The 71,579-nt window shown below is 47.0% G+C and overlaps 3 protein-coding genes, 1 long non-coding RNA gene and 1 pseudogene across 5 annotated transcripts; all 5 read right to left on the bottom strand.

The window, feature by feature from the left end:
* Positions 1 to 35,738: 35,738 nt before the first annotated feature.
* On the bottom strand, positions 35,739 to 37,338 carry LOC123408873 (UDP-N-acetylglucosamine diphosphorylase 1-like). Its single transcript, XM_045101908.1, has 8 exons — positions 37,317 to 37,338; positions 37,055 to 37,197; positions 36,900 to 36,967; positions 36,519 to 36,633; positions 36,267 to 36,423; positions 36,067 to 36,149; positions 35,927 to 35,977; positions 35,739 to 35,759 (listed from the first exon to the last, which is right to left on the bottom strand). The coding sequence occupies exons 1-8, from the start codon at positions 37,336 to 37,338 to the stop codon at positions 35,739 to 35,741; spliced, it is 660 nt and encodes a 219-aa protein (XP_044957843.1).
* Positions 37,339 to 37,388: 50 nt separating this feature from the next.
* On the bottom strand, positions 37,389 to 40,038 carry LOC123412594 (annotated as a pseudogene).
* A 1,842-nt stretch (positions 40,039 to 41,880) lies between these two features.
* On the bottom strand, positions 41,881 to 43,587 carry LOC123408871 (probable E3 ubiquitin-protein ligase ARI2). Its single transcript, XM_045101907.1, has 4 exons — positions 43,407 to 43,587; positions 42,489 to 43,037; positions 42,195 to 42,385; positions 41,881 to 42,038 (listed from the first exon to the last, which is right to left on the bottom strand). Exons 1-4 carry the CDS (start codon positions 43,502 to 43,504, stop codon positions 41,881 to 41,883), a joined length of 996 nt encoding a protein of 331 aa, XP_044957842.1. The 5' UTR covers positions 43,505 to 43,587.
* Positions 43,588 to 44,512: 925 nt separating this feature from the next.
* Positions 44,513 to 45,922, bottom strand: LOC123408870. The gene has a single exon (XM_045101906.1). The coding sequence runs from the start codon at positions 45,920 to 45,922 to the stop codon at positions 44,513 to 44,515; it is 1,410 nt and encodes a 469-aa protein (XP_044957841.1).
* A 101-nt stretch (positions 45,923 to 46,023) lies between these two features.
* On the bottom strand, positions 46,024 to 47,681 carry LOC123412592. Of its 2 annotated transcripts, XR_006613541.1 has the most exons (4): positions 47,455 to 47,681; positions 47,249 to 47,332; positions 46,858 to 47,025; positions 46,024 to 46,383 (listed from the first exon to the last, which is right to left on the bottom strand). It is a non-coding gene; the product is annotated as an uncharacterized LOC123412592 (long non-coding RNA). The 2 variants fall into 2 exon arrangements; XR_006613540.1 differs by lacking the exon at positions 47,455 to 47,681 and having other exon boundaries at positions 46,026 to 46,383; positions 47,249 to 47,403.
* Between the last annotated feature and the right edge of the window lie 23,898 nt (positions 47,682 to 71,579).

Raw genomic sequence — 71,579 nt, 5'->3', positions numbered from 1 at the left:
GAAACTTCTGTGTCATCCACGACTCACTGTATATAACATACCCGAGATAAGTACCCGAGCAATGCCTTCCCCTGACAATACTAGACAAAGAGGTCCACTCGATTGGTACCCAGCCCACATGATGTACGTCTTATGAGCACTGTCTCTGGACAGTATCATCCATGCAGGGACCAACGGTGTTCCCGGAACACGTAAAAATGACATAGTTGACATACCTTCCACGACCCCGTCACGAGAGTGACCACACACCACTCCCGCCACTAGTAATATGGCTCTTTGCTAGCACCGACCAGAATAATCAACAAAGCCCCATCCCATAAAGGGGTGACGTGGTCACACATGTAAGGTTAGGACGATCGACACATCATAAATCTAATCCCATTTCCGAAACCATACACACACCAAATACCCGGTGCACCACTTGACCAAAAGTGGCCACCTAACTAATCATCTCCCTCGGTCATAAGTGGCACCCAACGGGGTTTTCATAAACCTTTGATTTATACCATCACCATGCTCATGCTACTACTATCGTTAGCTCTACTTGTCAACATGATATTAGCGTAACGCTCATAGGTGGTAGGATCATGCTCAAAATGCAAGTGCTCCGGAGGAGCCATCGGTAACATCACTTCAATAATTTACTGATACTTATGATCGCATGCAACGGAAATATTTGCTTTACTGGCATGCAATATAGCATATGCTCGAACATGGTCAAAGGGCTGCTTGCCTTGGTCAGCTAAGTATCCGGGGTCTTCAAGGTCCTCAAGTCCAACTCCTTCGTCAAACGGGGTTTCTATCGTCGTAATAAATAAAAAGCAATAAGTATCTCACTCCAAAACAGATCACAAAATCACTTTAGAATGGTGTTTAATTCTGATAAATCCATATTGTTATTCTAAAAATATGTGACTTTGGTTTTAGTGAAAGGAATGTTTTCAAAAGCAATTTAACAAAAGCAAAACTATTCCAAATAGCATTTTTAATTATTATAAACAGATAAGTTGTGGTAAAAATTTGTATTAAAGATCTATTAAATACTCCTCATTTTTAGAAAAATAACAGTGGAAGAAACATTAGTTTTCACTTGTTAAATCTTTTTATAAAAATCTTTTAAACAGAGTTTTAAAATGAAAGCAAAAGGGCATCATCCCTGGCCTGGCTCGGCCTGGGGCTGGGCCGGCCCAGATGGCCAGCCAGCCACCATGCCCAGGCGCGCGCGCCATGAGGTTCGCGGGGCCCTGAGGTCAGATGTGCAGGGAGCGAGGGAGAGGAGGATGGGCCACCGACAGGTGGGGAACACCTGTTGGGGTCGTCATCTACCTCTGGAAAGAGAGGAGGAGGAGCACGCCAGTGTGGTTACCGACGTCCTTAGGCCCTAACAATGGCGGGAATGGGTCCGGCTCATCGTCCTCTACCTACTGGTGGTCGAGTCAACGACGGGGGGGGTCCTGGTTCACCGGCGAGGAGGTGGCCGCGGCGGAGAGGTTTTGGTCAATGGTGGAGGTGGTGGCTACAGGCACGGAATCGTTCGGGGAATAGAGGGGAAATGATCCTGGGGTCACAGGGAGTGTGTAGGTGGGCAGAGGGATGCGAGAACTGATGTGCAGCCAGAGATTGACTGGACCTCCAAGGCGGAGGGGCCTCGGTTGATCTCGAGCACCGGGACTCTGCTTGCTCAATGGGGTGGCTAGGGAGGTGGTTGGGGTCTATGTGGAGTGCAGTGAGGGGAGCTGGAGCGAGGGGGTCGCCTTATATAGGCCCGCGACGGTGCACCGGCGGGAAGATCCGATGGTTTCACTCTGGCGCATGGGGTAGCATAGAGAGAGGTTGGGGTCAAAACCACGGTCTCAGGCCGTCGATTTGGACCTCCGAGCTCACTGTGAGAGATAGGGAAGTGAGTAGTGGCATGCCTGAGTGGCCGCATTCCTCTAGCCGCTCCTAGTGCGCGCGGGCACACGTCGCACCGGCTCTAAGCTCAGGAAAGGAGGGGTCGTGGGGGCTGCCTGATGCAGAGGAGCTGTTGGGAGAGAGGATAGACACCGTGGGGATGCTGGAACTGGCCGAGGGAGTCGCCCCCACGTTAGTTGCTCTCTGTATCGTGCCCAGAGTGCAGCTTTCGCATGCCACGGCATGCTGGCGTGCTCTAGGGCGGCTTGGACGCGTCTCGCATGTCCTGGGCCCTTGCTCGGAGATGCCTAGCCATTTGAATCCCATGGGAGCATCGGCTAGTTAAAGGAGGGAAGGAAACCAGATGCTGTCAGCCTTGGGCTGAAGCTTAGATTGGGCTTTTGGATTTTCTACTTAGAACCAGAGAAGAGCCACTTGACTGGAGTTGGGCATTGATGCTGGCCACCTAATCTAGGAGTTTGAGAGAAAGGGAGTGGGTGTAGCTGGGGTTAAGAGGGGTTTTGCCAAGATGTCAGAAGGTGCTCGATAATGGTTCGAGGTGGTTGCGCCCTACCACTGGCTATGCAACTTAACAAGTCTAGGTTTGGTGCAAAAGTATGAGGCTACACCAAGTTTGGGCTCCATTGGACAAGTTTAGCTATGTAAACTTCAAATCACTCCTAAATGGCCAAAACATATGTTCCTTCCAAAGGGGGTGTGGGAAAATCAAGTCCCACAAATCCCATTTTCGGCGTGGAGTCCTCATTTGAGGTATTAGACACTCCTGCAAAGTTTCAGCTCCATTGGATAAACTTTGCTATGTAGAGGTGCTCTAACCCCATACTGGACATAAATGATTTTGGAATTATTTGGTGACCTTAACCACCTTGGATCAAGGTGCAATTTTATATGGGCACCAAATATGGCTTAGGGAGGTCATTTTTTGTTGGAATTATTTCAAAAGGTCAAAACAGACATCATAGGTTTTTAGGGTTTTACTCAATTATTTATAATATAAATAGGGGTTGAAAATCTTATGTATGGAAAATATATGTCCTCTGAGTATCTCCAAATTTTCTTAGATTTTTGTAAGGCAGAAAAGTATTTTCCATATAAGAATATCATTTCTAGCCTAAAAAATGGACATGCGAATAAAATAGGAAAATAAATTATAAAATAATTATTTTATGGTTTTGATGAACTAAAATAGTTTTAGAACCAAATCACCAACTTTGGGTGAAAGCACTCCTTGCTATCAAGGACTTCTAGTGCAACCCAAAGCAGAGTTTTGAAATAATCAGAAATTGGAAAAAGGATTTGAGAATATTTAAGTTATGAAAAATATGGTTTTGATAATACAGAATCAAGCATACAAGCATAAAATGACAACCATGGCACTCACATTATTGATTTTGGAAAAGTTTTAATAAACTCAGATTTTTGAATTACAGTAAAAGTGCAGTGAAAACAGGGTGTGACAGACCTATCCACCTTACAGGAATATCGTCCCCGAGATACCTAAGGTTGGTGCTAAAAAGGTACAGAAATTCAGATCGGAGATAGTCTTCACACTACCATATTTCTTCCGCTTCAGTGTGGTTGCTCCACTGAACCTTGAAATACTTGATGGTGCGGCTTCTGGTGCAACGCTCTGCTTCATCCAAGATGCGGATCGGTCTCTCATGATAAGTGAGATCTGGCTGGAGGTTGATGGCCTGATGGTTAGTGTCCTTATAAAGATCTGCACGGTTTGGCGCTTGCACACACTTCCGAAGTTGTGACACGTGGAAAACGTTGTGCACACCCAAAAGTTTCGGAGGTAGCTCCAACTGGTAAGCAACTTCTGCATGCCTTGTTGTGATCTTAAAAGGACCAATGAACCTTGGAGCAAGTTTCCCCTTGACGTGGAAACGCTTGGTTCCCTTGAGGGGCATGACACGAAGGTACACCTCGTCTCCGGGAACAAACTCCACTTCTCTGCGGTGAGAATCCGCATAGCTGTTTTTTCGCGACTTGGTTTCCTTCAAGTTTTCTCGGACAAGCTGCACCTTATTTTCTGCCTCTTGCAGAACTTCTGACCCGAAAGTCAACCCTTCGCTGGTTTCACACCACTTGAGTGCGGTGCGGCACTTTCGTCCGTGCAACACTTCACATGGGGCCATCTGAAGACTGGAATGGTAGCTGTTGTTGTATGAGAACTCAGCGAATGACAGACAATCTTCGCATTTGGCACCATGTGTCAGGACACAAGCGCATAGCATATCTTTGAGTATCTGATTTACTCTCTCCGTCTGTCCGCCCGTATGCGGGTGGAAAGCGGTGCTAAAAGAGAGCATGGTTTCGGGGGCTTCTTGGAACTTCTTCCAGAATCTTGAGGTGAATTGTGTGCCTCGGCAAGATACAATCTCCTTGGGAACTCTATGGAGACTCACTATACGATGGATATACAAACTAGCCAAGTGGCTTCCATCGTAAGTGGTGTTGACTGGAATGAAATGGGCCACCTTGGTCAGGTGGTCGACAATGACCCATATGGAATTGTGCCCCTTGCTTGATCTGGGCAACCCAGTGATGAAGTCCATGCCAACTTTGTCCCACTTCCATTCAAGCACTTGGAGAGGTTGTAGCAGGCCAACAGGTCGTTGTTGGTCAGCGTTGACTCGCTGGCACACATAGCACTTGGCAACATAAGACGATATTTCCCTCTTCATGCCATGCCACGAGAATTTCTCTCGGAGGTCTTGGTACATCATGGTACCACCGGGGTGAATAGAGTAGGGTGTGTCATGGGCCTCCTATAGGATCATATCCTTGAGTTTCGCCTTGTTCGGTACGCATAAACGTTTCCCAAACCACACTAATCCTTGCTCATCCACGAAGAATTTTGGGGCCTTGCCCTTCTGGATCTTCTTATTGATGCCTTCAATGCTCTTGTGCCCCTTGTGGACCTTCTTGATGTCGTCTGCCAGCGTTGGTTTGACTTAGAGGGTAGCTAGGAATCCTGGTTCAACTAGGGCCAACCCGAAGCTTTCCATTTCTTCATATAAGGCGGGTAGCATTTCCTTGAGCATAACATTCAAGGTGTTGGCCTTCCGGCTTAAGGCATCATACACCACATTGGCCTTACCGGGGTGGTATTTTATGCTGAGGTCGTAGTCTTTGATTAACTCCAACCATCTTCGCTACCTCATATTCAACTTCCGTTGAGTAAAGATATACTTCTGACTCTTGTGGTCTGTGTATATTTCACATCGTTTCCCCAGAAGATAATGTCACCATGTCTTCAAGGCATGCACTACTGCTGCCAATTCGAGATCATGGGTGGCATAGTTCTCCTCATGTGGGCGTAGTTGCCGTGACAAATATGCCATGACCCTGCCTTCTTGCATTAGGACCCCACTGAGCCCGGTTCTGGAGGCATCACAATATATCACAAAATCCTTGTTGATCTCGGGAGTAGCCAATACCCGGGTGGTAGTCAATCTCTTCTTCAACTCCTGGAAGCTTGCTTCACACTCCGACGTCCATTCGAACTTCTTGACTTTCTTCAAGAGTTGAGTCATGGGTCGAGCGATGAGGGAGAATCCTTCTAAGAACTTGCGGTAATATCCCATGAGTCAGAGGAAGCTCCTGAATTCCTTCACATTGATTGGCGACTCCCAATTGGTTACCGTAGTAATCTTCGAAGGATCAACCACCAATCCGTTTGCCGTTATGGTATGACCCAAGAATCCAACTTCGTGCAGCCAGAATTGGCATTTGTTGAACTTGGCATAAAGTTGGTGCTCTCGAAGCTTCTCCAATACTATCCTTAAGTGTTGCTCATGCTCTTCTCTGGACTTGGATAGATTAATATGTCATCGATAAATACGACGACAAACTTATCCAGGTATTCCATGAAGACCTTGTTCGTGAGGTACATGAAGTATGCTGGGGCATTTGTCAACCAAAAAGATATGACAGTTTACTCGTATAGACCATACCCGGTAACGAATGCAGTCTTGGGTATGTCTTCAGGTCGGATCTTTAATTGGTAATATCCAGATCAGAGATCGATCTTAGAAGATACCTTGGCTCCATTTAACTGGTCAAACAAGTTTTCAATCTTGGGGAGTGGGTACTAGTTCTTGATCGTGACTTCATTGAGAGAACGGTAATCGACACAGAGTCTGATAGTCACATCCTTCTTAGACACGAACAGAACAGGTTATCCCCAAGGCGATGCACTCGGATGAATGAATCCCTTCCTGAGTTGCTCATCTAGCTCCTTCTTCAGCTGTGCTAGCTCTTCGGATCCCATCCTATAAGGCTTCTTATTGACAGGCCTCGCCCCGAGCATGAGCTCAATGATGAATCGATGTCTCAGTCGGGAGGCATGCCTGGTAGCTGATCAGGAAGGACGTCCGGGTATTCATAGACTATCGGCACTCGGTCCAGCTCATCTCCCGATAGGCTATTAACCTGGAGAACTCGAGCGGATACACACTCAGAGACATACTTGACTTTGACCCCTTGGTCGCTCGTCATGGTAATAGTCCTGTTGGTAGAGTCCAAGATGCTCTGGTGTTTGGCCAACCAATCCATTCCAAGGATTACTTCTAAGACTCGCAACTTAATGATCACGAGATCTGCTGAGAAGCTTATCCCATTAATATTGATCCCGGCTCCTCTACATCCTAGGTTGGTCCTTAGCACTGCTCCCGGGGCAGGTATTGCCATTTGCCCGTTAAGTAGGGTAGGCTTGAAACCACATTTTTCCGCAAACTTCTGAGTAAGAAAAGAATGCGAAGCACCACAATCAAACAATATTGTTTCTGGGCTGGAGTTGACGAGGAACCTGTCCCGGGATCCAAAACAGGTAACCTGTCCCGGGATGTTGGTCTTGACTCCACTGTTGTTTGGTGGGTTGAATGTTCGCTTGGTGTTGACATGATGCTGAGGCTAGTAGTTCTCGTGGAATGTTGGAGATTTATACTGTTGCTGCTGATTACTAGGTCTTGCTGGAGCTGACTGCCATGGGCATGGCTTCTGATTGTTGGGTCGTCCACTACCCATCAGCTTGCGCTTATGGGTGTCGTCCATTGCCCGACACTTATCCTCCAACATAAGGGCCTTCTTGACCAGATCTCTGACAGCCCGATGCCGACGTTCCAGAAGATTCGCTTTTCTTTCCGTTTTCGTCGTGTGATTTATTTTATTTGTTGCATCATCATCGCATCATGCGCATCATCTGCATTGCATCGGCATCTCTATTGCCGCCAGTTTTCAAAACTTGCATTGGTTATTAGTTGCCGCTTCTCTTCGCGTTCGTCGTTGTCCGTTCTGAGCCCGACTGCACTCGCACGCGCCCGCGGCATCGTCGAAACCCTGTTTTTAAAGTGCGTTTAAAACTTTCTCTGATCGGGGTGAAACTTGTCATGCGGTCGTGATTAGTTTTAGCTAGGCCGCTTGTCGAATTTCGTCGCGATCGGAGTCCGTCTGGTACCCGAACGGTCGACCGTAGCGGCACCGTATTCGGTCTACCGTCGGACGTATGTCGGTGTTTTAAAAAAATCGTTGCCGCGCCGCCTGCTCCCCCTCTCGTCTCCGGATATCCCCTCTACACGGCGGTGTACTCATACCTGCGTTCGGAATCGTCCGAATCCGACCCCGCGGTTGGATCCGGAGCGCGATTCCGGTTAACCTAGTCCCCCTTTTTCCTATAAATAGACCCCATGCATTATTAAGACAAACCCTCTCTCTCTCCCTCGGGATCCGTGCCAACCCTAATCCCTAGCCGCCACGTCGCAGCCTCTCCTCCTCCCTCCTGCCAGCCGCCAGGGCCCACGAGCCCGAGGCAGGCCCGCCCGAGCCCATCTGGGCCCGAGCCGCCGCCGCCCCCGATCTACTCCAGATCCCGCGGCCTCGTCCCGTCGCCGTGTTGCACTGCCGCCGGAGCACCTCCCCGTGCCCTCTCGCCTCCAGCCGCCGGAGCGACACCCGGTCGGAGAGGCTCGCCGGAGCAGCCGGTTTCCCGAGCGCCCGCGTCACCCGCCGCCAGCCGCCGCCATGGCCGTCCTCCTCCTGTGCTCGCACCGCCGCCGGGATTTGACCTCCCGTGCATGGATCCGGCCAGATCTGGCAGCCGCCCTCGCCCCCGCCCCAGGTCCGGCCGTCACCGGAGCCTGCGGCCACTCTGTCGGATCCCTGCTGCGCCGCCATGAGCCTGTAGAGGAGAACGACGACGCTGCATCCGCCCATTCGCCGCGACCCCTCGTGGACCTCACCGCGTTGACCTCCAGCGCCCCCAGAGGCCTGCCCCTCCAGCCCGCTCCTGGGCCGGCCTCCCGTCGCGCCAGCCGGTGCCCCGAGGCCCAGCAGCAGCAGCCCCCCATCGGCCTGTCCCGCGCCTCGCCCGTGGGCCGCCTCCTCTCCGCGTTGACTCTGGCCCAAGGTGAGCTGCCCACTATCCCCCGCCAAGGCGTAGCTTAGATCATTCGCGCCGCTCCGCTAGGCCCGTTAAGCGTCGGATTCGGCCCGAGTGGCATTTTTCTATTATCTGGCGATTTATTAATTCCAGAGTAATTGCTAGATTTTCTTTTGCCCGTAGTTTCTAATCCGTATGTCGGATCGCGGTGATTTTGATATGTACCTCGTGTAGAATTTCGCGTAGGTTACGAATTTGGAACTTGCATAAATGTTTGTAGTAGTTTGTTGTGCCGAATGTCTAGTTTTACATGTTGTCCTATATTGTTTCGTCCCGTATTTATTTTTCGCGCAAGACCGTATAGCCCGTATGCCATAGAATAAATGCCCATGTTTTGGGAACATCTTTTCCATGTATTTTAGAGTAGAAATGCATGTTTAGGTGTGTTTTGCTTGCTCTCAAGTTGCTAGAAATAGTGCTGTTTTAGAGGAGCTGAAATAATTCTAAGTCTGGAATCTGTTATATTTTGTTGTTGTCTTGTCTTGCTTGCATCTTGTGATCTGTAGCTCTTTTGAGGTTGGTCCAATGGAGTTAGTTGTACCCCTTGTATTTCTATAGCATGCTGTAAATTTTCATGCCATTTGGAGTCCTGTAGCTATAGGTTTTGCTGCTGTCAATATTGCTTCAGATCGAAAACTGCACTTTCATGAGGTGTAATTTTCACTAAGTCTGAAATAGTGTGTGGGAAGCCATTTTGTGACTTCTTTTCGTAGTGTTCAATGATGCCATGCTAGTTGTTGTAAGTTGTTCGTAGTAGTGCTTCTTGCCCTATTTCGTGTCATGCCTTGGTTGTTTATATCGGAGTCGTGTAGCTCGTAGTTGTGGGGCCTAGAAAATGCTATGTGGCTGATTTTGGCAGATTGTAGTGATTCCTTGTTTAGCTCGTAGTTTTTGATCCGTAGTTCCGATTTGATCGTGTCCTACATGAAACTTGCTTAGAATCTTGTGCAGTTTCATTTTATCTTGCTATTTGTATGTTTTGAAGTGCTCGTGACCATCGTTGCACACATTTTGCATTCATGCCATCAAATCTTGCGGTGCTTGTAACTTTTGATCCGTCACTCCGTTGGAGATGTGCTTTATGTGTAGATTGCTTGAAATGACGCGTAGAATCACGTGAACCTATTTGTTTTGCTGTTTAACAACTAATTAAAGGTGTTAGTTCAGATCTGGACAGAATTGTAAATTAACATGTGAGGTCGTCTCGGAGGTGCTATATGACATTTCTGACCTCATTTAAAATGTCTAGATAGGTAGTTAATTTCCGCTTCACCTCTTGCAGGTTTGACAACATTAATATTGCCGTGTAAATAACCGGGAGTGAACTAAATAATTCATATGTGGAGTTTCGTCAATATGCAACCCGTTGCATATTGAACTTCACTTAATGTGTGGTGTTTGATTGTGTGAATTGTCATGCCGTGACTTGCATGTATTCAACTGCTCGTGCATCATATGTGTTGTGCATCGTGTGGTGAATTCCGTGTGTTGATTTGTGTTTCCGGTTTGCTCCACCTTTGCCCCATTAGTTTTCGGCTACCGGTGTTATGTTCCATAAACGAGCGCTCCTAACACGATCGGGGTTGTTATGGGGACCCCCTTGATAATTCGTTTTAGATTAAAACTGGTCTGGCAAGGCCCAACATTGGTACTATTTGCCCAACATAATAACTAGATAATACTGAAATGCATAGGGAGTTAGTGCTGATGGTGTTGGTCCCAAACGGTCTGCCTGCGGGGCCACCGCGAGGAAACTCGAGGTTTGGCACTCGTAGCTAGTTCCATCCGTCGTGTCCTGAGAACGAGATACGCGGCTCCTATCGGGTACGTCGACATGTCGGGCGGCCTTGCTGGATTAGTTTTACCTTTGACGAGATATCTTGTGCATCGGGATTCCGGTGATGCCTTGGGTAATCTCAGAGTTGAGGTTTTCCACTAGGGAATCCGACGAGATCGCGAGCTTCGTGATTGAGGATTTCTATGCGGCTTGTGGAAATTTGTGATGGACTAGTTGGAGCACCCCTGCAGGGTTAAATCTTTCGGAAAGCCGTGCCCGCGGTTATGTGGCAACGTGGAAACTTTGTTTAACACTAGTTCTATATAACTTGAAGTGAACTTAATTAAAACTTGCCAACTGTGTGTGTAACCGTGACTGTGTATTTCGTGACTTCCTTCTCTGATCGAGGACACGGTGGGGTTATGTCTTACGTAGATAGGTGTTCAGGATCATTCGTTTGATCATTAGTAGTTCACGTCTGTTATGCGTAGATCTTCCCCCTCTTATTTCTTGTACTCGTAAGTTTAGCCACCAAATATATGCTTAGCCGCTGCTGCAACCTCACCACTCAACCATACCTCACCCAGTAAGCTTTGCTAGTCTTGATACCTTTGGAAATGAGATTGCTGAGTCCCCTGTGGCTCACAGATTAATACAACACCAGTTGCAGGTACAGGTAAAGGTTACTAGACGCGAGTGCGTTGATTGTTCATTTGGAGTTGCTTCTTCTTCTTCTTCTTCATCGATCTAGGATGGGTTCCAGGCCGGTAGCCTGGGATAGCAAGGATGGACGTCGTTCTTCTCTTGTCGTTTGTTTTCGTCCGTAATCGGACCCTGCTCTTACTCTTGATGATTATGTAATGTACTGATGTGACTCTGATGTAGCTTGTGGCGAGTGTAAGCCAACTCTGTATATATATCTCTTCTTTTCAGTACATGTACTTGTAACGATATCCATTCTTGCGACACGACGAGATGAGCTTCTATCCCTGACGAGGCCTTCGTGCCAAATTGAGGATAGGGTCGCATCTTGGGTGTGACAAGATCGCAGAAGGTCCGGCATTCATAAACAACCAATTGATGTTGGAGTGACTGCTGCAGTCCTTCCATAAAGCGTTCCACTTTTGTGGCCTCAGTGTTGGCGTCCTCTGCTGCATATCTTGACACGAGGTTCAACTGTTGCAGCTAATCCTTGACGGTTCCGCTGCCTTGCCTTAATGCTTGGAATTTCCGCTTCTTAATGTTCATCATTCCGGGAGGAATGTGAGCAGCGCGGAATCCTTCCTTGAACATTGCCCAATGGATAAGTTGCCCTGCACGCATGACCTGGAACCCGTCGCACCAAGCTCTGGCCGTGCCTCTGAGACAATGAGAAGCATAAAGGACTTTCACGCAAGCATCGGTGCACTTGACCAGTGCGACGAGGTCTTCGATAGCGCGGATCCAGTCATCGGCATCGAATGATTCAGTTGTTTCCGTGAATATAGGAGGCGTAGTCCGCATAAACTCAGATAAAGTAGAGCGATCGTTGCCACTCCCGTTTTGCGGCGGATTATTCGCCAAGACTTGAACCAGCTGCTGGATGGCAGCTTTACTGGCTTGGCGTTCCTCTTGGAGAGCTTGGAGGAACTGACCCATAGTCAAGCTTTCTAGAGGAGGCAGCGGCGGGGGAATATCGCCTTGCTGCTGCTCGTGGTGATCTCTAGCTTGAGCGTCCCCTCCGGTTCCCTGCTGCTGGCCTGAAGAGGCAGAGTCGGGGTTGCCTAAGGTGCTGGTGCAAGTTGAAATCACCATCCCGTCAAGGGAGTAGACAGGTCAATATGCCGAATTGGCCGGGAATCATAAGGGATGATGCTCTATTAGGGGGGTTCGGTGTCGTGTTAATGTTAGATTTTTAAACAATGGTTTTTGGGAAAAGCTAATGTATTAAATTTAAAATAAGTGATGTAGTCGCTTACAAGTTGCCTAAGGCAAAAATGCGGCTTGCATCTTACATGCTCGCACAACACTCATGGTTCACACGAACCGGTACATGGACTCACTACGCTTGGGGAAGACTCCAAATTGCCTATGCCGTACTCCTAAGCGGCGGACTACTCGGTCTCGTAGGAAGGTTCTGCAGGGTCTTCTTCTTCGTCTTCATCGGTGTTTTCCTCCTTCACGGGTGTGGGAGATGGAAGTGGTCCATCATGGCGTCTCTTAGTTGGCGAAGCAGTGAGGAGCTCACTGTACTCTTCCGCCGTCGGACGACGACTCTGAATGGGAGTGGCCTGGAGCGGTGGTACTCCTCCTCGGAAAGCAATGGCTGACCGCCCTCCGGGTGCTCCTTCCTTCTTGACCATGCACGTCTTCATCTTCTCCACACGAAGTAGGTCCTTGACTTGGTGCAACTCTTGGCGAAGCTTCATCGACTCCTTGATCAAAAGGTGAGTCCAAGTGTTGGAGGAGAGGCTGAAGTAGGTCTGAAACCTTAGTGGCGTCCCGTCCTCTGAAGATGGGTTGAGTGTCCAACTCTCATCAATCCCATCCTTCACAAAAGGCAGGTGGCAAGCAGCTGGATCGTTAGCCATTTCGGGAAGAATATCGCGGAGACGCATGAGTGCCTCTCATGCGGCTGTCTCCAGTGCCAACATCAAATCCTCCATCTATGGTCCTTCAAAGAACCAACTAGTTGGGGAGTTATTAGCCTTCACTATCACGTCCACGTGATATTCCTTCGTGTCGGCATTGACCCAGTCCTCGTGGTAGAGGAAGATGGGCGTGCGGCGTACTTGACACGTCTCAAGGCTATCTCCCGAAATTACGGGAATGCCCGTCTCCAGAAGCATCTGAGGTACGGAGTCCATCTACAAGGTTGTAGGAGAGGGTTAGAAAGTTTTTGGTAGGTGCAAAAATCTGAAGTGTAAAGGCTGAGTGTACTACTCGCCTTGGCTATCGTCCATGCTAACTAAGGCTTCCTGCAGTCAACCTAGCTCTGATACCAGCTTTGTGGGGACCCCGACTTACGAGTCGAGATCGCCGAATGAATGTGCTCAGTGATCCCAGAGATCAATGCTCGTCGAACACACAGATACTGAATATTAATAGTCTTACATCCAAGTACCGAATTATTACAAGAAATCACCGAAAGGTCAAATTCACAAGGTAGGGCCTATAAGGCCAAATCACACTGATAAGACTAGTAGCGGAAATCTAAGGGCTAAGCGGGCACCCATGCCATCAGCCTACACCAACAGGCATTCTGACTGGGAAGCGTCCTAGTTTGCATGGCCGTCTTCGAAGACGTACTCTTCTCCAAACTCTGATCATGCCATGTCTGGCCAATAATATAACTAGTGGCAAGCGAGTGAATACTTTGAATGTACTCGCAAACAGCCCATCATATGAACATTGCAGTTCGTAGAAGAACAAGTAATATGCAATTTGGTGGACAACAACTTAACTGTAAATAAACATGTTCCGGGAAGTTCAACATAAGCTAGATGTTGTTTAGAAGAACAGGTTATAGATATCAATATATCTGATAAGGGATGAACACTCTGGGTTCACCCGATATGCCAAGTCACCAAACTTGGTCATATCAACTGTTTCATATTAACGCACACACACTTGGTTTATGCGGAAATGACTGGACATTGTTTGAGCAGCACCACCCAACTTTCCTTGACGATAGAGACGGCTATTCTAATAGTTTTACACTCTACAGAGGTTGTACACTATACCTACGAGATCCGGGAAACTTCCGTGTCATCCATGACTCGCAGTATATAACATACCCGAAGTAAGTACCCGATCAATGCCTTTCCCTGACTATACTAGACAAAGAGGTCCACTCAATTGGTACCCAGCCCACATGACGTACGTCTTACGAGCACTGAGTCTGGACAATCTCATCCATGCAGGGACCAACGGTATGCATGGAACACGTAAAAACATCATAGTCGTCCTACCTCGCACGACCCGTCACGAGAGTGACCACACATCACTCCTGCCACCAGTAATTTGTCTCTTTGCTAGCACCGACCAGAGTATTCAACAAAACCCCATCCCATAAAGGGGTAATGTGGTCGCACATGTAAGCTTGGCACGGTCGACACATCATAAATCTAAGTGCATTTCCGAAACCATACACACACCAAATAACCGGTGCATCACCTCGACAAAAGTGGCCACCTAACTCCTCATCACCCTCGGGCATTAGTGGCACTCGACGAGGTTTTCATAAACCTTCGATTTATACCATCACCATGCTCATGCTACAACTATCCTTAGATTTACTTGTCAACATGATATTAGCGTGACCCTGATAGGTGGTAGGATCATGCTCAAAATGCAAGTGCTCCGGAGGAGCCATCGGTAACATCACTTCAATGATCTACCGATACTTATGAGCACATGCAACGGAAATATTTTCATTACTAGCATGCAATATAACATATGCTCGAACATGGTCAAAGGGTTGCTTGCCTTGGTCAGCTAAGTATCCACGGTCTTCGGGACCTTCATGTCCAACTGCTTCGTCAAACGGGGTTTCTATCGTCGTAATAAATTAAAAGCAATAAGTGGCTCACTCCAAAACAGATCACAAAATCACTTTAAAAATGTTGTTTAATTCTAATAAATCCACGTTGTTATTCTAAAAATTTATATCTCTGGTATTAGTGAAAGGAATATTTTTAAAAGCAATTTTACAGAAGCAAAACTATTCCAAATAGCATTTTAAATTATTATAAAACAGATAAGTTGTCCTAAAAATTTGTCTAACACATCTATTAAATACTCCTCATTTTTAGAAAAATAATGGTGGAAGAATCATTAATTTTCACTGGTTAAATCTTTTTATAAAAATATCAGCCCTCGCCTCGCTCGGCCTAGGGTTGGGCCAGCCCACATGGCCAACCAACCAGCATGCCCAGGTGCGGGCGCCGTCATGTTTGAATCTGGCACGGGGCCCCTACGGTCAGCGACTCCGGGGAGCGAGGGAGAGGAGGATGGGCCACCAACAGGTGGGGCACACCTGTCTGGGTCGTCTCCTACCTCTAGACACAGTGGAGGAGGAGCACGCCTGCGTGGCTACCGATGTCCTTAGGCCTTAACAACAGAGGGAATGGGTCCGGCTCGTCGTCGCCTACCTGCTGGTGGTCGAGTCGGCGACGAGGGGGGGGTGGTTCACTGGCGACGAGGTGGCAGCGGGGGAGAGGTTTCGATCAACGGTGGAGGTGGTGGCTAGGGGCACATAATCGATCGGGGAAGAGACGGGAAATGATCCTGGGGTCAGGGGGAGTTTGTAGTTGTGCAGAGGGACGTGAGAATCGACTTGTAGTCGGAGATCGACCGGAGCTCCGAGGTGGAGGGACCTCAATCGATCTCGAGCACCGGGGCTCCGCTTGCTCAATAGCGTGGCTAGGGAGGTGATTGGGGTTTAGGTGGAGTGGAATGAGGGGAGCTGGAGCGAGGGGGTGGCCTTATATAGGCCCGCGACAGTGCACCGGGCGGGAAGCTTCGGTGGTTTCACCATGGCACATAGGGGAGCGCAGAGAGAGGCTGGGGTCGAAACAACGGTCTCAGGATGTGGTTTTGGAGCTCCAAGCTCACTGCAAGAGAGAGGGAAGTGAGGAGTGGTATGCCTACATGGCCGCGTTCCTATGGGCGCTACTGGTGAGCGCGGGCACACGTCGCACCGGCTCTCAACATGGGAAACGAGGGGACCTGGGGGTTGGAACTGGCCGAGGGAGTCGCCCCCACCTCGGTTGCTCTCTATAGCACCCAGAGCATAGCTTTGGCATGCCACGTCCTGCTGGCGCGCTCTGGGGAGCCTTGGACGCATCTGGCGTGTCCTGCGTCGTTGCTTGGAGATGCCTAGCCGTTTAAATCCCGTGGGAGCATCGGCTAGTCAAAGGAGGGGAGAAAATCAGATGATGTCAGCCTTGGGCTGAAGCTTAGATTGGGGGTTTTGGATTTTCTACTTAGAACCAGAGAAGAGACACTTGAGAGGAGTTGCGCATTGATGCTGGCCACCTAACCTAGGAGTTTGAGAGTAATTGAGTGGGTGTAGATGGGGTTAGGAGGGGTTTTGCCAAGCTGTCACAAGGTGCTCGACAATGGTTCGAGGTGGTTGCACCCCACCACTAGCTATGCAACTTAACAGGTCTAGGTTTGGTGCAAAAACATGAGGCTACACCAAGTTTGGACTCCATTGGACAAGTTAAGCTATGTAAACTTGAAATCACTCCTAAATGGACAAAACATATGTTCCTTCCAAAGGGAGTGTGGGCAAATCAAGTCCCACAAATCCCATTTTTGGCATGGAGTCCTCATTTGAGGTTTTAGGAACTCCTGCAAATTTTCAGCTCCATCGAATAAACTTTTATATGTAGAGTTTCTCTAACTCCATACTCGACAAAAACGGTTTTGTAATTATTTCATGACCTTGACCACCTTGGATCAAGGTGAAACTTTATATGGGCACCAGATATGGCTTAGGGAGGTCACCAGAATTTCCTTGAAATTTATTGAGAATATTTCCTTTGGAAATATTTCAAAAAGTCAAAACAGACAGGATAGGTTTTCAGGGTTTTACTCAATTATTTATAATATAAATAGGGGTTGAAAACCTTATGTATGGAAAATATATGTCCTGTGAGTATCTCCAAATTTTCTCATATTTTTCTAAGGCAGACAAGTATTTTCCATACAGGAATATCATTTCTGGCCTCAGAAATCGACATGCAAATAAAATAGGAAAATAATTTATAAAATAATTATTTTATGGTTTTGATGAACTAAAATAGTTTTAGAACCAAATCACCAACTTTGGGTGAAAGCACTCCTTGCTATCAAGGACTTCTAGTGCAACCCAGAGTAGGGTTTTGAAATAATTAGAAATAGGAAAAAGGATTTGAGAATATCTAAGTTATGAAAAATATGGTTTTGATAATACACAATCAAGCATACAAGCATACAATGGCAAGCATGGCTCTCACATCATTGATTTTGGAAAGGTTTTACTAAACTCAGATTTTTGAATTACAGGTGAAAGTGCAGTGAAAACAAGGTGTGACATCTTCAACATGTGCCCGGCCGCCTAGCGGGGATCTGCCGGCCGGCTGGCCCCTCGCCAGCCAGAAGGCCGCCCCCGTCCCATCTGGTCATACCTTCGTACGCAGACAAGACAAGACGAATTATCAGAGGCTATCACGGCAACAGTACGCGCTGACATGTATGGTTGTGCTTCGGCATGATGATGGGAGGGTCAGCGTGGCTACAGGGACCCCGACCAGGACCGGGCGAGGAGGTCTTGTAGCCACGTTCCCCTCTATTGCAGTCGCCATGACAGCTCAACGCATCGACCGCTGCTGCAGACGACCCGCAGGCCCCGCGACAAGACCCAACTGCAGGTGGGCCCCGCAGCTAGCCCGAGTGTAACATCGTGGATTTTCCTCATTTCTTTTTCTTTTTGTTTGGATTTGCTTTTATGCGGCTTGGTAGTTTTGGAACCTAAAGGGATCACCCTTGATTTCTCTTCCCTAGTGACTTGCCAACCTCCAAACCATCACAAGACCTTATCATTTCCATCTTGAGACAATCCCAATAATCTTTTCTTGGGAATATTCCTTTTTGTATTAAAGGAATAATCCTGTTTGCTGTGGGTTGTGAAGCAACCCACATTTCTGTCATTCCAAAAATTCCCAAATAATTCTTATAAATCTCTTGGGTCATATATTCCTTCCTTGCCATGTTCAAAAATATTCCTCAAATATTCCTTTTCTTATTCTGCCCTAGTTGTCAAGTTGTGAAGCAAGTACCCTTTATATGTGCTTTCTTGCTCTCAAACTTTGTGGGCACTCTTTCGTATCCATATCAGTTCCTCATGATAAAATTCAACTCAATTTGGCTTGTAAATATTTCTTGGCAAAATTCCAAAGTTTTTGATCCACGGGAAGCTTTGTGAAGCTAGTGCTAGCTAAGTGTATTCAAATGAGTTGAAATTTTGCCATCATCTCAATATGCTCAAATAATGACTCTCCACCAAATTTGAGCATCACCCCATCAATTGTGTGACCATAACATCAAATTTTTGTCTCTGGTCATTATTTAGGATTGTGAAGCAACTGTACTTTATGTTGCTCCATAATTTCTGAAATTTTACGAGGACATTCTCCTATCAATAAAACATCTCTCCACCAAATTTCAGAACATTTTATCTAAGATTCTGATCTGTGGGATGCTATGTGAAGGAAGTACCACTTTGGTTTGTCCAGATGGTATGAAATTTAATAAGTGTCTTCATATGCCTAAATAACTCATCTCCTCTAAATTTCAGCTCCATCCCTATTGATATGTGAGTGCCACATCAAGATTTGCATTCTGGACCAGATTGGTTAGTTGCCAAGCAACTATATTGAATCTTGGTCCTTTGCTTCTCAAACTTCCTAGGATTGTAGTGCTTCCTACCCTAAACCCCACACACATCATATTTAGCTCTCATCGTCCACCTGTTTCTGACACTGATATGGCAAAGTTTGCTACAACAACCTTCAAGTGAAGCATCCCATCTCTTTGTTTGTTTTCCCATCTGTCACCTCAGAAGGACCCCTCCTTGGAAGGACTCTCGGCTGGACATCGTGCTACATACCGAGGTGCACCGCGTGCGCCAGTTCACGTGGCCGGAATGCCGTGCGCGCTCTGGTAGTTGGGAACCTCGGTTCGTCTGTTTCCTCCTCTCCCTCGCTGGAGTTCCCTCGGCCACCACATCGCCGCCAAGGTCGCCCCCACCCGTTCGCGCCTAAATTCTTCTCACCCGAGCCTCCCTTGAACCTCCAGCACCACCGGCAGACCACCAACACCATAGCGGCTTCGGGCCCGACCTCACCAGCGCCGCCGTCCGCAGCGGCCGGTGTCCCGCCCGCTTCCGAGCACCCCGGCACCCGTGAGCTACATGGGTGGATGATCCTTTCTTTCCTGAGCACGCCCGTCTGTCGGCCATTGCAAACTGTAGTCGGTGGCGCTAGCAATCGCCGGCCGATGCGGCCTCTGTTCCTCTAGTCAGCGCGCGTGAGGAAGTAGGCGACCCTGCCACTCGGCCCTTTCTTCAACGGCTTACCCTCCCTCCGCTCATTTCAAAGTGGGGCAGCGGCACAAGTGGGCCGGCCCAGCAACAGCCGCTAGGTAACCCTCCGGTCCTGCGCACCCCTCCTGAAGCGAATTCGGCCCAAGCCAGCCCAAGTGCATAGTGCACTTTGTTCTTTTCCACTGAAATAACTGCTGAGGACTCAGTTGCCAATAAATTATTTTGAGATGGGTCCTTGGCAGTCAATCGTCAATATCTTTTTGCCCGTAACTCCGATTCCGATGAAACCAAAGCCCACTTCTTCGTTTCATCGATCCCGTTATGTTGGTATCATTTTCATTATGTGTCCATATTCTGAAAATGGCCATCTTGCCCTTGCCTCTAATCAGCCCCATTTGAGAGAGAACTTTTTCGAGCGATCATTTCACGGACTCTCCGCACTTCTTTTCGATGGTTCCTTCACCCCCAGGCAAGCAATATCATAGTTTAACCAATTACTTTAATCGAAAGTATAATTTTTGCTAGTATTAATTATATTGTGCAACGTTTGAATAAATTCTTGAATTTCTGACTACTATGTTGAGTACGAGATTGTTAGTAACTAGTATTTTACCCACTAGTTAATGCCATGTCATTGAAGATTATTGTCTATGATTATTTCGGGTTTCATACGGCAGTTTGTGGATATGAATTAATAGTAGTGGCTTGAGCTTACTGGCTATTGGATTACTATGATATTGGAGTGTCACCTATGACAGAAGTATTATTTGGGGGATAAGATACTTAGTTGGTTGATCGAGACTCACCTGTCCGGGCTTATCTGTGCACTCACATTTGCCGGTATGGGATGGCCTTGACTTGGTCTGATCACGTGCTCTTTTATCGGTACCACCAAAGAGGGAAGGTTATGCGCGTGCGCTACCCTGGCCCGGTAGGCGGCGATAAACTTGCGAGCCCAGTTGAGTTGTTTGGGCCCTTCCCTGTTTGGGACAGTTTAGTTTGGCCACGACGGTGGCAGGTGTCATGAGGACACAGGGGCCACCTAGGGCAGGACTCTGGGGGAGGATGAATGCCGGTGGTACGATGGGAGAGTCACGGATCAGGCAGGTTTCGTTCGAGCAATACTGGTCCACCCGAATGGGGTCACGAGGTCAGTGCTCCATGATGTGGGTAAAGTGTGCAACCTCTGTAGAGTGAAAAATCCATTCGAATAGCCGCGCTCATGGTATTGGACAACCTGTCCAGACCTCAATAGGTGGTCAACCATAACCATGATAGTGATGATAATGATGGAAGAACTCGTCTGAGTAAGGTAGCAGTTGGGCATCATGTCGGTGACAAGTCTCGGTGTCCGTCTTGAGGATATTCGCTGAAAGTTCTTGGTGAGATCATGAGTTCGTCACCAGAGTACGGTGAGAGTAGCCTCGTATAGTTATTTTCAACTATCCCCTCGGTGATGATAAATCTTTACCTAATCTTGAGTGCTATGATGTTGTCTTGCCTTAATGCTGATGTTTGTTGTGAGCTTGCGAGTATATTCAAAGTACTCACCTGGCGTGTCATGCCAGTTTGCAGGTCATGTCATGATTGCTTGCTTGTCGAGGATCCCAAGTTGCGAGCTAGGATACGCGTTCCAGCCAGAGTCATTGCGGAGTGGAATTCATCACAACCGTCGTTGTTCCGCTGCTAGCATAGAATTTACCATAGGCAGGTGTAGTATCGTTGTAATCCAAGTACCCTTGTAAACTTTTCCATAGTAATAAAGTGCTGATTTGTTCTATGCCAACGGTGCCGTATTCCAGAAGTCTTGTCCCTGGGCTGGAATATGGGGTGTTCCGGTTTCCTCTGAGTCGGAGTGCCACACCGAGAGGCTGGCAGCCGGCCCCCACCTCACAATCCTACTGTTACCACTGTAACTCCAGGCTGCACAATAAATCCATGCTCCTGCCCATCGAAAGAGGCAGGCTGAAACAAACAACATTCCCACAATCACACATAGAACACCACCTGAGGCAGCGTGACCAGCGGCTAGTGTTCCGTCTCCCTCTTCACGAACAGCTCAAGGAGCAACCTTTGTACTGTGATTACCTTATAGTCACACAAGCAGGACTAGGGGTTTTACCTCATCGGAGGGCCCTGAACCTGGGAAAACCAGCATCATGTGTGTTGCGCCTACACCCGTTCCTAGACACCGTCGGCGCCCATCGGCCCCAATGCACGAGTTAAGCCACCCCATGGCATATGTCCCAAAATACCACGACACGAGGAAAATTATGTTTCGTTTCGAACACGGGATTAGATTTAAGATTTACTGACCATCCCAACCTTACATGTGCGACCACAATACCGCTTTATGGGACAAGGCTTTGTTGATTACACTAGTCCATGCTAGCTTAGAACCCACCTTACTAGTGGCGAGAGGGCCAAGTCACCCTCTTGAGATGGGGTCGTGCCAGGTAGGGCAACCATGTGTTCTTTTTACACACACCAGGCACACCGTTGAGTCCCCTCAGGGATGCTACATGTCGGATTTCGGGATCCGCAAAACCCTAAGGATTCGAACACACGGGCGTATACGGCGATCTCTCCTGGGTCGACCTTACCTGTCCCGCTACTCGATAGAAACGGCGAATGACTCACTTGATGTTTAGGGGAACACACAACACGGTAGTTTACCCAGGTTCGGGTCATTGTGAAGCGTAAAACCCTACTCCTGTTTTTGGTTGATTGCCTCTCATGGGAGTTGGTGGATGAACTAGTACAGTGCTCTCGAGCCTCCGGAGGCCAAGTGGGTAGGCGTGTTTCTCTAGGGTTTCAATGATCCGATCCGCTGCCAAGTATCCTACTCTCTCTATTTATAGTGGAGGCCCGGGTCCTCTTCCCTTATCGTTGGCGGGAAGAGATCCCACAACGGCCAATTTCGGTGGCGGACAAGGGAACACGATTCCCCTGTCAAAAGTGGTCTTCGCGTGCAAAGTAGCGGCCTGCGCCACAGAGGTGGGCGTAGGTATGAAGCTCGTCCTGCCGGTGGGCTGTCGTGGTCTTGTTGCACCGGAAGGGAAACCTTTGGAAGATGCCTTTGGGGCCCTGGTACGCTCCTTCCTCTTTTGCACTAAAGGGGAAACTGTCCCGTCCTACCATCTGCTGCTCACCTGTCCTTCCCTGGTGTCACCTTTGAGTCGTGAGGCCTAGCCTTGCCTCGAAATATCCGCCGCTCCGGAGGGGTCCTGAGGAGGCCCCCTGCGTGTCTTGATGTCGCTCTTCCTCGCGAGGCTTGGCCCCTCGCGGGGACTTTGTCCAGGGTGGTCTTGTGCTAGTCGATCTTGGGTTGATGAAGTGGGCCCGCCCTGGGCTGCAGGCAAGCCGGTCTAGGTACCCCCATTCCGAGAACGCCGATAGTAGCCCCCGGGGCCAAGGCGTGCCTGGGTTGGCTTCTTGGTGAAGCCTTGAACACGGCCTGAAGCATCGTGTGCCCCATTTTCCTACGGGTCAGGCGACCCACGTGTCACGTAGCTGTGCGGCGACTCTCTCGCTCCTTAAGGTGCCCTGGTGGTGCCAGGCCACGACAGTGCGATTCCCAAGTATTGCGCACGCATCATGTTGCTCATTGAATGTGACCACACCCAACGGCTTCGCGGATGTAAGTGATCGGTGGACAGGTGAGGCAACGTGGGTGGCAGCGCCTCCATTAGCCCACCTCGTGACCCTCGTGGAGCGTGCTATTGGGAAACGTGGTACGGGAAACAAAAAATTCCTACGCACACGCAATACCTATCATGGTGATGTCCATCTACGAGAGGGGATATCCGATCTACGTACCCTTGTAGATCGCACAGTAGGAAGCGTTTAAGAAACGCGGTTGATGTAGTGGAATATCCTCGCGTCCCTCGGTCTGCCCCGCGAACCATCCCACGAGCCGTCCCGCGATCCATCCCACGATCCGCTCCGATCTAGTGCCGAACGGACGGCACCTCCGCGTTCAGCACACGTACAGCTCGACGATGATCTCGGACTTCTTGATCCAGCAAGAGAGACGGAGAGGTAGATGAGTTCTCCGGCAGCGTGATGGCGCTCCGGAGGTTGGTGGTGATCTATCCCAGCAGGGCTCCGCCCGAGCTCCTCAGAAATACGATCTAGAGGAAAAACCGTGGAGGTATGTGGTCGGGCTGACGTGGCAAAGTTGTCCCTCATACCTCATTATATATAGGAGGGAGGGGGAGGGCCTTGCCTTGAGGCTCAAGGGAGCCCCAAGGGGTCGGCCGAACTAGGGGTGGAGGAGTCCACCTCCAATCCTAGTCCAACTAGGATTGGAAGGTGGAGACCTTCCCTTCCTTCCCACCTCCTCTTTTTTTCTTTTCTTTTGATTTCCTTATCTCTTGTGCATAGGGCCTCTTGGGCTGTCCCACCAGACCACTAAGGGATGGTGCGGCTCCCCTAAGGCCTATGGGCTTCCCCCGGGTGGGCTGACCTCCCCTCGGTGAACATCCGGAACCCATTCGTCACTCCCGGTACATTCCCGGTAATGCCCGAAAACTTTACGGTAATCAAATGAGGTCATCCCATATATCAATCTTCGTCTCCGGACCATTCCGGAAACCCTCGTGACGTCCGTGATCTCATCCGGGACTCCGAGCAACATTCGGTAACCAACCATATAACTCAAACACGCATAAAACATCGCCTAACCTTAAGTGTGCAGACCCTGCGGGTTCGAGAACTATGTAGACATGACCCGAGGGATTCCTCGGTCAATATCCAATAATGGGACCTCGATGCCCATATTGGGTCCTACATATTCTATGAAGATCTTATCGATTGAACCTCAGTGCCAAGGATTCATATAATCCCGTATGTCATTCCCTTTGTCCTTCGGTATGTTACTTGCCCGAGATTCGATCGTCAGTATCCGCATACCTATTTCAATCTCGTTTACCGGCAAGTCTCTTTACTCGTTCCGTAATACAAGATCCCGTGACTTACAACAAGTCACATTGCTTGCAAGGCTTGTGTGTGATGTTGTATTACCGAGTGGGCCCCGAGATACCTCTCCGTCACACGGAGTGACAAATCCCAGTCTTGATCCATACTAACTCAACGGACACCTTCAGAGATACCTGTAGAGCATCTTTATAGTCACCAGCTTACGTTGTGAAGCTTGATACACACAAGGCATTCCTCCGGTGCGAGTGAGTTATATGATCTCATGGTCATAGGAATAAATACTTGACACGCAGAAAACAGTAGGAACAAAATGATACGATCAACATGCTACGTTCATTAGTTTGGGTCTAGTCCATCACATGATTCACTCTATGATGTGATCCAGTTATCAAGCAACAACATCTTGTACATAGTCAGAAGACCTTGACTATCCTTGATCAACTAGCCAGCCAACTAGAGCTTGCTAGGGACAGTGTTTTGTCTATGTATCCAGACATGTATTTAAGTCTTCATTTAATACAATTATAGCATGGATAATAAACCATTATCTTGATAAAGGACTTATAATAATAACTTATTTATCATTGCCTCTAGGGCATAATTCCAACACGTGCGACGCCCACGCTCCCGCGACGGTTGGTGGCTAGGGCTCGGCTATAAATTTGCCCAGCCTCCTTCAGGGGAGGGGCATCGCAACCTCGAGCTTCTTCTCTACTTCATCCGTCCGCCGCGAGAAAACATCGTCTCTCCTTTCCCTTCGTCTACATGGCGTCCCCAGAGACGGTTGTGGCCAGGGGAAGTGTGCGGCGCCTCCTGCACCTTCGTCGAAACCCGAGGGCAGCGGCGGAGGGCCCTTAGGGCCTACGCGTGTCCGCCACCGCTAGGTAATGGCTGATGAGTAAGTCATTCATTGCATCTCTTTGCTTGTTGCTTCACCTGTTGCCCCGCGGTTGATTTTCCTTCTTCTTCAGCGCACCCTCCTCCAAGAAGCCAAAGCTGGGTGAGCTCCAAGAGGAGGTGGAAGAGCTTCGGGCCCAGCTCGAGAGTGCCCAGGCCGCCCTCAGTGTCGCCCGACAAGGCGAGGCGGAGTCCAAAGAGGAGCCAACATCGCTGCAGGAGCAGGTCCGGGGAGCGGCGGACACCGTGCAAGCCGCTTAGGACGATGTGGCATATGCCTGGCTGATGGCATCCCAGCGCGCCCTGCAATTCACGGACATCGCCGATAGAGCGACCGCCCTGACGCGCCGGTTTGTGGGGAAGGCCCCGGTGATGCCTAACGTGAGGAGCGAGGGCTACCTGGTCTTTCTCCAGGAGGTCATGGAGGCGCTGGAGGCTGGCGTCCACCGCATGGAGGAGGACATCGCATCGATTGCGTGCAAGCTTCTGGGCCTTGGCCTGACGCTCGTCTGCTCCAACTTACACCGCCTTGCTCCAGAGCTCGACCTCCGGCGCATCGTCGAAGTGGCGCCTGTTGAGTCACGTCGTCTTCTCCGGGACGAGGTCCGCCCGCATGTGGACGCCATGGTGCGGTGGTATGTCCAAGCGCCCACCTCGAGCGAGGAGGGTGGTCCAGACGCCGGGCTAGCTGGCGCCACGGGTGACGTCAGCAACCCCTCCCCTTAGTTCCCCAAGCTATTGTTTTACTACTCATTTTACAGTGGATCAAGAACTCTGCCCTACCAGGCGTTAAGCTTTTGCCATTATTACCTTGCTGTTCTCCTCTTTTCTTTTTGCTCCCGAGGCGATGGCTTGCATGTTGGTGGTCATTGCAGCCAGGCTGCAAAGCTTAGGGCCCGTCGCTGCACCTGTCGTGGCTTGGGACGACGAGGGAAGCGCGACCTCCTGGAGGTCCTGCCCCCACCCCCCGAGGCACCTCTCATGCCTCCGCGTGCTTGGGTGTTGGACTCGCTCCTTGCTGTCATCGAATCCTTATGCCCTGCTTCGTTTCGTTAATGCGTATGTTTTAATTCACCGTTAGTTAGTTGTAAAGCGAGAGGGTCCCGATCAGGGCCTGCGAGGCACTTAGCTCGTGGGTTTGTGTTGGTCCCTTGCGTAGTTCCTCTTGTGCAGCTCCTATTTCGTAAGTGGGATGAGGTGAAGACCCATTCGACACTCTATGTCTACAGGTCCCGATCCCGCACATTTCCTTGCCGCCGTGAGGCTCAACCCGTTACCCAGGCTGGTCCTTACGAGGCAAAGCCCAGGCACCCTGGGGGCCGAGTTGCTTTGCGATCAGTAAGGCTCATGAGGCCCACTGCTCAGGAGCCCCCCATTGACAATCAAGTCGCTCTGCATCGTCAGTCCTCGGCCTTAATGACCGGTAAGGCTCCTGAGGCGCGCCCAGGAACCCCCCTTTCTGGTGCCCGAGCGATTCCGCACATCGTTCCTTTGGTCATCGCCCAGGTGTCCCTGAGGCTGCCCGACACTCTTTGTGGTGGTATCAAGTTTCGGTCCGGACCCCCGAGCGGTGGTTGACCATTGAAAAATGTTGCCCCTGAGGTGCCAAGTACTTGCATTCATGCTCCTTGACTCCTAGGCGTGATGCAGAGTGGTTGTCTCCAAACACGTCCTCTGGACCGGAGGTTTCAAAGCTAGTGAAATAAGAAACGCCAGAGAAAAGTTTCCCCCCTTTTTATTTTTCAAACGTCGGGCATTGAGACTGGAAAAAACCAACTTTTGAAATCGGCCAGTTCAAACTCGGCAGAACATAGTTCGAATCCAAGAAAAAGCAAGCAAGCTCCGCGACCGGGATTAAGGCTAGCATAGTCATTGATGGACTATATGGGTTTCCTTGCCAGCTGCGAGCATGGTCATCGGCGGACCATGCTGATTGCTATCGTCTTTTACCCAACACAGAGCATAAGTCTTCCACTAGGAGTGGGGCGGACCCCTTTCGCATCCTCGGGGGGGCCTGGGCGTATATAGCCTCGGCTCGTTATTACGTGAGAGTGTCACAATGGGGGTGTATACGGGAGGTCGTGAGGACGCTTTGGTCTCGCGAGTGTCCCTACCCCCGAGGCATTGGGGCCGGAGCTTCTAGAGTCATTGGTGGACTATGTTGTACCCAACGCAGAGCATAGGTCTTCCACTAGGCATGGGGTGGACCCCTTCCGCTTCCTCGGGGGTCCTGGGCATATCAGCCTGAGCTCGTTAGTACGTGAGAGTGTCACGGGATGAAGTAGGTTCCAAAAGGATTGAAGGACGATGCAGAGGTGCGACGGGTTGATGCAGGTCTTGCGTGCTCCCTCCCGGGAGGCCAATTGAGGGCTTTTTATGACTCTATGTTGACAGGTCCCAGTCCCGCACATTTCCTGACCGCTGTTGCGTGGGACCGAGTGAATGAATGTAGCCACGAGGTCAGGCCCTGCCTCCCCCGACAACGACCAGATCACCAAGGACACTGTCGGGGACGGTAGGTGGCCTTGTGACCGGTAAGGCCCCTAGAGCGCGATGCTCTGGAGCCCCCCTGGACACTCAAGCGACTCTGATTTTATCCTGTTGATTGTGGTCCTGAGGAGCCGTGGGGCTCCCCAATCCCCGCGTTGGGGCGATGTGTAGTAGCAGGTGCCCCCAAGCAAGGAAGGTGGATAGCTCAAGGATGCAAGCAAGGCAGTGTGTTAGATCGCCAAGTGGGTGCAATGGAAATTGTAAAGGATTGGGCGGACGGTACGACATGCAGAAGCATGCCCCGAATAGTTGAAGTCCCTGCAATCAGTAGACACTTCTTAAGGAAGTAAATCAAAAAAATTACCTCGAATAGCCCCCTTGCACGTGAGGAGTGCCTCGCCAGGCCTGGCCCCTCACGCCCACGACTGCATTGTGGTCGTCGCGGGTGATCCATGCCACTTGCGTCTCGTCACGACATTCGACTCATCCTCCTGAGCCCCGTGGGGTTTGGCCTCACGTAGTCCTTCCGCGGGGAGGGCGGCTAGCGCCGCGCGCCCGCGGCTTGAGGGCACCTCCCTGCCCGCGCACCTTGGGCCCGGCTCAAGGAGGAGCCCTCAAACGTTCCTCACTCACGAGGAGGATAGACGCCCGGGGGGACCGCAAAGCTCTTTTTCGCCGGGAGGGTCACGTAGTGCCGTAAACTCCGGCACGTATGGATCCATGTAGTCGCTCGACCGTCCCCCATGGCCGTTCAGCAACGCGACGGTGGCGGTCCCTCTCGGCGACGGAGGGGGATCCCCCAATCGTGCTGCTCGAAGATCTTCCTACGTTAAGCTTCCGTGCAAAGTCGCTTGTTCCTGTTGTTGCCGATGGCTAGTCCCATCGCCGCCCTGTGCTGGCTTCCTCCTTGTTGTCCTGCCATGTCTCCACTGTCTTTGTTCGTCCGAGTCGTCTCCTCCGCTATCTGCTCCGTGGCGCCAGAAGGTTCGCTCCTGTCGAGCCGCTCTGGGTTGTCGAGGGCCGACTTGGTGTTGGTGATGCGCGCTACCATGTGCGTCGATTGTCCTGCCGTTCTCCTTGCGTCCCTGGTGGTTGTCGAAGTGGTGCGCCTCGGGGCCGGTTGCTGGGGTCCGGAGAAGGTGGAGGGCGGCGCGAAGCGCGTCTCTTTCGGCCCCGCCCAGGGCGGGTAGGGCCCCGAAGCTTGCAGGTCCGGGGACCGGCACGCGGTGCGAGCCACCGGCCCCTGGCGCTTGTGCCCTTGAGGATGCAACGGGTTGGATGGTCTTGTGGGTGATGGCGACCAAATCCATAATGTGGTCCACCCAGGCGTCGGTGCCCCCTGGTGTCGGTTGTTGGTGGAGCATCTCTCTTGCCATCTGCAACGCGTCGTTTGCGCTGAGGTCTCCCAAATTGATGTGGTGCACTGCGGGTGCCTGGGCCACCACCCAGCCACCATGCGCCTAAGTGGCACGGGTGACTGCCACGGTGGAGACGATGTTGACGACCTGGTATGAGCCTCCTGGTACCGCGACGCCGGCATGCGAGCTTCCAGCTGTTGTGACGTGGCGGTCGGAGACCAGCTCGACGAGGCTTGGAGAAGCTGGTTGGTCGCCAACCATTGGTGCAGCGGCCTGCAAAGGAGGAAGCTAGGGGAAGGCCTTCACACGCCCCCACCTGGCGCGCCAAATGTCGGATTTCGGGCTCCGCAAAACCCTAAGGATTCGAACACAGGGGCATGTACGCTGATCTCTCCCGGCTCGACCTTACCTGGCCCACTACTCGATGGAAACGGCGAAGAACTCACTCAATGGTGAGGGGAACACAGAACACAACAGTTTACCCAGGTTCGGGCCGCTGCGAAGCGTAAAACCCTACTCCTGCTTTTGGTGGATTGCCTCTCACGGAGGTTGGTGGATGAACTAGTACAATGCTCTCGAGCCTCCGAAGGCCAAGTGGCCAGGTGTGTTTCTCTGGGGTTTCAATGATCCGATCCCCTGCCTAGTATCCTAGTCTCTCTATTTATAGTGGAGGCCCGGGTCCTCTTCCCTTATCATTTGCGGGAAGGGATCCCACAACAGCCAGTTTTGGTGTGGAACAAGGGAACATGCTTCCCCTGTCAAAAGTGGTCTTTGCTTGCAAAGTAGCTGCCAGCGCCGCAGAGCTGGGCGCAGCTATGACGCTCGTCCTGCCGACGGGCAGCCGTGGTCTTGTTGCACCAGAAGGGAAACCTTTGGAATATGCCTTTGGGGCCCTGGTACGCTCCTTCCTCTTTTGCACTAAAGGGGAAACTGTCTCGTCCTGCCATCTGCTGCTTGTGTGTCCTTCTCCGGCGTCACCTTTGACTCCTGAGGCCCGGCCTTGCCTCAAAATATCCGCCGCTCCGGAGGGGTCTTGAGGAGCCCCTACCGGTTTTTATGTCGCTCTTCCTCGTGAGGCTTGGCCCCTCGCGAGGGCCTTGTCTAGGGTGGTGTTGTGCTAGTCGATCTTGTGTTGATGAATTGGGCCCGCCCTAGGCCACAGGCAGGCAGGTCTGGGTACCCCCATTCCCAGAACGTCAACAGTACGATCTTGAGCCAGGCTCGTATGATGTACATCATGAGGACGTGGGCCAACGAGTGGACTCTTTGTTTAGTGTTGCCAGGGGAAAGGCATTGTGCGGGTGCCTACCTCGGTTATGTAACATACTGCTAGTCGTGGATGACATGGAAGTTCCCCGAATCTTGTGGGTATAGCATACAACCTATGTAGATTGTAAAACTACTCGAATAGTCGTGTCCACGATCAAGTGCAGTTAGGTGGACCTGCTTCAACTACGTCCAGATGTTTTCGGATAAACCAAGTGTGTGTGGATGTGAGAAGGATGACTCCGTGGGAAATATGGCAGTTTGATTCACGAGCTGAGTCAGACGATTTAGCACAGAGGATGAACATGGTATGTTCAACCCTCCGTTGATATTGATATCTGTAACCGGTTTGTATGGATATTGGTTACCCAAATGCATTCCCACCAAGATATTGAGCATGTCATTGCACTTCAAATTAGTTTTCTGTGAATTACTGATTTAGTGCTTTATCATGTTTTGCCATTACCTTGTTCCACGATGTGGGTTGCTTGCGAGTACATTCAAAGTATCTATTGGCTTGCCACTAGTTATTTAATTGGTCAGGCATGGAAGAGCAGGAATATGGAGAAGAGTTCGTTGGAGAAGAACACACGAACTAGGACGCTTCCCAGACAGAATGACTATAGTATTGAGGGAGATGACATGGGTTCACGCTTTTGTTCAACGATTTCGCTGCTAGTTATGGTTGGTGTGTCGGCCTTCGAGGCTCTATCTATCTTAGACTTGACCTTAGTGGTCTCTATTTGTATGAGACGGTATGTATGGATGTAAGACTCTGGTTATTCAGCATCTGTGTGTTCACTGAACATTGATCTCTGGGATCACTATACACATTTATTCTCTAATCACGGCTTTTGAGTCGGGGTCCCCACATAGCTGGTATCAGAGCTATCCTGACTATAGGAAGCATTAGTAAACATGGACGTCAGATCAGATAAACCCACTTCGAGAAACAATAGCTAGTATCTATACTTTGAAGTTTGTGCACTTCTTATCAGTTCCACTCTACTTCAAAAGAATTACTGACACCTTCCCCTTAAACCTTGTAGATGGTCGTCATACCCGCAGACCTCCTAGCATCCGTATTTCCCCTACTCTTTGAGGACAACCTGAAAAAGTGTGAGTTCCGCTGATCACCCATTTTCCTCTACCACGAGCACTAGATTGATGCCACCACGATGGAGTACCACGTTGATGTGGTCCTGAAGGCAAATGACTCCTCGACGAGTTGGTTCTTTGAAGGGCAACAGATGGAGACCCCTGGCGTTAGGAGTTGAGAGAGATGCACGGAAGGCACTCATCCACCTTCGAAACATAATTCCAAAGATGGCTCACGAGTCGGCCACTCGCCACTTTCCTCTTAGGAGAGATGACATTGGCGAGAGTTAGACATTGATCCCATCCCCGGAAGATGGAACACTACTCAGGTTCCAAACCTACTTAAGCCTCTCCGCCGACAGTCTGGCTCACAGCCTGACTAAGAAGTCCGGGAAACTCTGCAAGGAACTTCACCACACTCGCGAGCTACTCCGACTAGCCAAGGCGAAGCTAGAAAAGATCACAGAGGATGGAGCCCCCTAGGGATGACCAACTGTCGCTTACACAGGAGGAGTACCCCCAGCTAGAGATTCACCCACACATCGTCATCTCATGAGCGCGAAGCAGTTTCTGCGCTCTTCGCCGCTCCATCGGGATGAACCTCCTCGTCCTCCTACCCACTCGACGGGAGACGACGCCCGTATGGATGGTGCCAGGAAGAAGACCCAAAGAAGCATGAGTACAAGACCAAGCACTCCACTACTTAAATCCGAGATCCCATATGGTAGGATAAGTCATGTATCTCTCATGCGAAGTCGAGTTCGTGTAATGGTTCATGTGAAACCATGTGTGCTTGTTAATTTTGTTGTTATTTTTGTTATGATGCAAGTCGCGCTTTTTCCTTGCACAACATGCAACCGACTACATCGCCTATCTGATCTCAATGCAATGTGTTGGGTCTTTCGACCTTTGATTGTCACACTTGCACTATACCAACCCCCTTAGGCGTGCCTTTCCTCGTGTTGCTTTACTCTTGCCTATATTAGTTGATTGACTTGGCTGCTCCAAACAGGATGGTGACTGCTACCCGCACCAGTACTTTTGGCAACCACAACACCGACAACTCTAGCGAGAGACAGGAGGATGGTGGGTCTGCTTAAGCTGGGGATCATCAGGAGCGGCCAGAGGAGGATGAACACCAAGCCAACTATGCCGCTTTGCAGTAGAGGGCTCAAGTTCTTGTGAACAACCAGCACCAAGGCGGGAACACCAATGGTCGTTCCACTCTGTCAGATTTCATGATGATTTCGCCCTCGACCTTCACTGAGACAGCTCAACCTCTGGATGCTGATGGCCGGACCCGCGGCATCGAGGACCTCCTTCCACTCGTCAACTCCAATGAGGACCGCGAGAAGGGTTTGTAAGCCTCTCACTATCTTGGAGGTACCGCCAGAGCTTGGTGGCATGCATTCAAGGTAATGCAAGGCGAGCGTGAGATCACCTGGACTGATTTCAAGCTGGGATTTTGCACTGCCCATAACCCTTCTCGGATTATGGCCATCAAGAAGCGGGAATTTCGAGCACTGAAGCAAGGAAGTGGCTCTCTCAATAGTACCTGTAGAAGTTCAACCTCTTGTCAAGATATCCGCCTGATGATGTTAGCACTGAGTAGCCAAGATAGAACGCTTCATGGAAGGACTTCAGCAATCACTACTGTATCAACTTGTTGTCTACGACTGTTGGACTTTCTTCAAGCTAGTGAACAAGGCCCTGATGCTTGAAGGCAAGCATCATGCCATCAAAGACACACGCAAATGCTGGATGAACAACAATGGTAGTTCCAGCAAGTAGAAAACTCGCCCCTAGCAACCAACCCCAACAAAGCCAAACTATCAGCCTCAGTATGCAAGGACTACTACACCTCGTCCGAGCTACCAACCTGAGTAGTATGCCAACCCTAGGCCAGCATACAATAACCCCAACAGCAATGGTGGAAACAACAGCAACTTAAGCCAAGTCACCTTTTTTGGTTGTGGTCGGCCACGGCACTACTGTAACCACCCTAGTGCAATGCCTTCGTTTTATGTAACCTTGCCTTGTAGGATACCTTGCTATGTTGGCTTGTTGAGTTGATAAGAGTTGTCTTGTCTCCATCTCTCGCATTAAGCATCACATCATTTCATCTTGTTGTTTTGTGTTGCTCCTTTGGCGATTATAAGTGTGAGTGCTTTGTGAGTGTGGCATCGTGATTGTTGTGTGATTGGGTGCATCAAGGATTCTTCTCAAAACCCCCTATTGCACAAAAGCTCCAAAAAAACCTTCTTCCAATTTATTTACTCGCTGAGTTTAAAGTTTCTATTTTGGGTCAAATACAATGGTCTTCCCATTTGAAAAATCATCTTGGTAATGGTGGAGTCCACCCCCTCTGGTTTGGTTTTATTTTTCCTTTTGGTTTTAATTGAAATAGTACCTCTTTTGAATAAAAGAAATTTATTTTGCTCTTCTAAAAATGCCCAATTTATTTTTATAAATTGGTACAACATTTTAGAAGCTCAATTATATTTTATCTTCTTCCAAATCTTTTCCTTTTAACCTTGTGGTTTAACCAAAACCTAGGTTATTTTTTTATTTAGCAAAACCCTTTTTAAACTAGAGAGAGTTAACCATGCCAAGTGTTGTAGCATTCGGCCCAAAGCTCTCCAAGCGATCCCCTCTTCCTTCCTTCATGGCCCAGCACCTAGCGCGCAACCTTGCTTGCCCTGCGCTTTTAAAGAGTGTTCGGCCGCGGCCCCACCTGTCGTTCTCCCGCAGCCCATCTTCCTCCTCCCTCCTTTACACCTCCTCCTCACAGAGGAGTGGGAGGTGGCCCTCGCCATAGCCACGGTGGCCAAGAGCGACGCGAAGCCTTGTCCTATAAAGGCATGGGCATTCATGCCCCCTCTACAGTTTCCCACTCCTCCATCGCACCGCCACCACCTATTCTCTTCCCCCTCCCTTGCTTCGCGGAGGTTCAGCACAAGATCACCGACGCCATGATCGTCTCCTTGCATGAGCTCATCGCATGGTGATTCGCCGTCTCATCATCCCCAACAGCACCTGGAGAACGCGGGTATCCGTGGGGTTCCATTCCCATGGAGTGCAGCTCCCAAGGACGACGACCCCGACGTCCCCAACGATCGGAGCTTCTTCACCTATGGCGAGCCTTCTGCAGCAGATCGATGTTGCTTGTACCCCTCCGTCGCTGTCCAACCTCTCCTCTGCCTTGGGTGAGCATGCACCTCCTCCTCCCCCCTTCCCTCTCTGCATCGCAGCCGCGTAGTTCGTAGAGACCCTAGAGTGCACCGGCAAAGCAGAGTTGCAGCCGCTCGCAAGCTCACTCGCGCGCATGCATGGCCTCATAGATTGCCTCTCCTTTGTGGCCGCGTCACATAGCGTAGTAGATCCAAGTGTAGTGACGTGCCCGTGTGTGCGTTGCACTAGCGAGGTTCGTCGTTGTCGCCTTTCTGCTAAGAAGGGAAGGTGCCCCCTTTCTCGATATCATCTGGGGTGGATCCCCTCTCTCGGCAGATGCACCACCTAGCCCGACTGGTTTGAGCGCCGTGGAGAGACCGCAAGGTCTGTCTGCAACGCATGTATAATAATCAAAGAAGGAAAATTTCTCCGTCATCCTAGTTAGAATACATTTTTTTTTCATATGAGCACATATCTCATATCAAACATGCACACACAATGAATTCCTCAATCATACAGACTTAACAAAAACACACTACATGCAATAGCACCGTAGTCCATTTCATCCCACAACTGACAATCAAGTAGCACACACATAGAGTACAACTTTGTCATCAACTTGGGATCCATGAAAAATAAAATGTGAAAGTAAGTTAGACATTGAGCATATTTCATCTATTTTCATAACTCCATCCTTTCATAACTCCATCCTTTGCGGAAGCATGAAACCATGTGTAATCAACTTTCGTATATAACCATTATTTCTCGTTATATTTTAAGCTCGATCATATATTCATTGGTGCTATGCACCTCCAGTGTAATCCAGTAAATCAGAAAGTATCAAAGCATCAATAAATGGGGCACACAATTAACTTCGCAAAGATGCATCACCATGTATCACAAGCTATACATATAACTTTTGTTACCATGACTTTGTGTAGCCAAATAATGAAAAGTAATCACAACAATCTTTTGTTACATTGAATATGGAGGTAACATAATTGTGAAGCTCCCCATGCCCTACAACCCACGAATCACCTCAAGTCCTTATAGTGCTGCTAAGAAATCCTGAACCTCACGAATGATATGTATTAAAAGTAAAAGGTGTATGTTCTAAAATGCAACCCAGAGAAAGAATAAGTAGATTAAGCCGTAGTGGTGTGTATGTCTGATGTATTTGAAGGTCTCCTGAATCCTGGCTCACACATGTTAAGCACAAGTTGGAGGAATAATTATCTCCTCATCTAAACATGGCACTACATTTCTTTTATGTAAATTCTCTAAATAAGCATTTAAGAACATGAATTAATTTCATTCTTGCAGGGATGCAGACTGCAATATACGCTATAAAAATGAAAGAGCAAGTGAACACTAATATATTTTTTGCTCAGCCAATTAGCAGACAAAATCTTAAGTAATAAGCAATAATAAAAATAATCAGGCATGCGGTATTTATATATATGAAAAGTTTAGCAAGATCGGAGGATACACTCTATTACCTCAATAACACTGGGTTGAGGTAAACCTGACAGGTACGACATAGAATTATCCTGCAAGCACCAGGGATAAAAAGAACATATGGAATTAAGGTTAGTAAAAATATGTAAGCATCCAATATAATTGTAGTGCTATGCAAAACTATTCGCGCGTGGAATGTCCGTCCACGGCAGATCGCCTCCAGGTTTTCCCCGACGTAGTAGCTGAGCGGAGAAACCTCGACGCCTATGAGGAAAAGGGATCATGAGAAAAGGCATCCATTAAAGTTTGTGCAGTCTTGAAATGCCCGAGTTGTGGTTTAGATTTGCATGTTTCGGGGTACAGGCAAACGTGAGGAATTACATGTCATGTACAAGGGCACATAATGGGTCAGGAAGTAGTGAGCAGCGACTACCCATCTGCTATAGAGTCGGAGCAGCATCAGTGTGGCCGAATCTGGGGTGTCGTAGGCTGAGCCATTCACGTTCTTCACTAGAGCAAATTCCTCTTCACGTAGCACCTAGATTTTTGGATATGCACCAGTGAGTATCTCAAACTTTCAAACCCAGAGAAGATGGGGGGAAAGAAGAAGAGGGAGCAGAATGGAAATCAAACCTCAAAAAGTGTCATGGATGGGGAGTAATTGAATGCATCGAATATGAACTGCTCAAGCTTCAGTCCCATTGTATACCCATGAAACGAAGGTATCGTCTTGTGTGCAAGATGATACCTGGCCACCAAATGTCCAAATGCCAGGTGCCGCAATAGAACATGGTTTATGCTAGAGGATGTCAACTTCCAAGTAAAATTACTTGCCATGACATGCCTAGCAGATCCTTAAGTCACAAACTGTAGATATAACTCACTCTTCCAGGAAGATTAAGAGACATGAGCAGCAAGTAGGTAAAAAACTACTATAAAACCAGATTCGGTGCTTCGAAGAGGAGACAAACATAATATGATTTCATAATTCGAACTGGATACAGAAACACTCACATGATGTCCTTTTCAAGGCTGTTTGCAACTTGATTCAGAAATTCCAAACTGAACATATGCAAGAATACCTGCAAAGAAACAAAGAAACATGTTAGTTTTTTGTGTCACAGTTATTGAAGGAAGGAGGGAGCGACAAGCTAAGGATAGAAATATACATTGCTCCAACAAACACGAAGGCATCCTATTGATTGATTAATTTCAGTAGCCATAGCCACATCCATTTCACTATACCCGACCACAGAAAGAGGTCCACCATGACCTCTTTGAACAAATACTCCAACATTCTCTCGTGTACTCGCTGAGGGGAGGATGTACAAGAGAACAAAAATCGCTAGATTTTGTTGCACAATAGAACCAACACGACAACAATCGCAAGATTGAATCACTCTTTTATTGCTAACAAATCAACCACAAAACGCAATGTATGTATGTATCCCATCTCGCACAGTCACAGCCCAAATGATCAAGACACATCCCATCTCACCCGACTCACTTCTTGGCCTCCGTGGTGAGGCCGAACCCGAAGGGGAAGAGCGGGTCGTAGTGCTTGTCGCCCACATTCATCGGCAGCTGGTCCGCCGACTTGAACCACATCCGCGCCAGCTTCCCGGAGAACACATAGTCGCCGAACAGCACGTCGGCCACGCCCTGGCCCTCCAATCTGGGCAACCACGCGGCGACGAACGCGTCCATGGCGCCGATGTACGGCTCCACCACCACCGGCCTGCCGGAGATGAGCACCAGCATGCACCTGACGGTCTTGCACACGGTCTGGATCACCGCGGGGCTGGGTGCAGGGATCGTCAGGTTCAGGTTGTCGCCGAACGTCTCGGCGTAGGGCGGCTCGCTGACCACCATGATGGCATAGTCGTACTTGCCGCTGTCAACGGCGGCGCTGTCAGGGTTCTCTGAGAAGTCCACCTCCGTGCTGGGGTCGACTATGGACTTGATCGCCGAAAGGATCGTCGTCCCTGTGTTTCATCAGATGATTCCATCAACTTTATTTCCACTTATCGACAATGTTGCTACAGATTAGTACTACAATCAATGAATATTTACCGGCATTTTTGTCGTTGCCGGTCTGTCCTTGCCATGTGATGGTCCATCCTCCGCACTGGTTGCCCAAGTCGTCGGCGTGGCTTCCAGCGACGACAATCTTACCGGCCTTCTTTGGGAGAGGCAACAATGGAGTAGAGGCAGATTTTCCATTTTTCAGCAACACCAATGACTTCCTGACTGCCGAACGAGCAAGATCGCGGTGTTCCTAACAATGGGAAGGAATTTATAGTAAGAATTCATGGATCTTGACAAATGGAGTGTGATAGAAAGAAAATGTGGTGTTGAGAACTAACCTGCTTCCTGAGTTCACAAACGAGGCTTGGGTCAGCATAGGGGTTCTCAAATAGACCCATGGTGAACTTCACCCTGAGAATCCTGTAGACAACATCGTTGATTCTGCTCATGGGGATGATGTTGTTCTTAACTTGGTATGTCAGATCATCAATGAATTCTGTGTAGGCAAAAGGAACCATGATGTGCAAAATAATGTGTACAGGAGCATGATCAGAAAGGAAGAAAATGACATATTTGTATTAGTTCTAGACGAGATAACAACTGTCAACGGTGTATCAAATAAGAAATCCTTATCGTGCCTTACGAGCAAGCAATTTACTCAAGTTTTGTCTGAAAAAGTTGAAGTTGAATTTACGAGCAAGGAATTATCGTGCCTTGCGAGTATCAGATAAGTATGCTTTGCACAGAAAAATCTGAAGTATGTAATTTTGCATAATCTTACCATGTCAATACCGGCACCAACTCCAGCCTCAACTGAATAAGAATAGTTCACGCCTGGAGGGCTAGTTATCCGATAGTGCCTTGCCTGTCTGAAATCAAGAAACCCTGTTTGCACGAAATCCCAGGAAATTGATTATATCAGTATCTTTTAAATATGTCTGAAGAAAACAAGAGAGAGAAATTCTCCTGGCTTTCTAATGAGCAACTGACCCAAAATTTGAGCTTGTTCTTCAGAAAATCAGTGACAAGGAAATGGTTGGCGTGCATTTTCTTGCCGTTCCAGCTAGAGTACGAGGTCATAACAGTGGAGACACCTCTGATGATAGAATTGTAATAAGCATGCATATGGATAGTCATCAGCCCATGGGCGTCAATGATTGTATCATTGTCGTTGATCCCCATAAATGTACCACCATCACCAACATAGTGCTTTGCGCATGCAGCAACCTTCTTACTGCAGTGTACCAAGAGTGACAACCTTTAGGTCTTCGCTGTTGAATGTATATTACCTTCCACCAACGTATGGCCTTCCCTCAGAACCAGCCGGAACGTCACCTTTGCAGACCAGAGATGAGTGTGGTCATTGACTGGACAACCTTTAGGTCTTCGCTGTAGCTTTCGTAGCAGCGTCCCCATCTTGGGTCTCTACACACCTGAGCAACATCAACACGTGAGTTCCTTAGGAACAATAAGAAGGCACATTTTCCGTCCATAGTAAAGTATCAACCATGCAAGAGGTACGATATATTACCGCAATACACGGAGCAAAAGCGTAAGGAATTCATGTTGCTCTAACTTCAAGAGCAGGTGCTTCTCCTATCCTCTTTACCAACATAGGGTCCCTAGAAGACAGTAACATATTAATTCAGAACAACATATGTGTCACAGTTAGCATGCCTTTTCTGAAAATTGTTGTAGGTGGTTGATCAGATATAATTCAGAACATCAAAAGTTGAAAAAGAGTACTGTGTCTACCTGGTAGCTCCGAGGCCAACATTATGTGGGAAGATAGTAGCTTTGTACACGTTTATGTGACCGTGCACACCATCTATACCGTAGATCATCGGAATGCCTAGGCGGGTAGAAAGGGCGCCATTTTGCATTTCATTCACCATCGACTGCCAAGCCGCAGCGGATGCTTGAGGAGAAGGCACACCGCATCCACCACTCAGTATGCTACCTGCATCATACAAAATGTTATTACAGACAACCCTTCACAAACTGCAGTTATTAATTTAGTGCAAGGGAAGCGAGACACACCTATGAAGTACTTGGAGATGGCCTCTGCTGTGGCATTCTCCCTCTCAATCTGGGTCATCTGGCTTATCTTTTCAGCGAGAGTCATCCGAGTTTCACTAAAATGTTTTCAGAGTGTTCCCCAACACCAGATCAGATCAGTAGGAAGTTTGGGACATGGACGGCTCACTTGGCGTCCTGCCTATGAAGACGACGATGTGGAGTTCCTGGCGGCTGCGGGGCAGGTCGACGACGAGTGGGGTAAGACGCCCGAAAGTACCGGCTTCGACGCACATGGCGAGGTTGGAGACGTCCATGAGGGCCTCCAGCCGGCGGGCTAGCTTTTTCCTTAGGTTGCACACGGACTTCCCCCTGAACACGAACATGGCACGGCGGTCGTGGAGAGGCGGAGAGGGTGGCCGACGGGGAGGGAGAGGATCCCCGATGGGAAGGAAGAGGGGTGCGGGGCATGGAGACTGGCGGGGAGAGCAGCGACGCGCCGAGCAGGGGGTGCAGCAGCAGAACCGACGGCGGGCTGATGCGGCGGTGCGGGGGCGGGCGGCTGCGCGACGATGGGGCGAGCGATGCGGGCGGGGGTGGGCGAGCGAGCGATGCGGGCGACCTGGGCGAGGCAGGCGAGCGGGGCAATTGACCGCGAGACGACGTGGGTGGGCAATTAGCTCTAACTATTGAGCTTGCACGTGCAACGCACGTCTCATACGTTGAGCAAATGAAATTCATACAAATACAAAATAAATGTCTCAAGAAAAAAAAATCTTGAATGGAAACACAATTCTGTGATGTCGCTCAAGTTGCAGTTTCAAAGGTGAAACACAATTGTGGCCATGTTGTTGCTTACAGACTACAATATATGATATTCCATCCATTATATGTTCTTATTGGTTGGTAAAAAATAAGATAACTTATTTATGATTGAAAAACAGCCTCACATAAAAATATTAATGGAAGTAAGCCAATATTCTAAAGAAAAATCTGAACACCAAAAATGCATACGAAGGTATATAATGTTTGTTACAACTAGTAGTTCAAATAAAAAATAACTACCATTAATGAATATAGACCTATATTGTCAACCAAACTAACCAAACAAAATCATGGCTTCTAAAAGCTGAATGGAGATCTCCCATCCAACTTCATCCAAGCATTCCAATGCTAAATAAAGATATGGTAGTCGTCGAGTGAACTTGCATTAAAACTAAGGGTTCACCGAGGAATCCTTTGTTGGTTTTTCAAAAGGGCATGTGCCTTTGTTTTTTCCTATAAAGACCTTGTATCAGCAGTTGGCGTATGAAATTCATAGAAAAATGCCATCAAGCAGACAACAAAGTAGCCCTAAACATATTTTTATTATAAATAATGGAGTTTGAGTAGCATTAACATATAGATGTTTCGAATTGCAGTTAAATAAATAACAAACCATTCCACTTACTATTCCGGTTACAGATGATGTAAAACCAGCTGCAGATGAACCTTTTCCAGATGTATAGATGGCAACTGGTGCAAAGTTATCCAAAATATGAGATAAATCTGCTTCACCATCAGTGATACTACTAACTAACAAGATGCAGGGACACATCAATTTGTTCATCACGAGTTGATGTTTTTGATGTGGAAAAGCACCGTCTTCCTTCACTTGCGGTCCGGAAAATTTGATCCACTGACATTCACCAAAGGGGGTGAGTAAATCTAATCACTGTTGCTGATAGGGAGTAAATCTAATCACCAAAGGAACTATGCACAACGGCATCATGTCATGTCATGATATACAAGAGGACAAATTGAAAGTTTTGCTCTATTGGTCGGGATCACAACCCCAGGGTGAGGTTGCGGCCCTATGGCAACAAAAGACAACACAAATTCCTTTATGTAGCTGAAGAAACACATGTCAGTTGTACAGTTGCAGCGGAATGTTCCGTCAGATACTGGAGCTTCAGATCTTGTCCGCCACTTCGGCTGGCACGTTGAGATCAAAAAGAGCACCGCCGCCATAAGCATCTCTTCTTTCTCTCTTGTGAGACCGGCGTCCATTGTTGTCGGAACTTGCTCCATGCAGCTGAAGAATAGGTCGATTTCCCGTAAGAGATGAGCCTAAGGTGGGTAGTAAAATATGCATCAGCAACCAGAAACAGCTAACCTCAATTAAAAAATAAGCAACCAGAAAGAGCCAATGACTAACTCTAGTATGGTGATCCTTCTCATACGAATTTGAGCCTTGATAAGAAGGAAATATTGCGAGTTAAATACCTGATTCACTACATAAACCAGGTTGACTCTTGTCTTCATCCTGTCTACATTTCATAGATGGCGAACTTTGTTCAGCAGAGTCCAAACTAATATGGAGCTCTGATGCTCTATCGAGACCCTTAGATTTGTATGGGGCAATATTATGAGGCATGCAGAGAGGGTACAACAAATCATTATCAATGCACTGATACCTACAAAGCAATACACAGTTAGTACAATTTACTTTGCACAAGCACTGGCTAAACATGTTTTCTCAAGGTAACTAACAGGGACTTTGTTGAGAAGAGTTCTTACATTTGCTTGCAGAGCCTATCTACCACATTGGAAAGATTGATAACATGCTTCATTGTATCCATAACCTCCTCGTCGCTAAAATTTTGAAAATCCTTCTCAAGGAAGCCAGATAACCTGTCAACATTGAACTCTAATTGTTGTTGCTGATCCTCAAACAGATTCTGCTTGAGTTCTCTTTCCTCAGGAGTCATCTCATCCTTGAAAATCTCGTCACCAAACATGTAGAATGCAAAAGGATAAGAATATGAAAGAACACGCCTTGATCTGAAAAGCCTGTTCAGTCCATTTATCACCCAAGAGTAATCTTTTATCTTGGAATCCTTATTTTCAGAAATGGATATCTTCCACTGGATGTCGCGCTTAAGCTTTTCTTCCTGCTTAAGAGAATCAGTATGAGCCTTGTATCTGTTGTGGTAGTGCATATATCGATAAAGGTCTCGCCTTGCTTGCTCTGTTCTCGTTGACTGATCTTCTGTGAATCGGCCACAACTGTGTCCGCTAATACTTGACCATGTGTGATCTCTACCAGTAGCACCACCACATAACCAACTGCGTCCAAAATACACAAAATCAGTAAATAAAACTCAAACTTAAGAACAAGTGGGCAAAAGAGGAAAAAATCTAGAAGAAAAATAAGAGCAGAGAACATCTTGATCTTGATCAGTGTAGCATGTAACTTGTGGTGCAACTTAAATAACACACAAAACTAAAAATAATTCTGGAAAGATAACTGGTGACCAGTCACTGGGGGTTGGATAGCAAGAAAACGGGTTTGCCTGCCAGTTTCACGTCATAACAAAGTTTTTTTATGGCAGTCTCTCGTTGTCCTCAAAGTAAATCTAATCACTGCTGCTGATAGGGAGGGATGTGAGCGTTATTTCTTCCTTTTTTCGGTGAACCCTAGCCCAGATAGCTCACCTTGGGGATGGCGACGGCGGGCTGGCTGTAGGTGGGAGGATGAGGGGCGCCGACGTATCCTTGTAGCACAATGGGAAGGAAGAAATAATTGGGTACATTCATTAGAACGATAACACAATGGGAAGTGTGTCTCATCGTAACAAGATATACAGTGAACACCCAAGAAGCAGGATGGATTATGATCAGGACCATGACTAAGCCTATCTCACTTATATGCTCTTCTTCATAGCTATCTTTATTCTGTTTGGTAAAGTTAAATTGCACATCAACAAATAAGAAAACTATCTTGATGTCGTCACAGGACCTCTCAATTTCGATAACTACACATCATGAAAACAAACATGAACCAAAACACTCTAACAATATAAGGGGTAAAAACACACATTCCCATAGCTTTGACAACATGAACCAGAGAAAATACATATCCCTTAAAATTCTCACAGCAGCGACAAAAAACAAATCTGAGATGATCATATAACAGGTAACTCGAATAGTTAGTTAGTACACAATTCGAATGAAAAAAAAACATACTGTTTGGTGGTACACAACTATAATGTCTAAATAAATATGGAGCACCAGGATATATATTTAATATGAATCATAGCTATTGGTCTTATGCTTTACAGGTTAACCATGAAACATATTATATACAAGAAAGCTTTCAACCATTAACCAAAACAGAAAAACACAACGACGTGAACCAAGATGGTAAGGAATCTACAAGATCCAAGGTACCCTTTCACACAGAAGAACAAGAAGCAGTCTGAACCGGTGGAGAAGGTTGAGCAATCCACATATACTTCGACACCCTTCACACGAAAAAGAAGACCAAAGCACAAAACATGTTCTGAGGTATCCTCCTCGCAAAAAAGAACAAGATATCATGGATACTGATAACCAGAATTGGCAAGATCGGGTTCGGACTAGTAATAGGAAGTACTTGCATGAGTAAGCCAAAAACATGATATCTGTAAACTCATAAACTTGGGTTCTGAAAAAACAAGCGAGGATCTTTTTATCAAAACAAGGACGCAGCATCCCCATTGTTTATTGGAAAGGTCTGCCAAGGGCCTAACCACACCTGAACTATATTCCAACAGGGAACATCAAGGGCAGGGGTCCGGGTGGGGGCACTGGAAGCACAACACAATACGAAGAAAAAGCTTACGGATGGCAGATGCCCAGGCTGAGGCCAGCACAAAAAGTAAAAGTAAAAGTAAGATCGACAAAAAAGAAAGGCCGGCGAGGTTGACAAAAAAGTAAGATCGACAAAAAGTAAGATCGTTTTCACCAGACAGATGTTCTTGCTGCGCCTCGACCTGTTTTCTGGTTTTTTCCTCAAGAGCAAGGTTTTCTGTTAGCTCTATGTTCTCCTTTTGTAGACCTTCCAGCAATGATTGGCAGTCAGCTAATTCACTCAAAATTTGTTGTGCATTCTCCTTGGAGGACTGCAACTCGATCTCCAGCTGTTCACATTTGTTGTTGCTAGCGTCAATTTCCTGTTTCAGAGAAGCCACGATAAATTCAAGTTCTCCCTTAACAATATTCAGGTTTGTGAGCTCATGTCTACATTGCTGAATTTCTTCATGGGCTGCTACTTCGCTCTCTTCAGATTCTTTCAGCTGTACCTGGCGTTTGAGAATTTCATCAGAAGACAGTGTAACATCTGAATTCAGGTATGTGCCTTCATCTAGCTGCAACTGGAGCAAATCCCTCGACAGAGTTGTCACGTACAGATGCCTCTGAATATATTCATCAAGGCGATATGGCATGAAGCATTGAGATACAGCATCACCACATAAAGCCGAATCAACTTTTTGAACAGATAAATCCAATTCATGCGTATCTGCATCTTCTTGAACAGCTTCTTTGGCCACTCCATTAGCTTCGTCATTGGTATCTCCTCGTCCAGGAATTTCTTGTGAAGCTGCAAGGCCCATTGCTGCTTCAAGCCCAACCTCCATGCCTGTTTCACCAGAAACTGTGGGTTCAACATCTTGTATATTGCCATCTGATGACCTCCCCGAAACGCCCACCTCCATTTCCCGAGTTCCTTCTTCACCCATATTAGCATTATCAACCCTGAGGTCTAGAGAAGGAATTGGCACCTCCATGGTTTCTTTGGAATCAGAACTACTTGTCCTGTGAACAGAATCCATCTGCACCTCCTGGTGTACCCCTACTTGGTTGGTACCGTCATCGGCTATGTCACGCTGAGAAGAATCCTGAGGCATAATGCTCTCCTCTGAAATGGGCAATTTCTCGCCATCCACCTCCCCAGGCTGAGCTCCTATATGATCACCACCAACATCTGAATTGGTAGCCTTAACTGCTGAATCTTCACCATCTCCTGGCCTAGGACTTCCATGATCCAAATTCCCCTGCTCACTGATACTGATATTCTGCACACTACGGTCATCAGCGTCATCCAGTACAGGCACAACATCTGCATTCTCCATGACGCTTGGTTCCTCGACAGCAGGCCAATGGCCGTTGCATTGCTCCTCCTGCGACATCATTGCGTCATGCATTGCAGATGAGCGTTACACAGAGCAATGACTCACGCAAACCCACGCAGCACACTAAAGAAACACGAGCTTCACCTCAAATGGCATGCTATGGCTGCTGCCACTCTCCCCAGCAAGGAACTTCAACCCAACGGGGGACTTCTGCTCCGGCGGGGCCTCCTCCCCATTGGCACCCGCTTTCGACGCCCCCTCATCCGCGTCGGCTTCTGCCTTCTTCCCGGGACCCTTCTTATCCTTCTTCTTCCTAAACTGTTGCAGCTGCGCGTGGACCACGCCAAACACTCAATTGGAATAGACATGATCCGCGGGATGAGGAATGAGGTGGAGGGGGACCTCGAGCCGGGATGCCACTCGGTTGCCAATGGTGGGGCATGACGTGTGGCGGGACATCTACTCCAGGACGGTGTCGAGGCGAGAGAGGAGGCCTGGCGTTTATTTTTGCAAGAATTCTACACAAACCATAGCATGTTTATTAGAAAAAGACGTACACAGTTCATATTATGGTCACCACACAGACATTGTTTAGCAGCTTCCAAGGCAGTGGAATATGCAGTATCCAAGAATGGCATATGGAGAAAATGGTCATATTTTAAAATCCAGTCCTTAGCAAGTCGTGCATATGATATATGCTGATCTTTTGCCGTGCAGACAGATCGATAAGGACCCATCAAAAGTAAGAAATGAAATGAACCAAACACAATCAAGTTGGTCTTCCATCGCACAAAATTATTGTACATGGTTCGGCATAACTTCTTATTCACCGAGAGAATGACAATTTCTTACTCGTTCAGAGAATGACAACACTATCGTAAAAAAGCAAGCAAATCACTCCATGCATACTCTATTTTAATGGACAACTAAATGCAAATATTCAAGTCAGAGAAGTCAATTGATAGGCTGGTGCATTGTAGTCCATATCAAACCTTTTTAGATGGTGTGGGGATGTCATTAAGCAATAAGGAGCTCGGCTTAACATTCTCCCCTGAGAGATTAGCCTTGACCTCGGAAGCTAAATCACCCTACTCTGAAAGGGTGTGGCGGTGAAGTAAGCGAAACTTCTTTGGGTTGCATTCACAAAGGTGCTTCCAGTGCTGGGAAAGAAAGAAATTGTTTTAACAAACTTGTTAAATCTTTTTTTACGAAAGTGCTATTCAGTGCCACTGCATAAGATGAACATCCTGAGCAAAAGATCTTTTGCTTCTATAGAGCAGCTAAATTATGATATTGAACCCAATTTTGGTGATAAATGGAATAAGATGTAAAGATGGCATGGAATTCATAACTCACTAAAAAAATGCCATAACAAAGACAAACCTCAAGGCAAACATAAGAAAACCTATAGCTATAGGAAACCGTTGATAGATACACGTACTGTCGGCATATGATGCACTTCTGATCCTGCATAGTGAAATTTCGAAATGGTTATAATAACACATTATATAGAAAGAAAGTTACCATGACAGGGGATGAAGGTACACAGATGATGAAATTTAATACGTAAAAATTATAATAGTAGATACACTTCTGATCCTCAGTCGTAGAAACGACGGCGGCCGTGCTTGCATCCTACACGCATAAAAACAACAGGAAATTATAGTATCGCTTCTCTTCCTAATTACTCCTACTTGGCATGCTAGGCTTCGACCAGTTCTCTGACCGACGAGACACACGAGGGCCGCATCAGTAAGTACGTCGCACGCTTTGTCTGCAGGCTGCACCACGATCCTATATGAACTCCTCCAACCAACAGCCTAGACACAAAGTGCACAGCGCAACCTAAGCTAGCTACTACTAAACGCAAGCCGGAGCTGCTTCAATTACCATGGCGAACACCACCACCAAGGTCTGTTACAAGTATCTCGAAATCATGATGCTTTTTGAAAGTCCCAAGAACAGAGGATGGGCGGGTTCTCGTTCTGTTACAAGTATCTGTACATTTTAATGGACAAATATCCAAAAGAGTTTCAAGAACATGTCCACTAATCTAATTCTATTGGTACAGATTTTTTGTGTGTGTTTTTAGTACTAAGTTCTACTTTTTCACACCGTGTAAAGTTTTCTGAAAGAAAGAGAGAAACGACAGGATCCCAGGAGGATTAAGATGGTGGCATTTGGGAATTATTTTTTTCAGCCGGATGCACAAATAAGATGGTGGCAGTTTGAGGATTACTGGGCCACACACTATGATCATGCGTGTACTTGGGGTCTTGGCACGTGCTCAGCTTTGAGTGATGGATTGTTGGGGAAACAACGACTATAGGGGGCAAGATCGACTGGAGCATGAACTGGGCAGCGACTATAGGGCCCTGGCGCGTGCTCAGCTTTGAGTGAATGCATCGGTGGCGTATGGCGAGGGCGACTCCGGCGGCTCCGAGGTCTCCGAGACCGGCGTAAGCGGCTGCATGTGCGATAGGGACCAGCCGAACAGCCCCCGCGACACCATGGCCGGCGAGGCAGTCGCTAGGGTTCGGGCCGCTGGGCTGCTCCTGAGGCAGGCGAGCGGGCGAGTATGTGCGGCGTCTGATCTGTGCCGGGTGGCCGCGGGCTGGGCAATGGCTACTGGGTCGCTGGCGGCGGCGGCGGCGGCGGCGGTGGTGGGGAGGGATTTGAATGGAGCGGCATGGGTTTGAGTGAGATCTGTGGCTCACGCTGTAGGGGGGAAGACGGACCTGCTTGATGTCGTTGAAGAGCTGGTCGATGTGGCGGCCGTGGAGCGAGTTGATGGCGCGGCCGAAGAGGTGGAGGTAGACGACGAGCGCGACCCCGTGGGCGGCGGCGGCGGCGCCCCCTGCGACCATGAGGGCCCAGTCGAGGTGGGGCGGAGGCATGCGTGCGAGGTTGTGTGTCGGCGTGGGGGCTGGGCATGTGCGGTTGCCTGCGAAGACGTGCGCGACGGGCGAGTTAGCTTTCGTTAACGAAGAGTGTTTCGTTACCGGCGTTTTTAGACCCTTGATTAAGTGATTAGACGGCTGAGATTGCGAGTTTGATCTGCCCTCTCATGCTTTTATTAGTAGAGATGAAAACTGTTAGTTTCGTTAACAACATTTTTAGGCCCTTGATGGTGTAATCACACGGTCCAGATCTGTAGTTGGATCTACCCTCTTGTGCTTTTAATAGTACAGATGTGATTTTGCTCTCCTGTGTTAACTAGCAGAGTGTGCATATGTCTATTTCTTCCTTTGTTCTAGCAGTAACAGTTCACCACCACAGTGGCTCTGTAGCCTGTGCAGCGCCAGTAGGTCAAGGGTTCGAGCCCATCGCGTGCCCATTTTCATTTGAGATTTCCCCCTCTTGTGTTTGCCTCCATAGATAGTATAGGTAGGTCACTTCCCCATGTTCGGGTAGCTAACCGAACCTGGCCCAGTGGTGCTTGCCCCTGTTGTGATGCAAAGAGGTAGTGCGTTCGAGTCCCACTTCTCCCATGTTATTTCCTTATGCATTTTGCTGCTTGTTGTAGTGTGCCAATGACAGTGGGACACAAGGCCCACCTGTCATGCACTAGGGGTCCTGGTGGCTATGACTAGTGGGCCCCCCTGCCAAATTATATTATGTTCTTAATTTACTTTGTTGGTGTGATATTCCCAAATCTGGAATATTTCAGAAGTGAAATATGCCAAATCTGGCATATGCCAAATCTGCCTGTGATTTGACACTTAAATATCAGCCTACCACATGTTAAATATAAGCCTCTCAACATGTTAAGTATCAGCCTACCACATGTTAAATATCAGCCTCTCAACATGTTAAGTATCAGCCTACCACATGTTAAATATCAGCCTCTCAACATTGCCATCAAACCTTCAGCCTTCTACAACCTAGCAAACCACTGATTGGTTATGTTACCGCTTGCTTAACCATGTGTTACCGTTGCTAGTTGCAGGTGCAGGTGCTTCCATGTGATAACATGGGTTACTTGTTATATCATCATATTAATACTATTTAATTTAATGCACCTATATAGTTGGTAAAAGGTGGAAGGCTCGGCCTTTCTATCCTGGTGTTTCGTTACACCTTTGTCACCTTAGTTTCGGCTACCGGTGCTATATTCCATAATTGAGCGCTCCTAACACGATCGGGGTTGCTATGGGGACCCCCTTCATAATTCGTCTTAGATTAAAACTAGTCTGGTAGCTAACCGAACCTAGCCTAGTGGTGTTTGCCCCAGTTGTGATGCAAAGAGGTAGTGCGTTCGAGTCCCACTTCTCCCATGTTATTGCCCTAAGCATTTTGCTGGTTGTTGTAGTGTGCCAATGACACTGGGACACAAGGCCCACCTGTCATGCACTAGGGGTCCTGGTGGCTATGACCAGTGGGACCCCCTGCCAAATTATATTATGTTCTTAATTTATTTTGTTTGTGTGATATTCCCAAATCTGGAATATTGCAGAAGTGAAATATGCCAAATCTGACATATGCCAAATCAATCTGTGATTTGACACTTAAATATCAGCCTACCACATGTTAAATATCAGCCTCTCAACATGTAAAATATCAGCCTACCACATGTTAAATATTAGCCTCTCAATATTGCCATGAAACCTTCAGCCTTCTACAACCTAGAAAACCACTGATTGGTTATGTTACCACTTGCTTAACCATGTGTTACCGTTGCTTGTTGGAGGTGCAGTCGCTTCCATGTGATAACATGGGTTACTTGATATAACATCATATTAATACTATTTAATTTAATGCACCTATATACCTGGTAAAAGGTGGAAGGCTCGGCCTTTCTATCCTGGTGTTTCGTTCCACCTTTGTCACCTTAGTTTCGGCTACAGGTGCTATATTCCATAATTGAGCGCTCCTAACACGATCGGGGTTGCTATGGGGACCCCCTTCATAATTCGTCTTAGATTAAAACTAGTCTGGTAGCTAACCGAACCTAGCCTAGTGGTGTTTGCCTCAGTTGTGATGCAAAGAGGTAGTGCGTTCGAGTCCCACTTCTCCCATGTTATTGCCCTATGCATTTTGCTGCTTGTTGTAGTGTGCCAATGACAGTGGGACACAAGGCCCACCTGTCATGCACTAGGGTCCTGGTGGCTATGACCAGTGGGACCCCCTGCCAAATTATATTATGTTCTTAATTTACTTTGTATGTGTGATATTCCCAAACCTGGAATATTGCAGAAGTGAAATATGCCAAATCTGGTATATGCCAAATCAGCCTGCAAAGAGGTAGTGCGTTCGAGACCCACTTCTCCCATGTTATTGCCCTATGCATTTTGCTGCTTGTTGTAGTGTGCCAATGAAAGTGGGACACAAGGCCCACCTGTCATGCACTAGGGGTCCTGGTGGCTATGACCAGTGGGACCCCCCTCCCAAATTATATTATGTTCTTAATTTACTTTGTTTGTGTGATATTCGCAAATATGGAATATTGCAGAAGTGAAATATGCCAAATCTGGCATATGCCAAATCTGCCTGTGATTTGACACTTAAATATCAGCCTACCACATGTTAAATATCAGCCTCTCAACATGTTAAATATCAGCCTACCACATGTTAAATATCAGCCTTTCAACATTGCCATGAAACCTTGAGCCTTCTACAACCTAGCAAACCACTGATTGGTTATGTTACCGCTTGCTTAACCATGTGTTACCGTTGCTAGTTGCAGGTGCAGTTGCTTCCATGTGATAACATGGGTTACTTGTTATATCATCATATTAAGACTATTTAATTTAATGCACCTATATACTTGGTAAAAGGCGGAAGGATCGGCCTTTCTAGCCTGGTGTTTCGTTCCACCTTTGTCACCTTAGTTTCGGCTATCGGTGTTATATTCCGTAATTGAGCGCTCCTAGCACGATCAGAGTTGCTATGGGGAACCCCTTGATAATTCATCTGAGATTAAAACTGGTCTGGTAGCTAACCGAACCAAGCCCAGTGGTGCTTGCCCCTGTTGTGATGCAAAGAGGTAGTGCATTCGAGTCCCACTTCTCCCATGTTATTGCCCTATGCATTTTGCTGGTTGTTGTAGTGTGCCAATGACAGTGGGACACAAGGCCCACCTGTCATGCACTAGGGGTCCTGGTGGCTATGACCAGTGGGACCCCCCTTCCAAATTATATTATGTTCTTAATTTATTTCGTTTGTGTGATATTCCCAAATCTGGATTATTGCAGAAGTAAAATATGCCAAATCTGGCATATGCCAAATCAGCCTGTGATTTGACACTTAAATACCAGCCTACCACATGTTAAATATCAGCCTCTCAACATGTAAAATATTAGCCTACCATATGTTAAATATTAGCCTCTCAATATTGCCATGAAACCTTCAGCCTTTTCCAACCTAGAAAACCAGTGATTGGTTATGTTAGCACTTGCTTAACCATGTGTTACCGTTGCTAGTTGCAGGTGCAGTCACTTCCATGTGATAACATGGGTTACTTGTTATATCATCATATTAATACTATTTAATTTAATGCACCTATATACCTGGTAAAAGGTGGAAGGCTCGGCCTTTCTATCCTGGTGTTTCGTTCCACCTTTGTCACCTTAGTTTCGGCTACCGGTGCTATATTCCATAATTGAGCACTCCTAACACGATCGGGGTTGCTATGGGGACCCCCTTCATAATTCGTATTAGATTAAAACTGGTCTGGCAAGGCGCAACTTTTGTACTACATTTGCCAAATAACCTAATAAAAATCATAAGGACCCGCCGGCAGCCGCGAATAATTAATCAACCCCCGGGCCAGTTCTCCTCATGAGTGTTGGTCCAAAATGACCGATGTCCGGCGCCCCTGGTCACCCAGGGTTTAGCAAACCCAACGTCTAGCTCATCCGGTCGTCCTGAGAACGAGATACGCGGATCCAATCGGGACTGTCGGCACGCCGGGCGGCCTTGCTGGATTAGTTTTACCTTTGACGAATGTCTTGTGCATCGGGATTCCGGTGATGCTTTGGGTAATCTCATATTTGAGGTTTTCCACTAAGGAGTGCGACGAGATCGCGAGTTTCGTGATCGAGGATTTCTATGTGGCTTGTGGTAATTTGTGATGGACCAGTTGGAGCACCCCTGCAGGGTTAAATCTTTCGGAAAGCCCTGCGTGCGGTTATCTGGCAACGTGGAAACTTTTTTTAACATTCGGTTCTACATAACTTGAAGTAAGCTTAATTAAAATATGCCAACTGAGTGCGTAACCGTGACGGTCTCTTTCATGAGCCCTTTCTCCGATCGAGGACATGGTGGGGTTATGTCTGACGTAGGTAGGTGTTCAGGATCATTCATTTGATCATCAGTACTTCACATCCCCTATGCGTATCTCATCCCCCTCTTTTATTCTTATACTCGTAAGTTAGCCACCTCAAATAAATGCTTAGTCACTTGCTGCAGCCTCACCACTTAACCATAATTGACCCATTATGGTTTGCTAGTCTTGATACCTTTCGAAATGAGATTGCTGAGTCCCTGTGGCTCACAGATTACTACAACACCATTTGTAGGTATAGGTAAAGGGTTACCTGACGCGAGTGCGTTGATTGTTCGTTTGGAGTTTCTCCTTCTTCTTCGTCAACGTAGGATGGGTTCCAGGCCGACAGCCTGGGATAGCAAGGATGTACGTTGTTCTTTTATCGTTTGTTTTTCATCCGTAGACAGACCCTACTCTTCTTTATGATGATTGTATATATTGTACTGTTGTGACTCTGATGTAGCTTGCGGCGAGTGTAAGCGAACTCTTTATTCTAATGTTTTCAATACATGTACTTGTAACGATATCCAGTCTTGTGAAACGAGGAGATATGGATAGGACCGCATCTTGGGTGTTACAACTACCCGAGGTCGTGCTCCAACAAGAATCCCGACGCACCGCGCCCCAATGTGCCAAATCACGGACAAGATCGAGGGTTCGAGCCCATCATGTGCCCATTTTCATTTGGGATTTCCCCCCTCTTGTGTTTTCCTGCATAGATAACATAGGTAGGTCACTTCCCCATGTTCGGTTAGCTAACCAAACCTAGCCCAGTGGTGCTTGCCCCTGTTGTGATGCAAAGAGGTAGTGCTATCAAGTCCCACTTCTCGCATGTTATTGCCCTATGCAATTTGTTGCTTGTTGTAGTGTGCCAATGACAGTGGGACACAAGGCCCACCTGTCATGCACTAGGGGTCCTGGTGGCTATGACTAGTGGGACCCCCCTGCCAAATTATATTATGTTCTTAATTTACTTTGTTTGTGTGATATTCCCAAATCTGGAATATTTCAGAAGTGAAATATGCCAAATCTCGCATATGCCAAATCTAGCATATGCCAAATCTGACTGTGATTTGACACTTAAATATCAGCCTACCACATGTTAAATATCATTCTCTCAACATGTGAAATATCAGCCTACCACATGTTAAATATCAGCCTACCACATGTTAAATATCAGCCTCTCAACATTGCCATCAAACCTTCAGGCTTCTACAACCTAGCAAACCACTGATTGGATATGTTACCTCTTGCTTAACCATGTGTTACCGTTGCTAGTTGCAGGTGCAGTTGCTTCCATGTGATAACATGGGTTACTTGTTATATCATCATATTAATACTATTTAATTTAATGCACCTATATACTTGGTAAAAGGTGGAAGGCCCGGATTTTCTAGCCTGGTGTTTCGTTACACCTTTGTCACCTTAGTTTCGGCTACCGGTGCTATATTCCATAATTGAGCGCTCCTAACACGATCGGGGTTGCTATGGGGACCCCCTAGATAATTCGTCTTAGATTAAAATGGGTCTGGTAGCTAACCGGCCCAGTGGTGCTTGCCCCTGTTGTGATGCAAAGAGGTAGTGCGTTCGAGTCCCACTTCTCCCATGTTATTGCCCGATGCATTTTGCTGCTTGTTGTAGTGTGCCAATGAAAGTGGGACACAAGGCCCACCTTTCATGCACTAGGGGTCCTGGTGGCTATGACCAGTCGGACCCCCTGCCAAATTATATTATGTTCTTAATTTACTTTGTTTGTGTGATATTCCCAAATCTGGAATATTGCAGAAGTGAAATATGCCAAATCTGGTATATGCCAAATCAGCCTGCAAAGAGGTAGTGCGTTCGAGACCCACTTCTCCCATGTTATTGCCCTATGCATTTTGCTGCTTGTTGTAGTGTGCCAATGACAGTGGGACACAAGGCCCACCTGTCATGCACTAGAGGTCCTGGTGGCTATGACCAGTGGGACCCCCCTGCCAAATTATATTATGTTCTTAATTTACTTTGTTTGTGTGATATTCCGAAATCTAGAATATTGCAGAAGTGAAATATGCCAAATCTGGCATATGCCAAATCAGCCTGTGATTTGACACTTAAATATCAGCCTACCACATGTTAAATATCAGCCTCTCAACATGTTAAATATCAGCCTACCACATGTTAAATATCAGCCTCTCAACATTGCCATGAAACCTTCAGCCTTCTACAACCTAGCAAACCACTGATTGGTTATGTTACCGCTTGCGTAACCATGTCTTACCGTTGCTAGTTGCAGGTGCAGTTGCTTCCATGTGATAACATGGGTTACTTGTTATATCATCATATTAATATTATTTAATTTAATGCACCTATATACTTGGTAAAAGGTGGAAGGATTGGCCTTTCTAGCCTGGTGTTTTGTTCCACCTTTGTCACCTTAGTTTCCGCTACTGGCGCTATATTCCGTAATTGAGCGCTCCTAACACGATCGGAGTTGCTATGGGGACCCCCTTGATAATTCGTCTTAGATTAAAACTGGTCTGGAAGCTAACCGAGCCTAGCCCAGTGGTGCTTGCCCCTGTTGTTATGCAAAGAGGAAGTGCGTTCGAGTCCCACTTCTCCCATGTTATTGCCCTAAGCATTTTGCTGGTTGTTGTAGTGTGCCAATGACACTGGGACACAAGGCCCACCTGTCATGCACTAGGGGTCCTGGTGGCTATGACCAGTGGGACCCCCTGCCAAATTATATTATGTTCTTAATTTATTTTGTTTGTGTGATATTCCCAAATCTGGAATATTGCAGAAGTGAAATATGCCAAATCTGACATATGCCAAATCAATCTGTGATTTGACACTTAAATATCAGCCTACCACATGTTAAATATCAGCCTCTCAACATGTAAAATATCAGCCTACCACATGTTAAATATTAGCCTCTCAATATTGCCATGAAACCTTCAGCCTTCTACAACCTAGAAAACCACTGATTGGTTATGTTACCACTTGCTTAACCATGTGTTACCGTTGCTTGTTGGAGGTGCAGTCGCTTCCATGTGATAACATGGGTTACTTGATATAACATCATATTAATACTATTTAATTTAATGCACCTATATACCCGGTAAAAGGTGGAAGGCTCGGCCTTTCTATCCTGGTGTTTCGTTCCACCTTTGTCACCTTAGTTTCGGCCACAGGTGCTATATTCCATAATTGAGCGCTCCTAACACGATCGGGGTTGCTATGGGGACCCCCTTCATAATTCGTCTTAGATTAAAACTAGTCTGGTAGCTAACCGAACCTAGCCTAGTGGTGTTTGCCTCAGTTGTGATGCAAAGAGGTAGTGCGTTCGAGTCCCACTTCTCCCATGTTATTGCCCTATGCATTTTGCTGCTTGTTGTAGTGTGCCAATGACAGTGGGACACAAGGCCCACCTGTCATGCACTAGGGGTCCTGGTGGCTATGACCAGTGGGACCCCCTGCCAAATTATATTATGTTCTTAATTTACTTTGTATGTGTGATATTCCCAAACCTGGAATATTGCAGAAGTTAAATATGCCAAATCTGGTATATGCCAAATCAGCCTGCAAAGAGGTAGTGCGTTCGAGACCCACTTCTCCCATGTTATTGCCCTATGCATTTTGCTGCTTGTTGTAGTGTGGCAATGAAAGTGGGACACAAGGCCCACCTGTCATGCACTAGGGGTCCTGGTGGCTATGACCAGTGGGACCCCCCTCCCAAATTATATTATGTTCTTAATTTACTTTGTTTGTGTGATATTCGCAAATATGGAATATTGCAGAAGTGAAATATGCCAAATCTGGCATATGCCAAATCTGCCTGTGATTTGACACTTAAATATCAGCCTACCACATGTTAAATATCAGCCTCTCAACATGTTAAATATCAGCCTACCACATGTTAAATATCAGCCTTTCAACATTGCCATGAAACCTTGAGCCTTCTACAACCTAGCAAACCACTGATTGGTTATGTTACCGCTTGCTTAACCATGTGTTACCGTTGCTAGTTGCAGGTGCAGTTGCTTCCATGTGATAACATGGGTTACTTGTTATATCATCATATTAAGACTATTTAATTTAATGCACCTATATACTTGGTAAAAGGCGGAAGGATCGGCCTTTCTAGCCTGGTGTTTCGTTCCACCTTTGTCACCTTAGTTTCGGCTATCGGTGTTATATTCCATAATTGAGCGCTCCTAGCACGATCAGAGTTGCTATGGGGAACCCCTTGATAATTCATCTTAGATTAAAACTGGTCTGGTAGCTAACCGAACCAAGCCCAGTGGTGCTTGCCCCTGTTGTGATGCAAAGAGGTAGTGCATTCGAGTCCCACTTCTCCCATGTTATTGCCCTATGCATTTTGCTGGTTGTTGTAGTGTGCCAATGACAGTGGGACACAAGGCCCACCTGTCATGCACTAGGGGTCCTGGTGGCTATGACTAGTGGGACCCCCCTTCCAAATTATATTATGTTCTTAATTTATTTCGTTTGTGTGATATTCCCAAATCTGGATTATTGCAGAAGTAAAATATGCCAAATCTGGCATATGCCAAATCAGCCTGTGATTTGACACTTAAATACCAGCCTACCACATGTTAAATATCAGCCTCTCAACATGTAAAATATTAGCCTACCATATGTTAAATATTATCCTCTCAATATTGCCATGAAACCTTCAGCCTTTTCCAACCTAGAAAACCAGTGATTGGTTATGTTAGCACTTGCTTAACCATGTGTTACCGTTGCTAGTTGCAGGTGCAGTCACTTCCATGTGATAACATGGGTTACTTGTTATATCATCATATTAATACTATTTAATTTAATGCACCTATATACCTGGTAAAAGGTGGAAGGCTCGGCCTTTCTATCCTGGTGTTTCGTTCCACCTTTGTCACCTTAGTTTCGGCTACCGGTGCTATATTCCATAATTGAGCACTCCTAACACGATCGGGGTTGCTATGGGGACCCCCTTCATAATTCGTATTAGATTAAAACTGGTCTGGCAAGGCGCAACTTTTGTACTACATTTGCTAAATAACCTAATAAAAATCATAAGGACCCGCCGGCAGCCGCGAATAATTAATCAACCCCCGGGCCAGTTCTCCTCATGAGTGTTGGTCCAAAATGACCGATGTCCGGCGCCCCTGGTCACCCAGGGTTTAGCAAACCCAACGTCTAGCTCATCCGGTCGTCCTGAGAACGAGATACGCGGATCCAATCGGGACTGTCGGCACGCCGGGCGGCCTTGCTGGATTAGTTTTACCTTTGACGAATGTCTTGTGCATCGGGATTCCGGTGATGCTTTGGGTAATCTCATATTTGAGGTTTTCCACTAAGGAGTGCGACGAGATCGCGAGTTTCGTGATCGAGGATTTCTATGTGGCTTGTGGTAATTTGTGATGGACCAGTTGGAGCACCCCTGCAGGGTTAAATCTTTCGGAAAGCCCTGCGTGCGGTTATCTGGCAACGTGGAAACTTTTTTTAACATTCGGTTCTACATAACTTGAAGTAAGCTTAATTAAAATATGCCAACTGAGTGCGTAACCGTGACGGTCTCTTTCATGAGCCCTTTCTCCGATCGAGGACATGGTGGGGTTATGTCTGACGTAGGTAGGTGTTCAGGATCATTCATTTGATCATCAGTACTTCACATCCCCTATGCGTATCTCATCCCCCTCTTTTATTCTTATACTCGTAAGTTAGCCACCTCAAATAAATGCTTAGTCACTTGCTGCAGCCTCACCACTTAACCATAATTGACCCATTATGGTTTGCTAGTCTTGATACCTTTCGAAATGAGATTGCTGAGTCCCTGTGGCTCACAGATTACTACAACACCATTTGTAGGTATAGGTAAAGGGTTACCTGACGCGAGTGCGTTGATTGTTCGTTTGGAGTTTCTCCTTCTTCTTCGTCAACGTAGGATGGGTTCCAGGCCGACAGCCTGGGATAGCAAGGATGTACGTTGTTCTTTTATCGTTTGTTTTTCATCCGTAGACAGACCCTACTCTTCTTTATGATGATTGTATATATTGTACTGTTGTGACTCTGATGTAGCTTGCGGCGAGTGTAAGCGAACTCTTTATTCTAATGTTTTCAATACATGTACTTGTAACGATATCCAGTCTTGTGAAACGAGGAGATATGGATAGGACCGCATCTTGGGTGTTACAACTACCCGAGGTCGTGCTCCAACAAGAATCCCGACGCACCGCGCCCCAATGTGCCAAATCACGGACAAGATCGAGGGTTCGAGCCCATCATGTGCCCATTTTCATTTGGGATTTCCCCCCTCTTGTGTTTTCCTGCATAGATAACATAGGTAGGTCACTTCCCCATGTTCGGTTAGCTAACCAAACCTAGCCCAGTGGTGCTTGCCCCTGTTGTGATGCAAAGAGGTAGTGCTATCAAGTCCCACTTCTCGCATGTTATTGCCCTATGCAATTTGTTGCTTGTTGTAGTGTGCCAATGACAGTGGGACACAAGGCCCACCTGTCATGCACTAGGGGTCCTGGTGGCTATGACTAGTGGGACCCCCCTGCCAAATTATATTATGTTCTTAATTTACTTTGTTTGTGTGATATTCCCAAATCTGGAATATTTCAGAAGTGAAATATGCCAAATCTCGCATATGCCAAATCTGGCATATGCCAAATCTGACTGTGATTTGACACTTAAATATCAGCCTACCACATGTTAAATATCATTCTCTCAACATGTGAAATATCAGCCTACCACATGTTAAATATCAGCCTACCACATGTTAAATATCAGCCTCTCAACATTGCCATCAAACCTTCAGGCTTCTACAACCTAGCAAACCACTGATTGGTTATGTTACCTCTTGCTTAACCATGTGTTACCGTTGCTAGTTGCAGGTGCAGTTGCTTCCATGTGATAACATGGGTTACTTGTTATATCATCATATTAATACTATTTAATTTAATGCACCTATATACTTGGTAAAAGGTGGAAGGCCCGGCTTTTCTAGCCTGGTGTTTCGTTACACCTTTGTCACCTTAGTTTCGGCTACCGGTGCTATATTCCATAATTGAGCGCTCCTAACACGATCGGGGTTGCTATGGGGACCCCCTAGATAATTCGTCTTAGATTAAAATGGGTCTGGTAGCTAACCGGCCCAGTGGTGCTTGCCCCTGTTGTGATGCAAAGAGGTAGTGCGTTCGAGTCCCACTTCTCCCATGTTATTGCCCGATGCATTTTGCTGCTTGTTGTAGTGTGCCAATGAAAGTGGGACACAAGGCCCACCTTTCATGCACTAGGGGTCCTGGTGGCTATGACCAGTCGGACCCCCTGCCAAATTATATTATGTTCTTAATTTACTTTGTTTGTGTGATATTCCCAAATCTGGAATATTGCAGAAGTGAAATATGCCAAATCTGGTATATGCCAAATCAGCCTGCAAAGAGGTAGTGCGTTCGAGACCCACTTCTCCCATGTTATTGCCCTATGCATTTTGCTGCTTGTTGTAGTGTGCCAATGACAGTGGGACACAAGGCCCACCTGTCATGCACTAGAGGTCTTGGTGGCTATGACCAGTGGGACCCCCCTGCCAAATTATATTATGTTCTTAATTTACTTTGTTTGTGTGATATTCCGAAATCTAGAATATTGCAGAAGTGAAATATGCCAAATCTGGCATATGCCAAATCTGCCTGTGATTTGACACTTAAATATCAGCCTACCACATGTTAAATATCAGCCTCTCAACATGTTAAATATCAGCCTACCACATGTTAAATATCAGCCTCTCAACATTGCCATGAAACCTTCAGCCTTCTACAACCTAGCAAACCACTGATTGGTTATGTTACCGCTTGCTTAACCATGTCTTACCGTTGCTAGTTGCAGGTGCAGTTGCTTCCATGTGATAACACGGGTTACTTGTTATATCATCATATTAATATTATTTAATTTAATGCACCTATATACTTGGTAAAAGGTGGAAGGATTGGCCTTTCTAGCCTGGTGTTTTGTTCCACCTTTGTCACCTTAGTTTCCGCTACTGGCGCTATATTCCGTAATTGAGCGCTCCTAACACGATCGGAGTTGCTATGGGGACCCCCTTGATAATTCGTCTTAGATTAAAACTGGTCTGGAAGCTAACCGAGCCTAGCCCAGTGGTGCTTGCCCCTGTTGTTATGCAAAGAGGAAGTGCGTTCGAGTCCCACTTCTCCCATGTTATTGCCCTAAGCATTTTGCTGGTTGTTGTAGTGTGCCAATGACACTGGGACACAAGGCCCACCTGTCATGCACTAGGGGTCCTGGTGGCTATGACCAGTGGGACCCCCTGCCAAATTATATTATGTTCTTAATTTATTTTGTTTGTGTGATATTCCCAAATCTGGAATATTGCAGAAGTGAAATATGCCAAATCTGACATATGCCAAATCAATCTGTGATTTGACACTTAAATATCAGCCTACCACATGTTAAATATCAGCCTCTCAACATGTAAAATATCAGCCTACCACATGTTAAATATTAGCCTCTCAATATTGCCATGAAACCTTCAGCCTTCTACAACCTAGAAAACCACTGATTGGTTATGTTACCACTTGCTTAACCATGTGTTACCGTTGCTTGTTGGAGGTGCAGTCGCTTCCATGTGATAACATGGGTTACTTGATATAACATCATATTAATACTATTTAATTTAATGCACCTATATACCTGGTAAAAGGTGGAAGGCTCGGCCTTTCTATCCTGGTGTTTCGTTCCACCTTTGTCACCTTAGTTTCGGCTACAGGTGCTATATTCCATAATTGAGCGCTCCTAACACGATCGGGGTTGCTATGGGGACCCCCTTCATAATTCGTCTTAGATTAAAACTAGTCTGGTAGCTAACCGAACCTAGCCTAGTGGTGTTTGCCTCAGTTGTGATGCAAAGAGGTAGTGCGTTCGAGTCCCACTTCTCCCATGTTATTGCCCTATGCATTTTGCTGCTTGTTGTAGTGTGCCAATGACAGTGGGACACAAGGCCCACCTGTCATGCACTAGGGGTCCTGGTGGCTATGACCAGTGGGACCCCCTGCCAAATTATATTATGTTCTTAATTTACTTTGTATGTGTGATATTCCCAAACCTGGAATATTGCAGAAGTGAAATATGCCAAATCTGGTATATGCCAAATCAGCCTGCAAAGAGGTAGTGCGTTCGAGACCCACTTCTCCCATGTTATTGCCCTATGCATTTTGCTGCTTGTTGTAGTGTGCCAATGAAAGTGGGACACAAGGCCCACCTGTCATGCACTAGGGGTCCTGGTGGCTATGACCAGTGGGACCCCCCTCCCAAATTATATTATGTTCTTAATTTACTTTGTTTGTGTGATATTCGCAAATATGGAATATTGCAGAAGTGAAATATGCCAAATCTGGCATATGCCAAATCTGCCTGTGATTTGACACTTAAATATCAGCCTACCACATGTTAAATATCAGCCTCTCAACATGTTAAATATCAGCCTACCACATGTTAAATATCAGCCTTTCAACATTGCCATGAAACCTTCAGCCTTCTACAACCTAGCAAACCACTGATTGGTTATGTTACCGCTTGCTTAACCATGTGTTACCGTTGCTAGTTGCAGGTGCAGTTGCTTCCATGTGATAACATGGGTTACTTGTTATATCATCATATTAAGACTATTTAATTTAATGCACCTATATACTTGGTAAAAGGCGGAAGGATCGGCCTTTCTAGCCTGGTGTTTCGTTCCACCTTTGTCACCTTAGTTTCGGCTATCGGTGTTATATTCCGTAATTGAGCGCTCCTAGCACGATCAGAGTTGCTATGGGGAACCCCTTGATAATTCATCTTAGATTAAAACTGGTCTGGTAGCTAACCGAACCAAGCCCAGTGGTGCTTGCCCCTGTTGTGATGCAAAGAGGTAGTGCATTCGAGTCCCACTTCTCCCATGTTATTGCCCTATGCATTTTGCTGGTTGTTGTAGTGTGCCAATGACAGTGGGACACAAGGCCCACCTGTCATGCACTAGGGGTCCTGGTGGCTATGACTAGTGGGACCCCCCTTCCAAATTATATTATGTTCTTAATTTATTTCGTTTGTGTGATATTCCCAAATCTGGATTATTGCAGAAGTAAAATATGCCAAATCTGGCATATGCCAAATCAGCCTGTGATTTGACACTTAAATACCAGCCTACCACATGTTAAATATCAGCCTCTCAACATGTAAAATATTAGCCTACCATATGTTAAATATTAGCCTCTCAATATTGCCATGAAACCTTCAGCCTTTTCCAACCTAGAAAACCAGTGATTGGTTATGTTAGCACTTGCTTAACCATGTGTTACCGTTGCTAGTTGCAGGTGCAGTCACTTCCATGTGATAACATGGGTTACTTGTTATATCATCATATTAATACTATTTAATTTAATGCACCTATATACCTGGTAAAAGGTGGAAGGCTCGGCCTTTCTATCCTGGTGTTTCGTTCCACCTTTGTCACCTTAGTTTCGGCTACCGGTGCTATATTCCATAATTGAGCACTCCTAACACGATCGGGGTTGCTATGGGGACCCCCTTCATAATTCGTATTAGATTAAAACTGGTCTGGCAAGGCGCAACTTTTGTACTACATTTGCCAAATAACCTAATAAAAATCATAAGGACCCGCCGGCAGCCGCGAATAATTAATCAACCCCCGGGCCAGTTCTCCTCATGAGTGTTGGTCCAAAATGACCGATGTCCGGCGCCCCTGGTCACCCAGGGTTTAGCAAACCCAACGTCTAGCTCATCCGGTCGTCCTGAGAACGAGATACGCGGATCCAATCGGGACTGTCGGCACGCCGGGCGGCCTTGCTGGATTAGTTTTACCTTTGACGAATGTCTTGTGCATCGGGATTCCGGTGATGCTTTGGGTAATCTCATATTTGAGGTTTTCCACTAAGGAGTGCGACGAGATCGCGAGTTTCGTGATCGAAGATTTCTATGTGGCTTGTGGTAATTTGTGATGGACCAGTTGGAGCACCCCTGCAGGGTTAAATCTTTCGGAAAGCCCTGCGTGCGGTTATCTGGCAACGTGGAAACTTTTTTTAACATTCGGTTCTACATAACTTGAAGTAAGCTTAATTAAAATATGCCAACTGAGTGCGTAACCGTGACGGTCTCTTTCATGAGCCCTTTCTCCGATCGAGGACATGGTGGGGTTATGTCTGACGTAGGTAGGTGTTCAGGATCATTCATTTGATCATCAGTAGTTCACATCCCCTATGCGTATCTCATCCCCCTCTTTTATTCTTATACTCGTAAGTTAGCCACCTCAAATAAATGCTTAGTCACTTGCTGCAGCCTCACCACTTAACCATAATTGACCCATTATGGTTTGCTAGTCTTGATACCTTTCGAAATGAGATTGCTGAGTCCCTGTGGCTCACAGATTACTACAACACCATTTGTAGGTATAGGTAAAGGGTTACCTGACGCGAGTGCGTTGATTGTTCGTTTGGAGTTTCTCCTTCTTCTTCGTCAACGTAGGATGGGTTCCAGGCCGACAGCCTGGGATAGCAAGGATGTACGTTGTTCTTTTATCGTTTGTTTTTCATCCGTAGACAGACCCTACTCTTCTTTATGATGATTGTATATATTGTACTGTTGTGACTCTGATGTAGCTTGCGGCGAGTGTAAGCGAACTCTTTATTCTAATGTTTTCAATACATGTACTTGTAACGATATCCAGTCTTGTGAAACGAGGAGATATGGATAGGACCGCATCTTGGGTGTTACAACTACCCGAGGTCGTGCTCCAACAAGAATCCCGACGCACCGCGCCCCAATGTGCCAAATCACGGACAAGATCGAGGGTTCGAGCCCATCATGTGCCCATTTTCATTTGGGATTTCCCCCCTCTTGTGTTTTCCTGCATAGATAACATAGGTAGGTCACTTCCCCATGTTCGGTTAGCTAACCAAACCTAGCCCAGTGGTGCTTACCCCTGTTGTGATGCAAAGAGGTAGTGCTATCAAGTCCCACTTCTCGCATGTTATTGCCCTATGCAATTTGTTGCTTGTTGTAGTGTGCCAATGACAGTGGGACACAAGGCCCACCTGTCATGCACTAGGGGTCCTGGTGGCTATGACTAGTGGGACCCCCCTGCCAAATTATATTATGTTCTTAATTTACTTTGTTTGTGTGATATTCCCAAATCTGGAATATTTCAGAAGTGAAATACGCCAAATCTGACTGCGATTTGACACTTAAATATCAGCCTACCACATGTTAAATATCATTCTCTCAACATGTGAAATATCAGCCTACCACATGTTAAATATCAGCCTACCACATGTTAAATATCAGCCTCTCAACATTGCCATCAAACCTTCAGGCTTCTACAACCTAGCAAACCACTGATTGGTTATGTTACCTCTTGCTTAACCATGTGTTACTGTTGCTAGTTGCAGGTGCAGTTGCTTCCATGTGATAACATGGGTTACTTGTTATATCATCATATTAATACTATTTAATTTAATGCACCTATATACTTGGTAAAAGGTGGAAGGCCCGGCCTTTCTAGCCTGGTGTTTCGTTACACCTTTGTCACCTTAGTTTCGGCTACCGGTGCTATATTCCATAATTGAGCGCTCCTAACACGATCGGGGTTGCTATGGGGACCCCCTAGATAATTCGTCTTAGATTAAAATGGGTCTGGTAGCTAACCGGCCCAGTGGTGCTTGCCCCTGTTGTGATGCAAAGAGGTAGTGCGTTCGAGTCCCACTTCTCCCATGTTATTGCCCGATGCATTTTGCTGCTTGTTGTAGTGTGCCAATGAAAGTGGGACACAAGGCCCACCTTTCATGCACTAGGGGTCCTGGTGGCTATGACCAGTCGGACCCCCTGCCAAATTATATTATGTTCTTAATTTACTTTGTTTGTGTGATATTCCCAAATCTGGAATATTGCAGAAGTGAAATATGCCAAATCTGGTATATGCCAAATCAGCCTGCAAAGAGGTAGTGCGTTCGAGACCCACTTCTCCCATGTTATTGCCCTATGCATTTTGCTGCTTGTTGTAGTGTGCCAATGACAGTGGGACACAAGGCCCACCTGTCATGCACTAGCGGTCCTGGTGGCTATGACCAGTGGGACCCCCCTGCCAAATTATATTATGTTCTTAATTTACTTTGTTTGTGTGATATTCCGAAATCTAGAATATTGCAGAAGTGAAATATGCCAAATCTGGCATATGCCAAATCAGCCTGTGATTTGACACTTAAATATCAGCCTACCACATGTTAAATATCAGCCTCTCAACATGTTAAATATCAGCCTACCACATGTTAAATATCAGCCTCTCAACATTGCCATGAAACCTTCAGCCTTCTACAACCTAGCAAACCACTGATTGGTTATGTTACCGCTTGCTTAAGCATGTCTTACCGTTGCTAGTTGCAGGTGCAGTTGCTTCCATGTGATAACATGGGTTACTTGTTATATCATCATATTAATATTATTTAATTTAATGCACCTATATACTTGGTAAAAGGTGGAAGGATTGGCCTTTCTAGCCTGGTGTTTTGTTCCACCTTTGTCACCTTAGTTTCCGCTACTGGCGCTATATTCCGTAATTGAGCGCTCCTAACACGATCGGAGTTGCTATGGGGACCCCCTTGATAATTCGTCTTAGATTAAAACTGGTCTGGAAGCTAACCGAGCCTAGCCCAGTGGTGCTTGCCCCTGTTGTTATGCAAAGAGGAAGTGCGTTCGAGTCCCACTTCTCCCATGTTATTGCCCTAAGCATTTTGCTGGTTGTTGTAGTGTGCCAATGACACTGGGACACAAGGCCCACCTGTCATGCACTAGGGGTCCTGGTGGCTATGACCAGTGGGACCCCCTGCCAAATTATATTATGTTCTTAATTTATTTTGTTTGTGTGATATTCCCAAATCTGGAATATTGCAGAAGTGAAATATGCCAAATCTGACATATGCCAAATCAATCTGTGATTTGACACTTAAATATCAGCCTACCACATGTTAAATATCAGCCTCTCAACATGTAAAATATCAGCCTACCACATGTTAAATATTAGCCTCTCAATATTGCCATGAAACCTTCAGCCTTCTACAACCTAGAAAACCACTGATTGGTTATGTTACCGCTTGCTTAACCATGTGTTACCGTTGCTAGTTGCAGGTGCAGTTGCTTCCATGTGATAACATGGATTACTTGTTATATCATCATATTAATACTATTTAATTTAATGCACTATATAGTTGGTAAAAGGTGGAAGGCTCGGCCTTTCTATCCTGGTGTTTCGTTCCACCTTTGTCACCTTAGTTTCGGCTACCGGTGCTATATTCCATAATTGAGCGCTCCTAACACGATCGAGGTTGCTATGGGGACCCCCTTCATAATTCGTCTTAGATTAAAACTGGTCTGGCAAGGCCCAACTTTTGTACTACATTTGCCTAATAACCTAATAAAAATCATAGGGACACGCCGGCACCCGCGGATAATTAATCAACCCCCGGGCCAGTTCTCCTCACGAGTATTGGTCCAAAATGACCGATGTCCGGCGTCCCTTGGTCACCGAGGGTTTAGCCAACCCGACGTCTAGCTCATCCGGTCGTCCTGAGAACGAGATCCGCGAATCCTATCGGGACTGTCGGCACGCCGGGCGGTCTTGCTGGATTAGTTTTACCTTTGACGAATGTCTTGTGCATCGGGATTCCGGTGATGCTTTGGGTAATCTCATATTTGAGGTTTTCCACTAAGGAGTGCGACGAGATCGCGAGTTTCATGAACGAGGATTTCTATGTGGCTTGTGGTAATTTGTGATGGACCAGTTGGAGCACCCCTGCAAGGTTAAATCTTTCGGAAAGCCCTGCCTACGGTTATCTGGCAACGTGGAAACTTTTTTAACATTCTTTTCTACATAACTTGAAGTAAGCTTAATTAAAATATGCCAACTGAGTGCGTAACCGTGATGGTCTCTTTCATGAGCCCCTTCTCCGATCGAGGACACGGTGCGGTTATGTCTGATGTTGGTAAGTGTTTAGGATCGTTCATTTGATCATCAGTAGTTCACATCCTCAATGCGTATCTCATCCCCCTCTTTTATTCTTGTACTCGTAAGTTAGCCACCTCAAATAAATGCTTAGTCACTTGCTGCAGCCTCACCACTTAACCATAATTGACCAATTAAGGTTTGCTAGTCTTGATACCTTTCGAAATGAGATTGCTGAGTCCCTATGGCTCACAGATTACTACAACACCAGTTGTAGGTATAGGTAAAGGGTTACCTGACGCGAGCGCGTTGATTGTTCGTTTGGAGTTTCTCCTTCTTCTTCATCAATGTAGGATGGGTTCCAGGCCGACAGCCTGGGATAGCAAGGAAGTACGTTGTTCTTTTATCGTTTGTTTTTCGTCCGTAGACAGACCCTACTCTTGTTTATGATGATTGTATATATTGTACTGTTGTGACTCTGATGTAGCTTGTGGCGAGTGTAAGCGAACTCTTTATACGAATCTTTTCAATACATGTACTTGTAACAATATCCAGTCTTGTGAAACGACGAGATATGGATAGGACCGCATCTCGGGCGTTACAACTACTCGAGGTCGTGCTCCAACAAGAATCTCGACGCACCGCGCCCCAATGTGCCAAATCACGGACAAGACCATGGAGCGCCACCTAGGAACCAAGATCCCCGCAACCAGCCAAATAATGGCAAGGCTCGCGTGAACCACGTCACTACTGAAGAAGGCCAGGAAGTCACAGATGTTATATTGGGTACATTCCTTGTCAACTCAACCCCAACAACCATTCTGTGTGATTGTGGTGCTTCGCATTCTTTTGTTACCCAAAAGTTTGCGCTAGAGAGTAGTATGAAGCCTAAACCTTTGGTTAGTCCGATGACGGTACAAACCCCAGGTGCAGTATTAAGGACCAAGATAGGGTGTGAGGGTATTGAGATTAATATCAACGGGGTAGACTTCCAAGCACACCTCATAGTCTTAGTTTTCCGGGCATGGACGTCATCCATGGAATGAATTCGTTGATCAAGCACCAAGGCTTGTTAGACTGTACAAAGAGGACTGTTACCATGACCAATTACCAACGAACCGAAGTCAAGTTTGTTCCCAACCCTACCTCAGCTCAATCCCCTCAGGGCAACTGTCTGTCGGGAATTGAGTTGGACCAAGTGACAGTGGTCTGTGAATACCCGCATGTATTTCGTGATGAGCTGCTCGAAATGCCTCCTGAACGTGACATTGAGTTCATCATTGAGCCGATGCCCAAAGCAGGACCCATCTATAAGAAGTCCTATAAGATGAGATCCGAAGAGTTGGCTGAACTAAATAAGAACAGGCTGAGCAGCTTAGAAAAGGATTCATTCGCCCTAGTGCCTCTCCTTGGGGATCTCCTATTCTATTTGTGTCAACGAGGGATAGAACTATCAGACTCTATATTGATTACTGGTCTCTCAATGAACTCACAATAAAGAACAAGTATCCAATCCCCAAGACTGAAGACATGTTCGATCAACTAAATGGTGCCAAGGTCTTTTCGAAGAACGATCTCAGGTCTGGGTACTACCAGTTGAAGATCAAGCCCGAGGATATTCCAAAGACGGCATTTGTAACCACATATGGCCTGTATGAATACACGACCATGTCATTTGGGTTAACCAATGCCCCAGCCTACTTCATTTACCTCATGAACAAAGTCTTCATGGAGTATTTGGACATGTTTCTTGTTGTCTTCATCGACGACATACTCGTCTTCTCCAAGTATGAAGAAGAACATGAGCAACACTTGAGGATGCTCCTGGACAAACTTCGAGAGCATGAGCTTTATGCCAAATTCATCAAGTGTGAATTTTGGTTGCATGAAGTCTGATTCTTGGTTCATGTCTTGACAATAGAAGGATTATCAGTTGATCCTGCCAAGATTGAAGTCGTCATGGTGTGGCAATCTCTGGCCAATGTGAAGGAAGTCAGAAACATCCTCGGACTCGCGAGATACTACCACAAGTTCGTTGAACGATTCTGAAGCATCGCCCGACCAATGAGTCACCTTTTGAAGAAGGACAAGAAGTTCGAATGGATGCCGAAGTGTGAGGAAAGCTTCCAGGAGCTCAACGAGAGATTCACAACGGCCCTAGTTTTGTCCACTCCTAATATTCAAAAGGAGTTTGTGATATATTTTGGTGCATCAACAACTAGGCTTGGAGGTGGTCTCATGCGGGAAGGCAGAGTCCTAGTATATATCTTGAGACAGCTACACCCTCATGAAGAGAACTACGCCACTAACGATCTTGAGTAGGTAGCCGTAGTTTATGCCTTGAGGACATGGCAACATTTCCTTCTAGGAAAGCGGTGTAAGATATACACAGACCACGAGAGTTTGCACTATATTTTTATTCAAAATGAATTGAATATGAGGCAGAGAAGAAGGTTGGAGTTGATCAAGGACTATGACCTCAGTTTTAAATAACACCTCGGAAAGGACAATGTGGTAGCTAATGCCTTGAGCACAAGGGCTTGTTCCATGAATTCAATGATAAAGGAAAGCCTACCCGCCTTTTATGAGGAATTTGAAAGCTTCGGATTGGGGCTAGTTGCGCCAGGATTTCTGTCCAACCTTGAAACAAAGCCTACACTGATGGATGACATTAAGGAATCTCACAAGGGACACGAGAGCATTGAAGGTATTAAGAAGAACATCAAGAAGGGCATGGGCCCAGGATTCTCAATGGATGGACAAGGAGTCTTATGGTTCGGTAACCTCATTTGCGTAGCCAACTAAGTTGAGATCAAGAACCAAATCTTGCAAGAAGCACATGACACTCCATATCTCATCCATCCTGGTGGAAGCAAGATGTAACAAGACCTCAAGGCAAGATTATGGTGGCATGGAATGAAGAGAGAAATAGCTACTTATGTCGCTAAGTGTGACATATGCCACAGGGTAAAAGATGTGCATCAGCGACCCGCTGGACTGCTATAACCTCTCAAAGTGTCTGAATGGAAGTGGGACAAAGTTGGGATGGACTTTATCAACCGTCTGCCCGGATCAAGCAAAGGACATGATTCCATTTGGGTCATCGTCGATCACCAGACCAAAGTGGACCACTTCATTCATGTCAAAACCTCTTATGATGGGCACAGTCTAGTGAGTCTCTGCATTGAGCGTATTGTCAGACTCCATGGAGTTCCTAAGGAGATTGTATGAGATAGAGGTACGTGGTTTACCTCAAGATTTTGGAAGCAGTTCCAAGCAGCCATGGGGACCAAGTTATCCTTCGGCACCACTTTTCACCCTCAAATGGGCGGACAGACGGAATGAGTAAATCAGATACTCAAGGACATGCTCCGTGCCAATGTTTTGGCATATGGTGCCAAGTGGGAAGATTGTTTGTCCTTTGTCGAGTTCTCCTACGACAACAACTATCAGTCTAGCCT

The sequence above is a fragment of the Hordeum vulgare genome, chromosome 7H (genome assembly GCF_904849725.1).
Source record: "Hordeum vulgare subsp. vulgare chromosome 7H, MorexV3_pseudomolecules_assembly, whole genome shotgun sequence".
Classification (NCBI taxonomy): Eukaryota; Viridiplantae; Streptophyta; class Magnoliopsida; order Poales; family Poaceae; genus Hordeum; species Hordeum vulgare.
Note: the sequence above shows the minus strand (reverse complement) of the source record. Positions and strands in the feature narration are given on the sequence as shown.

What these genes read in the sequence shown, in the direction of transcription:
- LOC123408873 (XM_045101908.1), bottom strand. Translation starts at nt 37,338, where the DNA reads ATGGGATACATACATACATTGC. An exon ending in GGGATACATACATACATTGC is followed by an intron (nt 37,198 to 37,316) that starts GTTTTGTGGTTG and finishes TCCTCCCCTCAG; the next exon opens with CGAGTACACGAGAGAATGTT. An exon ending in TTCGTGTTTGTTGGAGCAAT is followed by an intron (nt 36,968 to 37,054) that starts GTATATTTCTAT and finishes GTTTCTTTGCAG; the next exon opens with GTATTCTTGCATATGTTCAG.
- LOC123408871 (XM_045101907.1), bottom strand. Translation starts at nt 43,504, where the DNA reads ATGTACCCAATTATTTCTTCCTTCCCATTGTGCTACAAGGATACGTCG. An exon ending in GATAGGCTCTGCAAGCAAAT is followed by an intron (nt 42,386 to 42,488) that starts GTAAGAACTCTT and finishes ATTGCTTTGTAG; the next exon opens with GTATCAGTGCATTGATAATG. An exon ending in TGGTTTATGTAGTGAATCAG is followed by an intron (nt 42,039 to 42,194) that starts GTATTTAACTCG and finishes TACCCACCTTAG; the next exon opens with GCTCATCTCTTACGGGAAAT.
- LOC123408870 (XM_045101906.1), bottom strand. Translation starts at nt 45,922, where the DNA reads ATGTCGCAGGAGGAGCAATGCAACGGCCATTGGCCTGCTGTCGAGGAA.